At 52.1% G+C, this 55,954-nt stretch overlaps 1 protein-coding gene across 1 annotated transcript; it reads left to right on the top strand.

Annotated features, from left to right (window-relative positions):
* The first annotated feature begins 28,921 nt into the window (after nt 1-28,921).
* TEDC2 (tubulin epsilon and delta complex 2) lies at nt 28,922-38,238 on the top strand. Its single transcript, XM_030958421.1, has 11 exons — nt 28,922-29,148; nt 29,374-29,538; nt 29,613-29,711; nt 29,893-29,948; nt 30,404-31,079; nt 32,488-32,541; nt 34,359-34,443; nt 34,753-34,861; nt 35,075-35,176; nt 35,569-35,780; nt 38,022-38,238. Exons 1-11 carry the CDS (start codon nt 28,922-28,924, stop codon nt 38,163-38,165), a joined length of 1,929 nt encoding a protein of 642 aa, XP_030814281.1. The 3' UTR covers nt 38,166-38,238.
* The last annotated feature ends 17,716 nt before the right edge of the window (nt 38,239-55,954 follow it).

Raw genomic sequence — 55,954 nt, 5'->3', positions numbered from 1 at the left:
TAGTGCAGGGGAAGCTCATGGAGCAGATCATCTCGAGGCAAGCACGTGGCACGTTCAGGACAGCCAGGGAATCAGGGCCAGCCAGCACAGGCTCAGGAAAGGCAGGGCCTGCTTGAGCAACCTGGCCTCCTTCTGTGCCAGGGTGATCCCTTCAGCTGATGGGTAAAAAAAGTGTGTGGATGTGTCTACCTGGACTTCAGTAAAGCCTTTGTTACCCACAGCGTTCTCCTGGGGAAAGTGGCTGTTCGTGGCTTGGACAGGGGCACTGCTTGCTGGGTGAAAAATGGGCTGGAAGGCCGGGCCCAGAGGGGTGAGGAATGAAGCTCCATCCAGCTGGCAGCCAGTTACCAGAGGTGCTCCCAGGGCTCAGTGATGGGGCCAGGTCTCTTCCAGATCTTTGATGAGCTGGCCAAGAGGGTCCAGGGCACCCTCAGATCACAGGTGACACCAGTTTGGGCAGGGTATTGATCTGCTGGAGGGCAAGAACACTCTGCAGAGGGATCTGGACAGGCTGCATCCATGGGCCAACACCCCTGCATGAAGATCCAACAAGGCTCAATGCCTGGTCCTGCATTTGGGTCACAACAGCCCCACGGGATGCTCCGAGACTGGAACACAGTGGCTGGAACGTGCCCAGTGGGGAAGGCCTTGGGGGTGCTGCTCAAATGGTGCAGCTGAATGAGACAGGTGTGCCCAAGTGGGCAAGAAGGACAGTGGTAGCTGGCTCACAGCAGCTCCAGTGCGGCCAGGGACCCTGGGCAGGGACCATTCCCCTGCGCTGGGCCCTGCTGAGGCACCGCAGGCCCTGGGGTCACGCATGACCTGCCTGTGCTCCCTGCGTGCTGCAGCAGGGAGCTCTACACAGGAAAAGACTGCCCAGGAAAGATGAAGCTCTGTTCAAACACACAACCACAAACTCAAATTACCACCTCCAAAGGCAAGCCCAAAGCCACAAAATGAGTTTTGTCCCCAGAACTCCCTCTAAGACGAAATGCTACAATATCTTGCACTAAACCTGTGGATCCTGCTGCATTTCCCCTTTGCAGTGGCAGCAGCAGAGCCCCCTCAGTGCACACCCACACACAGAGACCAGACCAGCTTCACCACCCTTGTGGCTCGGGGTGTATTTGCACGTTTTTACTACATTATGTATGTTTACCCGATTCATTTCACTACAATGGGAGAAGAGCTGGAAAGCTAAATTAAGCTGCAGAGGCAAGAGTGTTAAAAAAAGATCAAAGGTCCGTCATTTAAAATTAATTAATTCAAGCTTGAACTATTACCATAAATTAAAAATTCAAACCACACACAAGAATATACCCCTTTCCAAGTAATTTTCAAGAACCTCTAGTGCTGCAAGATAAGGTAATGGCGCATTCCATTAATTTGCAGGATGCACAGCAGTGGTTAACCTCCACTTAATTAGAACTAATTGTAATTTTGTGGGAATAGGGCAAGCACACATTGTAGGAGATCCTCTTGACATTACACCTCACAGGGAGGACACAGAGCTCTTTAAGCCACCTCTCCCTACACACACATTATCCACCTGCAGCCCCCATACAGGCTCAGCTGGAAGAGCAGAGGCATTTCACACAGGGCCATGGCTACCAAGGCAATAGACAGAAGAAAGCACAGGATTTCACTTCCACAGCATCCCTGCTATGGGCAAAGGAAAGGCACGTGGACCCTTAAACACCAGAGCCACTGGAGGAAGGGCTGCAGAGAGCTGAAGGACCAGCAGCCCATGTCAAATACCATGCAAAGAGCACACAAAGTCGTGGAGGAAAACCAGCACTGAACCCTGCTGCAGTCGTGCCACACGTTGCAAGGTGTGACGTCTTGAGAGGATGTGGGAAGGCCCAGCCCTTCCAAGGAGCCTGTACAGCGGGGTGAAACCCCCCTGCCCAGCTCCCTCCCAGCCAACAAGGCCTGGAGCCAAACCTGCACCTGCCGGGGGGCCAGGATGGGTCACAGCATGAGCCCTCGGCTGTCCCACCCACAGCCCTTCTGCTCTGCCCTTCCAAGCTCACTGCTCCCTCAGCACAAGGTAAATCCCCTCCTCAGCAGCTTCCCCCCGAGTCCTCACCCAGCAAACCAGTCCTGGCCAGGAGCCAGCACCTGAGCTGGAGCCTGGGAAGGCTCCTGGCACCATCGTGCACCGCCAGCTTCACCACCAGCCCTGCTCCAGCCTTCCCCCACCGGCTCTGCCTCTTCCCCAGCCTGGCCCAGCTCCCAGAACAGCTCCATGCACACTTCTGCTCTAACCTATGCAAAAAACCCCACACTGTGGGATGGCCTCCAGCTCCATTAACCCAAATTGATGCAAACCATAATTCAAAGGAGTTAAAGACATCCACCCTAAATTTTTTAAAATTTGCCTAAATCTTCTTAAACTACTCCAATTCCTGTTCTACCTGAAGCTTCTCTGCAAGTGGAAGGAATTGCTACAGGGTGACAGGGGCTGCACTTCTTCCACCCAGGCCAATGCCACCCCTGAAGCTCCCAGGAGCCACAGGGACACCCAGGCCAGCCTTCCCTGGGGACTGACACCCACGGAGACCCAAAGCAGCAGCACAGCCCGTGCTCACAGCACTCAGCTGCTTTCACTCACACCCAGGGGAGGGAGGGAAGGACCAGAGCCTGGAAACCAGAGATCCCTCTCTGTGGCAGCTGTGTTAAAGGTGCCCACAGAAGGCACTGGAATGAGATGACCTTTAGGGTCCATCCCAGCCCAGAGCAGTCTGTGGTTCTGTGAAGCACTGACCTCCCCACGTGGGCACTGCCAGCCCAGGCACACAGCACATGTGCCCCTTGGCTTTTTACCACCTTCAGCCTGAACTGCTCACCCCCAGCGCCGCTGAGGACACCTCCTGCCACCACCAAGCCAAGCAAAGCAGTGACTTCATCGCAGCTTCCTTCACCTAAATTGTCTCAGGAGACCCCGCTGCTGCTTTCCAGCGGGCGCAGCATCCTCCCCACGCAGCTGCACGCCCCCGCTTCCTTCCTCTGCCTCACATCCACCTCCCTCGGCCTGCCTTGAACCTCCAGCCCGCCTGTGTGCTCCAGGACAGCCACACCAGCCAGGGACTGGGACCCCTCCCCGGGCTCCTCCTCTCCAGTGCTTCCACACACAACAAGAAGCTTCCAGAGGCTCCTCAGGGTCAGTGGGGCTGATCAAGAGCCAAGGTGAGCCCCTGGGGAGAACAGGCAGGGCAGGATCCTCACCAGCCCAGGTTCAAGCCCAAGAACAGGGAGCAGTAGCATCAGCACTCTCTGCCCTGAGCTTAGAAACTTCTCTGAGGATCAGGCAGAGGCACACTTGCACGCAAACCGCTCTGTCCACCCCCCAAAAAACATGGAATGGCATCAGCATGCCAAGGTGGCGAAGCACAATCAGCCAAGGAAGGAAAATGCCTGCAACATCAACAAAAACCTGGAAATACTTTGGAAAGAAATATTTTCATCCTGTTTTTCTGTGAGGCACAGCAAAAAAAAGGTGCTCGAAATAATTTTATTTAAAGCTTTTTGAAGCACCACGTTGCTCATCCAGCTCCACTAGCCAGACACTCCCCAGCACCATCCCCAGCAAGCTGAGGACATTCCTGAGGGTTCCTATGGCTGTGGCCCGGGCCCAGCAAGTACAATTAAGGCAAACCTAGTTTAAAAGCAATAGCACATTGCCTTCAGACTCATCTGGCTGCTTTAACCAAGCCTGTGTTCCCAGCCCTAAAATAATCTATCAATGAAAGCATCTCCATTGATTTGGAGGGACTTCAGCTCAGCACACAAATTATAACATCCACCTGCCCTCTCACAAGCCAAAACTGTTCTTGAGATCATGCTTTTGTCCTCAAAACACTCCCCATGTTTCAGCCAGGCTGCTATCCCTGACAGAGCCATGGAATGGTGGGAAGGAACCTTTAGCACCATCCCATCCCACCCCTGCCATGGCAGGGACACCTCCCACTGTCCCAGGTGCTCCAAGCCCTGTCCAACCTGGCCTTGGGCACTGCCAGGGATCCAGGGCCTGCCCACCCTCACAGGGAACAATTCCTAATTCCCAATATCCCATCCATCCCTGCCCTCTGGCAGTGGGGAACTATTCCGTGTCCTGTCCCTCCATCCCTTGTCCCCAGTCCCTCTGCAGCTCTCCTGGAGCCCCTTCAGGCCCTGGAACGGGCTCTGAGCTCTCTCTGAAGCTGTCTGTTCTCCAGACTGAGCATCCCCAGCTCTATCAGCACCTGGGATGCTCCTTAAGAGCAGAAGGGGCACAGTTTCAATCAACCCAAAACAGACCACAGCATCACACACGGTGCTTGTGACTTCATATTTTCTAAATTTTTAGGTTTGATAAGTTTGAACAGCTCTATTTCTCCCTTAATTGGTGCAATTGTTTTTAACCCTGCTCCTGGAGCCACGTTGCCATGGCTACCCCGCAAAGGCTGGGCGAGCGAGGTGTATTTTTAGAATTGCCAAAATACACGTCTCTAACAGAGCTTTTCTGGACAGAGCTCTCCTTGTTCCATGACAGAGGAATTGAGGCATTCAATGGAATTAAAATGTGGGAAATTCAAAACAGATTAAGAGAGAGGCCCACAGTGCAGCTGGTGCATGGCACAGGGTGGTGCCTGGGGCAGGGCTGGGACAGGGCTGGGGACGGGAATGGGGACGGGAATGGGGCTGCAGCCTCCCCAGGACACCCTGGGACAGCCCAGTGACCAAGTGCTGCCATGGATGGACGTGGGCTCTGTGGGTCAGCAGGGAAGAGCTGCTTGGGGCCCATGGGGCTGTGCCTTAGGAGAGCTCAAGGCTGGGGGACAGACAAACACAGGTGACATTGTGGTGGGTGTCAATGGACCACCTGCTCAGGGCACAGCAGTTGAGACATTCTGGCAAATGGCAGAGGTCCCGTGTTTGCAGATCCTGATCCTCGCCCAAATATGTGCTGGAGGAACACCACAGCGGGACTCAGGGGGCATCTGGGGAGCACTGGTGACAGCTCCCTAACACAGGAGAGAGGGGACAGCAGGAAGAGACTCTGCTGGGCCTCATGGCCAGTGAGGAAGAACTGGTCAGGGATGTGAAGGCCTTGAGCAGCCTTGGCTGCAGTGCCCACAGGTGAGGGGACACTGATGCAGCAGCAGCCCCAGCAAGGTCCCTGTGAATTCCTGACAGAGCCCCTTGGCTGGCTGTGGCCAGGCAAACCCTGAGGTGCAGAGATGCAGCCCTCAGACCGCCCCAGCTCCAACACTCCTGGCACCCCTCCAAGAGAGTCCCTGCCCAGCAGCAGCTCCCTCAGCTTCAGGGGAGAAAACACATCTGAGCTGAGCCAGAAGGAAATAGGAGGAAGGAAATGGAAAGTGTAGCAAGGATTACCATTTTCACTGAGGTCAGCAAGTGGATTAAGGGGAGGGAAAGCTGGGGGCTCCAGCATAAACTTGTCCTTTAGCAGGAATGAGCCACTTAAAAGAAGCTGCTGAGCTGTGGCACTGTGAGCTGACCCAGGTTCCTGCAAGGACCCATCAGGGACAAGGGAGAGCACAACCAGCAGGAGGCCACGGTGCCAGCAAGAGCCATTCCCTGCTCCAACCCTGCGATGCTGCAGCTCGGCTGTCCCTGCACTGCACCCCCAGGGAGCTGCCAGGCAGAGGCTGGAGAGGAACCAAAGAACCTTCCACCTCCAGCATGGCCGGCATGGTTGAGCTCAGCCTGATTTTTGATCAGAAGCTGCACTCAGACTCAGCTCACAGGTACAGGACTAGAGAGAGAGAGACCGAGGGCACAGCAGGTCCTGGGGTGTCTCAGCCCACCCTGAGTGAGGCACAGCAGAGGGTCTCCACCAGCACAGCTCTGCTCTTGCTGGGCAGCAGCTGCACATGCAAAAGCCACGTGCACAACCATCCCACCTGTAAGGGAAGGCACGGCCTGCTGACAGCCATTCCTCCTGAGCCAGGGCACCACCTCAGCAGCGGCTCTCAGCACCCTGGTGGCCACAGGCTGTCTTTTCAGGAACACACCGATGACATCAGGAAACACAAAACAAAAAAATAAAGAGAAGATTCTAGAGGTGCAAATACCCAGGAGTGAATCTTCTGGTTTACAGAGCAGCTGTATTTGAGAGCTCCTAGGGTCTTGAAAATTTGCATAGACTAGAGAAAAGAATAGTTCAGAGAGACATTTACATGCTCTAAGTCAAATAGGATCATAAACATGAAGACAACAGCAGAGTCCAAAGATGTTCCTGCTGCTAATGCCTCTCTGAACCCCCTGCAGCCACTCTTTCCACAGGAGCCATGCTATGGACCATGACTGTTCCTGGCTGAAGCTGGGCTCTGCCAGCATCACTCCAGGGGCACTGTGCAGCTGGAAAGATGCCCTCTCAAAAATCATCTGCACAATTCATTTCAGAGTCAGAGCAGTCTGCCAGCAGCTCTAGTCATGCTGTCCCATCCCATTCACACGGACATGAGTAATTATTGAGCACTCTAGCTACTAAAACTGATTAGAGCAAAACAAACTAATTTTGTTGCAAGGCAATGCTGTGACCTCGTTAACGATGGTAGTAATGGGCTAACAATATTTCTCCCTTACACAGTGATGTCTTTCATTAGCGCTCAAGCTGTTTTGTAAAGGAGCTTAGTACATTCCTATAAACTCATTTGCATAGGAGGAAACCCAGGCCAACACCCGCGTATCCAGAGGCTGCTCCCTGGGAAGCAATCTGGATTGAGAGCATGGAGAAACATCACCCTGCAGCCAGGAACAATAACCCGAGGCGCAGGGCCGGCGTGGGGGCAGCCCTGCCTTCCCGGCCTCTTCGAAGCAGGCACCTGGTCCAGCTGCTACAGCCCAGCCCGGGCAGATCCCTGCCAGACCCGCACAGCAGCTTCGCTCCTCCTGCATCACAAACCTACACCTCTCATCTCTCTTTGTGAATGAAGAGCGCAACTCTGGGCATCCAAACTCACCGTGAGGGTCACACAGACTGGACACATTCCACAGCACAGTTATTAACCTCCCTGCGTGTGGAGCTGACCAGCAGCTCCTTAAAGCTCTCGCACCTCCCCTCTTACAAGGCATTAGCCATTAAACAGAGCTCCAGCTGCCCTCGAGCCAGTCTGATGTCCTGCACGAGGCACGGGCACACCAACAAGGATCCTTCCCAAGAACTTCCATGAAGAGACACCTTTGCAAATTATGCTTTCCCCTCCATCCTTTGTGTACCTACAGACGCGCCAGGGACGTTCAGCATGTACCAGCTTCAGAGCAGGCTGCCCCAGCAAGGGCATCTCTCCCCATGCCCGAGAGAGAGAAGCTGGGATCTGTCAGGTTTCGGGGCCAAAGCAGAGGGAACAGCCCCTGCCTGCCGCCCTGGGGGCTGGGACAAGGATCCTGCAGCTCCAGGAGCGGCTGGGATCCCAGCAGGAGGCAGATTGGGAGGGCTTAAACACTTCTCACTCAGGATCACCTGCAGCCAGGCCTGATTTAACCCACCCTGCCACAGACCACCAGCTCACGGGGCTGAGCTTCAGCACCTCAGGCACCACACAGCTCCCTCCCCAAGGCCAAGCCGAGACTTCCCCTTCACTTGGAACAGCAGGGACAACAAGACCTCAAGATAGCGCTGCCACATAACAGCCCCATCCCCCAGCCTGCCTTTCCCCCTGCCCTGTAGCCAAAAGCCTCAGGGCACTTGCTAATCACTAATTAACAAGCTCCTACAGCCCTGCTTTTGAGGAGGGCTGGGAAATCACTTCTCCTCATCTCGAAGATAAGGAAAAGCCCAGCACAAAAGGAGATTGATGCTCTTTGAGGTCCCCACAGGCTTGTCTGGAGTGCAGCAGCTCAGCCCCCCTGGCCTTGCAGGGCTGCACCAGGAGTGCTGAGAGGTGACAGGGTCTGTGGCCATGTGCTTTACAGCTCCCAGCCAAGGCTCACACACAGGTTAAATGCATTTAAAGAAAGGATTAGTCCACTTACCCCTCTGCACTGCTAGAAAGGGATGTTTGTGCAGCAAAACAGCAGAGATTCGATCTAAGGAGCTCAATCACAGCCAGAGGGCAACCGCTCTGTTCCCACGGAGCCAGCACGGCACTGTATGGCAGGGGGCAGCTTCACCTGCGCTCACATCCCAGGCACTTCTGGGCTCTCTTATGCAGCTCACACATTCTTAGCACTCCATGAAATACTAAAAGCAAGACAGGCAGCTGCTCTGCCCCACTCTGACCACTTGCAGGCTGATGGGAGCTCTCACGGGGTCACTGGCGGTGCTCTGAGAGGCAGAGTCACCCTCTGCCAGCTCTGTGCTGCAGACATGGGCACAGGCACCTCCAGGTGATGTCCCCAGGTGCCTCCTGTAAAGAAACACAACCAAAACTGGGTGTTACACTGGTCAGACACGCCCAGAACCAGGCTGGATACTGGCACCGGGGTAACGTGCAGGCACACAAAGAACATTCACCCGAACATTCTATAACCATGGGGAAAATGGGCAAGTTCTTGAGACAAGTAGGTTTCTGCCTCTCTTTTGGAAGAAGGCTTATAAATGCTAATCCCAAAGCTCCCAGAACAGGGACAACCCAGCACTACAGCCCTGGCAAGCTAGAACAGCAGCAAGGGGGGAGATGGCAGCTCAGAGGCCTCAATGCACACAGAGCAGCACTGGAGCTGCCAGAACGCTGCTCAGCACAGCAGGATCAGACCCCATTGCCACCACCAGTGGGAACAGCATCACAGGAGCCCTGCAGAAGACCAAGCAGTTCTCAGCCTCCCTCGTTTTAGCATTTCTTTTTCCCCTTACTTTTAAGTCACTGAAATCCCTGTATAAGTCGGGAAGCCCTTGTACTTCGGTGTCTCTCCAGGAGCTTCCAAGCCATCAAAAGAAAACAATTCTACCAAATTCTCCCTGCTTTACTTTTTAACTCCCTGTCATGCAGGCACCAAATCTCTGAGGCAGAGGAGCTCAGCCCAGGACCCGAGCCTTGTTTCACACTAAATTTGATCTGCCAGACATCCAAAAAAAAAAATCACATCAGTCATTCTGCTTCAGAGCTGGTTTCTCAGCATGGAAAATTACATTTCCTACATGTAGCTAATGCATGAAAAGCTTTGAAAGGTCAAAAAATGAAGCCATCAATTTATCACAAAAAGTAACTTGCTATTAAAGCTGCTGAAAGCCTGGGCTCCCCGGTGCAAACACTCCACCTAGAGCCAGCTGTGCCAGCCCTGCTTGGCCAGGGCTGCCAGCACCAGCGGGTGACTCGGCAGTGCCACTACAGCCACCAAACAGCAGCCACTGCTCTGAAGGGGACCCAAGGAGACTTGTGGTGGTACAACCTCCCCTGCTTGTGCAGGAGGTCTCAGCAGAGAGGACCCTCACTCCCAAAGAAAAAAAAAAGTACCTGTGCTCTTGTATTGGCTTCCCTTTGGGCACCATCCTGGAGAGAGGTCACCCATGAGGGGATCCCAGCCAGCAACATCCTGTCCCTCTGTCCTTAGGGACAACACGTGGCTGAGCAAAGCATGAGTGCAAACACGAGGTGTGAAAGCACTGGGGTGGCAGCAGAGCTCCCAGACACACTGCCAACACTGCACAGGAGCCTGAGGGGCCGAGCCACGCAAGATCCTCTCTCCCCACCCAGCAGCTGAAGGGGAGCAGAGACCACAGTAACTCATTCCACCTGAGCAACAGCATCCAGCCCACCCATAACTCTGCCCAGGACAATTCAGTGCCACTGAAATGGCACTGCTGTCCCCCTGCTGTGTCCATCCTCCAGCCCTGTGGTCGTTCCTCGTACCTTTTTGCATCCCCAAAAAAACCCAAGCAGTGCCAACCAAGGCAGGATTTGGTCCCCATGCTCTCATTCTGGCCCAATGAGACCCAGGTCAAGTGTCTCACAGGTGAGTGAGAGTCCTGCAGCTGAGCAGGACTGGCATGCAGTACAGGATCATGGGGCTGCCCAGGGCCAGGAGCCACAGGGGTTGGCACTTGTCCCTTCCTGCCTTAGGGCTGCAGCAAACAGGCTGTGGCATTCCAGAGAGCCTCAGCAGGACACAGCATCCCTCACCTGCCACAGCTCACCACAAAGATGTCGTTTAACATCTCAACTTTAGAGCTGGGAGAAACCTGAAGCAAGCTGGGAGGGGAGTGCAAGCCCAGCCTGGAGAGGATGCAGGCTGCAAGCAGCAGAAACTCCACACCAAGCTGAGCACAGCTCTGGCCCTCGCCGCCATCCTGGTGCTGGGAAAGCTGCCACCACACATTTCTCCTTTTGGGACAGAAACAGCCCCACAGGGAACAGCTGCCTCAGCACTGCTGCACCTGAGAGCAGCCAGGCCCTGCCAGCAGTGCCCCAAGGCTGTCCCCCCATCCTTGCCAGCTCCCAGTGCCAGGACACACAGGGCACTTGGCTACACTGGCTCAGTGCCATCCTCTGCAGCTGTCTCCAGACACAGCCTGGGACTCCCCAGGCACTCTGCTGCGGGCTCCAGACACACAGGCTCTGCCCCAGCCCTGCTCCTGTGCCATTCCCAGTGCCAGCACTGCTGCACATGGATGGCAAGGATGGGAATTTCTGCAGCTGAGCTCTGTGCAAATGGTGATCATGTGCCCTCTTACTTTAGAGATGACAAGAAGAGTGTTTGCTCTTGAGTTATGACTCGTGGGAGGTAATTGGCATTCCCATTGCCATAATGACCTCATGCTGGAGAGAACATCTGACCCTTCTCTGACCACTGCTCTAACCGTCCTGGAGGAGCACACAGGACGCTGGCACTGTGTTCTCTCTTCCAATGAACACCCCAAGCTGCCCACAAACATCTAAGCAGGTGTCAGTGGAGAAAGTTGGGATAGCTCCTGGTACTGCACAAGAATGGATGGAGATGCCTCATCCCAGTGAGGCTGCTCTCCAGAATGAGACACCCAGGTGACATCGCTTCCTCTGCAGGGCTCTGGCTCTCTGGGGTGTAGGGAGAATGGTAAGGGGGCACAGTATTCCCCAATGAGTTGCAGCTGGGGCCAGTTAAGAACAAGTGGCATATACACCTGTAAGCAATTAAGAACAAGGAGCATAAAAGGGTGGAGTCAGCCAAAGAGTCAGAGCAAGAGCCAGATGAAGACTGCAGGAAGAGTTGCATGGCTGTTGTGAAGACTGCAGGAAGAGACTGCAGGAACCAGAAGAAGACTGCAAGAAGAGCCAGGAGAAGGCTGCCCAGGAGAAGGCTGCTGCAAAGACCAGGAACCCCAGTAGAAAAGAGAAGGATCCCAAGACCCCAGGAGAGAAAGACCAGAAGAAGACCCAGGAGGAGATGGACTCTGTTGTTATCAGAAGACCTTGGAGAAGGTGGTGAGTTCCCCTGAGGGGGATGGACCCCAGGAGGGTAGACCCCAGGAGAGGGTTGAGAAGCTTTGGACATGCCAGGGCTCTGTGGCAGTCTGGCAGCAATATCCTTCATTGGATTGCTGCTGGATTAGCTGCAGATGCTCCTTGCTGGATGCTTTGGGAAAAGCCCCTGGAGGGGATGGACTCTGTAGTTGTAATGTTCACTGTAATGTATTAGTGTTTGTTGTAAGGTTTACTGTAATGTATGAGTGTGTAGGGTTACTGTGACCCACTGGGATGGAGTGGGGGAGGCAGCATTGGTGAAGCAGAGAGTGGCAGGTGGAAGCCACAAGGAGGTCTAGACCTGATTATCTCAATCAAGACACCTGGGAATAGGTGAGCCACCAACAAGTAATAATTATGGGACATTTGAGGGATTTGGTTTGGGACATTTGAGGTATTTACTTCGAGTTATGACTGCCTTGACTAGAGGAGATAGATGTTGTTAGTAATGTAACTGTTATAATGTATAAGTTATAATGTATTGCTGTAATATAGAAGTATTGTTGTATTGTGTATACTGTTATAATATGTTACTGTAATGTATAAGTATTGTTGTAAATGTGTTTAATACAACACTGAGGAACAAACTCACCAATGGCATTTGCCTTCCCTGCACTGGGAAAGACCATGTGAGACTGACACAGCTCCAGGGTGCAAACAGGAATGAACTGTAGGTTCCCTGGGCTGGAAATCATTTAAACAACTGTTGTCAGCATAAAAACAGATGTGGTTTTTCACTTAGAAGAAGGGGAGCAGGAAGATCTCTACTAATCTAATTAATTAATCCAACTATTATGAGAAATGTCTCATCTAAAGTTATGAAATGCTGATAAGTCACTTTAAAAAAGATTTATCAGTGAAGCCCAGCTTTGCTGAGGTGAAAGCTGTAAAAGTCAACTTTCAGGTACTCAGGGACATGCTGGAATAGGAAATTTCCCACCTCTATTTCAGGGAAGAAAACACCATTATTCAGCAAGTTCTGAACTTCTCAAAAGGCAGGATAATTTCCAGGGACCACATGGGAGTTCAGGGAAATAAAGCAGAACAGCCAACCCCAGAGCATGATACCATTGGAGACAGTCCAGGCTTAAGAAGCACAAAGCAAATTTCCCTGGGTTTAAATATTTTTGAGGTTGCTGTTTTAGAGGTAAAATATTTATGATAAAGAAGGAAGATAAATTGCCCCCTCCTTATTTCACTGCTGGAATTGGCAGCTGAGAGCAAAAACAGCGCCCTTAGGAAGAAGGTAACAAGGAAAAGCGAGTTCCTGAGCACCACACTGCACCATCCCCTTGTGGAGCGGAATACACAGGAAAGCTGAGCATGAGACAAACACAAACTGGTCCTTCACTTGCAGATGTTTCACTGGTGTAAACGCGCACCCAGCCAACCCAAGGACCAACTCCAACTTGCTCATCCCCACATTGAAGCATCCTGCTGACTCCAGGCCTCAGGAATCAATGCCCAGCACTTGCCTGCTCTGTATTTATTTCTATAAAACACACACAACTTGTTGCTCATATTCAAGAATAAACTGTTCAGGGAGCACATCTGCACATACTGTATTCTCAGGGAAGCAATTTCTGCTGGTTTGGTTGGCTGAACTTCAATGTCACCTGCACGAGAAATTTCCCTGTTCCCCCATTCTCAGACAAACCTGAAGAAATCCAGCTTTCACCAACAGAGGAGAAAAATCGAGGCTGCTCCACACGGTGACAATCCATGGCTGCAGGAGCCAGGACACCAGCCAGCAGGGTGGGAGGTAAACAGCCCGCTGCCAGCATCGCCACTTCCCTGGAAATCACATATTCTACGGAAACCTCGAAACTAAAGGAGAAAAGCCCCGGTGCAGGAATGAACCTGCCAGACGAGGAAGCCTCTGGGCACACGCCATGGAGCGGGATTACTGCGGGACCCGCTGTTCAAAAGGGGCAAATATCCTCCGAAACCAAGGCAGCAACAGAGACAACGAAATCGTTTAAAGTGAAAACCTGCTAAGGAAAAAAGGCGCTGGCGGCAGAGCAGCGCTCCAGGGCAGCACCGCCAGGCAGGCTCTATTCACTGAGAGGACTGAAATCGAACAGCAAAACAGCATTGCAAGAGCATGAAGTAATCCCACCCCTGCAGTTCGTGTTTTCCTACCCAATTAGCTACTCCAAGTGTAGGAGGGAAAAGGGAAAGGAAAAAAACATTTAAACGCGCTGCAAAGCCAGGCGATGTTTTGCAACTCCCGGGCTCCTGCAGCAGAGCCCTGCGCTCCCGACAGGCGCGGGCGAGGCGGGGGACCCACGAGGAAGGGAGGAGAGGGGGAAAGGGAGGAGAAGAGAGAAGAAGGGGAGAAGCCGCTCACTTGCTCCGCCGTCCCTCGGGCCCGTCCCGCGGCGCAGCCGGAGCGCGGCCCCGCTGCCGCCGGCACGGAGGGCACCGGGCTCGGGCCGGAGCCGGGGGAGGAAGCGGCGATGGGGGCGGCCCCCGAGCCCAGGCCGGCCCAGCCCGCCCCGCCCCGGGATGCTCGGCGGCCGCGGGGGACGGGATGGAGCTGCCCGGGCCGGCCCCGCGCAGCCGGTTCGTGTCCCGGGGGTTCCGGCCCGAGGGGACAGCGGCGCTTACCGTGGCTCAGCCGGGACGGAACTCGCTGCTCCGATGCAGTTCGTTCCCGAGTTTAACCAAACCGGTTTGAAACCATTGATTGGAGCGCTGGGAAAGAGCACAGGGAGCAGCAGAGTCCCCCGAGGCTGCTGGAGGGCAGGGGAAGCGCTCGGAGCTGCTCCGAACCGCGCTGGGCACGGGCACAGGGCAGCCCTCGGCACCCCGCCCGCGCCTCCCGCTGGAAATCGTCCTGGGGCTTTCCTTAGCTCTGAAGTGGTTCTAACCTCAGGCTCTGGAGACATCTGCTAGAGCAGGGTGCCTGGAGAAAGTGAAATGCCGTCCCAGGCTGGATGTTAATTTTAAACTGTGCAAGCTCTCAGTGCTCGTGAACAGCGGCAGGATGCTGTGGGCTGCAGGCAGGACAGACACGCTGCTCCGCCAGCTCACGGGGGAGATCCCCTCGCATCAAAGCAGAGAGCCACACCCGCATTTTGATGGCTCGGGGATTCCTGCTACCCTAAGAGAAACTGGAGGATCAACGGAGTCACAGTGCTTTGCCATCACTACCAACTCCTCTTTGAGTGGCTGCTCCTCGCCGTACTGCCTCCCTCCCTGCCGATCATTTCATTTCGCCTCCACCGCTTTCCACTGGCGATGCAGCTGGAGCCGGGAATGCTTCCCAGCTGGAGCCTGCAGCCCCTGCACCCCTCTGCCAGCTGCCTGCGGGCACCTGCAGCTGCAGCCCACCTGCAGCCCCAGCCCAGCCTGCCACACCACCGAGTGCACTGAGGCCAGGGAGCGCAGACAGCTCCGATGGGTTTAGGAGAATGCTTTTGTGCCCGCCTGTGTGCTGGGGTGCCAGTGTCATGGGGAAGGCACACATCCCCGTGAGCCAGTGTCATGGGGATCAGCCCCATCACCTGCCCCAATGTCAGACCCCTGCCACCACCACTTCCCTGCGGCTCCATGCTATGGTGCAGAACAGCCGCGAGCTGCAGGTTGCTCTCTTGTTCCTGTTGTGTTGCCCCAGAGATGCAGATGGAAGCAGAGGCAGGGCCTCTTTGTGCAGTTATCAGCCAGCCCAAAAATTGGTTTTGTCCATTCACTGGAGCTAGATAGGGTTTTCTCAGTGATGTCCAGCTGCGTGGGCAGTGCAGGGTGGTCTGAAAACCATGGGAGGTTATGGACATAATGTCCCCCTGGTGTTAACTCCAGAACACACTATATATACCTGTGTTAAATTCAGGCAGGGAACTGCCTGTATTTCCATGTTCTTTCCATTGGTATTTTGTGCACATCCACCTGCCAGGCTGCAGAGCCACAGAGAATTTAATTTCAGTAAAAAAATTCTAAGAACACTTACACTTACACTGTGGTGATTCGTATCAGCAGCCTCTGGTGCCAGCCCAAGGTTTATGTGACTGCCTCTCATTAGCACCATTTGGAGGTTAAGGCTTCTAGGATTTACCAGTGGAGATAAATGTGCTGATGGGCAGCCCAAGGAGCACCTGTGAAACCCTGTGTTAGCATTAAGCTTGTTACTGGGAATACCTGGGCCTCATCAGTCTGTCTCTGAAAACAGCATCACCCTCTTTCTTCACGTTTGCCAAAACATAAGCACAGAGAGTAAAACACATGAGTTAATCAGGGGAAAACATGCTGTGGGATGAAGAAAGAGACACCACAGTGAAATGGTCTGCTAAGAATGGCAAATGCATTTTCTTTGTGTGATTAGACAGGAAAAAATCTTGTGAAAGGCCCGTGTCTGGCAGAGGACCTGTGGCATACACTGAGCTCCCAAGCTAAAATGCTGTGGGTAAGGAAGGAAAAATGCTTTCCCTCTCAGTCAAGAGCACCTTGATGCAAAGCATCAGCACCAAGAGAGAGCTGGTGGGGTGGAAGTGGCTCCTTGCAGGGGCTGGGGCTGAGCAGCTGCTCTGGGGAGGCTGAGCCTCCACAGTGCACAGAGTGCACAATTAATGGTCACAGGGTAAAGAGGAGGGGGCTGAGAGGCTTTTCTGGGAGCGTTTCACAGCCCTAGGGACATGCTCTGCTCCCCTAGAGCAAAGTGCAGGTGCTGCTCCTCTGCAGGGGCTCTGCCCCAGGCACTCCTGATGCTGCATGGCCATGGGGAGGAGGATGCCATGAGGGGAGTGGTGCTGGGCACCCCCAGCTGCCCAGTCTGGAGGTCCAGAATGTGGATTTCCTGAAGGCCAAGCAATGCAGCTCTCAAGACAAGTGAAAGGAAACAAGGAATGCCGATGGGCTTTTCAGCTTCATTGATTTTAGATTACATCAAATATTCCTACTCAATGAATATTTCTATTTAATAGGAGCACAGAGATGCTTTGAGGGCTGGTGACCCTCAACTACAAAGCCAGGCTGAGATCTGGGCTGTTCAGCCTGGAGAAGAGAAGGTTCCAGGAGACCTTAAAGCCCCTTTCATTGCCTAAGGGGGCTCCAAGGGAGCTGGACAGGGACTTTGGATAAGGCCCTGGAGTGCTAGGACAAGGGGGAATGATAGAGAACAGGATTTAATGGGATACTGGGAATTAGGAATTTTTACTTGTGAGGGTGGGGAGGCCCTGGCACAGATTGCCCAGAGAACCTGTGTCTGCCCCTGGACCTCTGGAAGTGTCCAAGGCCAGGCTGGATGGGGCTTAGAGCAACCTGGGATGGTGGAAGGTGTCCCTGCCCATGGCAGGGGTGGGATGGGATGACCTTTCAGGTGTCTTCCAACCCAAATCAGTCCATGATCCTGTGATTCACCACTTTGCCTTCGCAGGGAGTAAAGGCTGCTGCAAAGGGCTGACATGGTGTCATCAGCATCCTTCTCCCTGCAGTCTGTGACTGCCACTGCCCCCAGCCTGGCCAGTCATGGCTGGCTGCCCTTCCCCTCCCCTGTGCAGGCTAAACCCCACCACGTCTGCGGGGTGGCTGTGGGGGATGTCAGACCCAGCCAGTGAGGGCTCACGTGGCTTTCTGACCACAAATCAGGGCTCACTGGGATGTAGGTGTTGGGGGGTCAGCTGAGCCAACCCCCTCAGAGCAGCCAGCTGGTCTGCACCCGGGATTCCTCCATTATGTGAGGCTGCTGTCTCAGATAACTCGGTGAGACCGAGGACCCTCATTGGGGTAACCCAGCTCATTCTGAGTTACTCTTCTAAACCTTAAGAAATCTGAAGTCATTTGAGTAGAACCAATTCCACTGGACATCATGAATCTGTATTTGAATCCTGATGCAGCTTAATTGGCTTAATTTATTGAATTGGTTTAATAAAACCAGTTAATCTGGTTTAACTGGTATATAAAATAAATCTTGTTTGAATATATGATGTGTCTCAATTTTACAAGCCTCCGCAACACTCCCTCATCACACTATTTCTATTTTAGATTGATTCTCCAGGGTTGGACAAAGTGGCTCTTAACCTCCCTCCAGGCAGCTCTAAATCTGCCATGGAACAGTGGGTTACCAGAAAAATGAATTATAATTAACCCTGAACATCTCTCACTTTCCAGTCCTCTATGAGCTTATGAAGAGCAATGTTTCCAAGATGGCAGGGCAGCCTCATGGACAAGTCTTCTGGAGTGAGTTGCTTTTCCAGGGTCCAGACACCAGCTGTGCTTCAAAGTCCCTGTCTGTGTGGTGAGTGAGGCTGACAACACCAGCACCAACACTGGCACTGCACCCCTGAGGCCAAACCCTTACCTGGCAGTGCAGCTCCAAGGAACCTGGGGCAGGTGCACTGCTGTTTATCTATCCTGCTTCAAACGTGGTATTGGTTACCCTGGCCTGGGGTTGCAGATGAGACATTGACAAATTCCCCTGTTTAACACACCTGCTTCACTTCTGGGACAGTTGCTGGGCCTTATCTTCTGCTCATCAGTGACTGCAGCTTTCCTACAGTTTATAGGAAGGGCTTCTTCCTATAAACTATGTTTGTGTTTATGTGTCTATAAAGCATAAACCATGTTTATATTTATGTTGTCTATGGTTTGAGACCCAGCTACAAAACCTTGTCTAACTCCTCTCTTAATTCACAGGCTTCCAGTTCAGATGCAGCTAACGAGCAGGATTTATAATGAAGGCAGCTGCTAATGAGCTGACACAAGATGCAGCACTGGATCATACTTGCTTTGAGAAGCACTGATCAAAGCCCTGTGCTGTCTGGTTGGAGAGCATAATTAACTACAATTTCTAAAAAGTCAAGTTTGGCTTGATTAAAAATGCCATCTGACAGCTCAAGAGTGTTGTGGTGTCCCATGATCTGCTGTGCAGATACAGCACAAGCTCAGCATGGTGTCCCTCCCCCCAGGCAGGAGAAGGGCTTTTGTTCCTTTCCCAGCAGGCTCAATCCCTTGGGTATGCAGGGTGATGGTTTTGCCCCAGGAGGGCTCTCAGGGCTATGGGACCATCCCTCTGTGAGCAGCTCAAGGTTCTCCTGCTGCCCCACTTGCAGAGAGGTCTGCACATCTGGTGCATCCCCACATCTGGTGGGGATGGAGGGGTCTGATGCCACCAGCAGCCAAGTGGAGAGCCTGCTCCAAGAAAGCAAACAACCCTTATAGTGGCTTGGGAGATTCCTGCCTCAGAGGAAGAGAAACGAAAGAAATGAGAGCTGCTGATTCCTTTTCAATCTTCAATACAACCAGGTCAAAGCAGTTCTTTGACCATGAACTCCTGAGTTTCTTGCCAGGACACAGACTGCCTGGTTATGTCCAAGCCATTGACTCCTGGGGTTTACTCCTGCCCCCAGCAACACACAGGGGCTTAATCCCCACTTTCTAGGCTCCCATTTCACCTCCCATTTCCTGTTTAATTCTTCAGCCATCTGAGGTCTAGAATACACTGACAGAGACGTTTAACCAAACAGTGCCCAACCACAGCCCATGCAACAAAATTCTGAGCACAGCGCTGACACCTCCCATGCCTGTCAGGTAGAGGGAGCCGCTGGAAAAAAATCACAGGCACCTGAAGCACCACTCTGTGCATCTGCTCTGCTTCGGGAAAAGAACCATGGCCTTGGTCGGTCCCCTCCTGCCTTCAGCTCCCACTAAAGATTATTTCACCTGACACAGGAAAATTCTTCATTCCCAGTTCCTAGTACATCTCCTCTCCCACTCTGTCCACACCCTGCTCCAGCTTGCAGGAGAGCAGAGTCTTTGGCCAGGTGATTTCATTGTCAGGGGAACATGTCCCCTGCAAACCACATCACCAGTCACAATTAGCTCCTTATCCAGAGCTTTTGAATCTGAATGGAGGCTATGGCCACTCAGCCCTCCCAGTAAGGGAACTACAGAACAACTTTGTCAGCTCAAATTAGAGATAAAAACTGAAAACAAAAGTGGTAAAACACCTTCCTGGTACCTGATCTAGTGAGTGGCATCCCTGCCCATGGCCAAGAGGAAATTTAAGGTCCCTTCCAGACTGAATCATCCTGTGATTGCAGTTACAGGAGGATGTTTTGGGGCCACCAGGGTCTCTGAGACCTCAGCCACCCCATCAGCAGCTCTGCACTGATTCTTGCACTCCCCTCACCTTACAGGAGCTGGACCAGACCCTTCCTCATTCAGGCCAAAGTTGGGTTCAGCCCTAATCAAAATAAAAACCCAATTCACAGGGAACTCACCTTGTATTTTTTCAGATGGGTGTGATGCAGATCCCGTGGTGCCTTCTGGAAGGAGTTATCTGATTTATTATGATGGAAACAAAACCTCTTCAAAGTTGCTGTGGTTTTCCAGAGTGTTAGGCAGGACAAACTGCCTGGGGAAATTAGGAGGTTATGCAAGAGTGTCTCCATGGCTGGCCTATCCTAAAAAAAGCTGATTTATAAAAGCCATAGTGCTGATTAGGGCACAGCACCTCTGATGGCTCATAATCCATCCTTGCTTCAAAACACAGAGGAGAATGGAAACAAATTTTTCTTTTTCCTCTGCAGGCTGATCTGGGTCCCTGCTGGGAACCAACAACCACCTCTGCTGATGGCTGAGTTTCTGTTTCTGGGTCAGACAGAAACTCAAGCCCTCGGTGGAGATGTTATCAGAGTGTGGAGCTGCTCAAGAGATGGAGAGCTCCTGCTTTGGGCAGATGACATGGTATGGAAACAATGACCCTTCTTAGATGATCTGGGTGCCCACCACTAATATTTTGTTCCACAGATGAGGCATTAAAATGCTGATACAAGAAAGGAATTTTTATTTCTATGGCACCAAGAACAGATGGGGATTTTTTTCCCTGTAAAAATCTGAGAGCTGGACCTGTCTGATAGCGTTGACATTCTCCATAAGGATGAGAAGTGGAAGGTGATTTTAGTACAAACATCACTAGTGAAGGAAAGGATGAGCAGACATGTGAGGTAGAAACAGAGTGTGAGATACAAGCAGAAATCAGAAGCCGTCCCAGAGATGACATGCATGTGTTTGCACATCAAGATTGCTGTATATGAAAGACTTTTACACGGTTTTGGCTGAATGCCCTCAGAGAGACACAAAATGGACAGCTGAATTTGTAAGTGAATTTCAAATGCTCTGAGAAACTCCAACTTAGGCCTTAAATCAAGTTCAGGAGTAATGAAAATGAGGTTTCCAGCACATGAAGACTTGCAGTAATTTTTGAATTCTAGAAGAGGAAGATGAAACTGAATAAAGAAAAACAAGCTCAATTCTGAGCTTGATTGCTGCCCACAGGGAACAGGAAGGAGCTCATCAAATGCTCTTACCTGAGCAACAGATGATGTGATGGCCTGGAGCTGAAAGGTCTTGTCTGAGACCAGCAGCAAAGATAAAGATGATGCTAATCTGCATTGATTAATCAGTTTAATCTGGCAGTGATGTCTGCAGAAATTTAGATACCTTTCCTCCACCTGATGCAGTCTTCTCCATCACCAGCTTTCACGTATCATTTGACTTAATCAGTTTTGTGCAGAAGACTGAGACGCAGTGTCAAGTGCTTTAGTGAAATCTAAATATATTACTGCAATCTCTTCTAGCATCAGTCACCACACCCCAGACTCAGAGCTGACAATTCCCTTCTCATCTAACTCCTAATTATTAACTAAATAGGAAAAATAATAAAAGACAGGAAGGAGAAGCAATCAATAAAGCCATGGAGAAGCAATCATAAAACTTATTGTCCTTTGCTATCAGCAGGGCCCTGTGGACAGTGATTGTGGATCTCTCTACATGGATACAGGAGCATCCAGAGCTTTTTCTTTCTCAGTCTTTGCTCCTTTTCAGTTAGCACTGAAGCACATTTATTTGTACAGCTACTGCCAGCTCAATTCTCTCTTGTACATGGTTTTCTGAACTTCTGGACTTTCACCAGTTTTAATTTTCTGTACCACAGGATCACCTCCACCAGGACCACGCATGGTGCCATCAGGGCCTGCTCACACAGCACAGGCATCTGCTCCTTCAGCAGGCAGGGGTAGCTGGGCAGTAGCCAGCAGGAGCTCCTGCTGCAGGGCCCAGTTGGAGCAGTTGCTGCCACGGGGCCATGGGGAGATGCCTGCAGAGCTGGCAGAGGCACTGGGGCAGCGTGGTGGTCAGGCTGGACCCACCTGTGCTCTGCTCCATCCCCTGCACAGACACCTCCCAAACAACCCTTACTGTGCTGGCCCAAAATGTCCTGAGATGGAAAATCTAGGCCATGTCAAAGTTAAAGGCTTGGTGTTCTTTTCTTCAGGTAGAAGGCAAACATTTGGGAATAGATGTGAATATGTTTGAGTCTGGCCTTACCTCTCCAAGGTGTGCATGCTCCATGTTTGAACTTTCTCCAAGAAGCAGCCAGCAGTGTTTTAGCTTTTATCCAGGAATATTATAATGGAAGACAAGACAATACATTTGTTCTACACTTTATTAGCAATTCTGAGGGAAATAAAAAAATACTTGTCTTTGGCCCTTGCTTCTCTCCATCCTCCATAGGGCTCAAACTTCCCCAGAGCTCAGATCTTTGCATTTCATTCCTGGTGGTGTTTGTTTGAAGTTCTTTTTTCCCGTGAGTTTTGCTAATAGCTTCTTTTTTTTTTTTTTTTGTTTAACTCATGCAAACTTCAGTATCCACACCCTCCAGTGATGATGAACCCAAAGTTCACCCCCCATTCCCGGAAGCTGCACTTTCCAGGGAATTAATGGTGCTGTGCAAACACTCAGAGCATGAAACGAGCAGGCAAATCTCACAGCCACACTTGGTCCCAGGATTGTTTAAGGCCTTGCATGAAACCTCAGCAGGAGAAGCCCTGGTCAGTGAGTGGGACAATTCTCTGTCCCACAGGAACCCCATCTCCTTTTCTCCCCATCTCCAATAGTCTGTCCAGTGAGAAGGCCAGAGAGAAAAAAAGGAAAGATCCCTCAGGTTTCCATTTGGCTGCATTTTCCCAGACCGTAAATCAGGTAGCGAGAAGCCTGGAGGGCAAATTAGCCCCATAAATACCTGAGTGCTACGGGTGACTCTGCAAACCAGGCAAGGCCCTTCCCTTGTTCAGAAGCTCCAAGAGACATGGTTTTCATTTGGTGTGAACTGAGACCTCAGCCTGGGCTCAGGATTTTGAAGATGTGTTAATCTGATGATCCTTAACACGTTCAGTCCCCAGGGGCATTATTAATCCACTGCTTTCCCTGTGGTTTATAAACTCCTAGCCTGGCTTTATGGGGACCTGCATGTGTTAAATGCATCATTTTCCACAGAAACAAGGGAGGAAAGACCCCCTTGTTACTGCAGTCAAAGAACCCCCCTGGCAGAGTAAGACAGCGAAGACAGAACACTCCTGCACATGGTGCTCACAGGGGCTACTCATGAACTGCTGCAGATGTTTTCCAAACAGCCTGGCCAAATCTCCAGATTCACAACCTTCCCTCTGCCCAGGTCTCACTCCACAGCCCAGCTCTCCTTGCTGAAACACCAAACCAGGGTTCCTCACCTCCTTCCCACACGGGCAGACAGGATCTCCTGAGAGCCGGCCCGGATTGCACAGCCCGGCCAGGGATCACCGGCGCTTTGGCCTCTGCCGTGTACAGGAATTGCTGTGGGACAGCGGCTCCTCCCGTCCCTGCGCGGCTCCAGCAGGGACACCAGAGCCTCTGCAGAAGGCTCATCCCAGCAGCTCCGTGTCCCGGGGAGGCAGCGGCAGCCCCGAGCGCGGCGGGACAGCGAAACCCAGCGGCGCTCCCGCCCTGCGAGCTCCCCGGGCCCAGCTCCGCGCCGGACACGGAGACCACGTTTGGAAGTGTGAGAAATGCATGTATTTTATGATTGGCTTTTCGCAAATATTAAAATGAATATTATATGTGTTGTGTTAGCAAGTAATGCTGTATTAATTCTCTTAAGTACTGTATAGTTTTAGGTGATAAAAAATTGTGAAAATAGAAACTATGCTATATAAGATGCTTTGTTTAAAAGAAAGGACTCACAGTGAGATAACAGCCACAGGACACCTAAATCTTTCAGAAGAGAAGAATTTATTGCTTTCCTATCAGAAGAAACAAACTGCTTCCCACCTTGAAGGCACCATGGGTGTTAGAAAGGAGAAGTTGACACTGACCAGACAAAAATCCTGTGTTTGAATAGGAATTTATGCATCATGTATGAAGTGTATGAATATGCAACAGGCTATTGCTCTTAAAGATTACTCCTTTTGTTAGAGGCGTGTCCTTTTTCCTGGGCCCGTGCTGCCTGGAAAAAGGTACCCGGACGTCCGTAACTCTTTGTCTTTATTGTCTCATATTGTCTTAAATCCTGATTGTCCAAATTATTATTACTCTGATTGTATTACTATTTTTATAACCATTTTTATTACTATTAAACTTTTAAAATTTTGAAAAAAAGTGATTGGCGTTTTTCACAGAAGGAATCCCCTTTTCTTTTGGATCTCCTCACCTCAGCTGCAGTCTTTTCCAACTTGGATATGCACTGTAGCACTATCTTGACAGGAATGAGGGACTTGTCTTTGCAAACAAACTGTGGATCTGCTGGTAAATAAAGCTAGATACTGACAGATAAAAGAAACAATGGGAAGGATTTCACTGATAGATAAATGGAATGAGAGATTTGTCTTCACAAACAAACTGTAGGTCTGCTGATAAATCAAATTGAATAGTGAGAGATGAAAGAAACAATGGGAAGAACCATAAAATCCCTAAGAAATTCCACTGAGCTACAACAAGGAAAAGACAATGGTGGGGGGTTACACATGAGAAGGTGGTATTAGGTGTTTCAGGTATTGGGCATTTCAGAAAGTCTGTACCTGTCAAGTACCTCAGCCAATGGGGAAAGAGAGAGGGACACGTGGCCAGGAAATCAGGATAAAAAGGAGGCTGCCTTCTCCAAAAATTAGAGAGACGCCAGGGGAATGCCCCATGGCTTCTCCCTTCATTCAAATAAAGTTACAGGACTTCTCTGTCTCCTTTTTGGACATAAATTTCTGGTGTTTTTGGATTAATTTTCCTGACAATCTGTTCCATGGTTTCATACACAGGAGATTTCCTTTGTCTTCCCTGTTTTGTTTCAAACAGGGCTGATGCAATGTAACATTCAGGAAAAGGGTGACGATACAGACTATTTCCCAGTGAAAGTGTCCCTGCTGTCAGCATTTTTCACCTAGCCAGCTGAAGCTGAAGCAACCTCAGGTTCTGCCAGGTGAGGTTTAGGTTGGATATTAGAAAAAAATTTAATCACTGTAAGGGTAGTCAGGCACTGGCACAGGCTGCCCAGGGCAGCGATAGAGTCACCAGCCCAGGAGGTGTTCAAAAAACATGTAGATGTGGTACCCGGGGATGTGGTTTAGTGGTGGGTTAATGGTTGGACTTGTATGAAAAATCCCACTATGAAAAGCCAGGGTCCATAAAGGAGACAGAGGAGTCCTGAAACTTTATTCGAATAAAGGCAGAGAGTCCGCCAGGGCACACGCCCATGGGATTTTCTCTCCTGAGGTTTCAGAGGGCACAGCCTCCTTTTATCCCAAACTCCCAGCCAACATGTTGCCCTCTTCCTTTCCCCATTGCTGAGGCACTAGGAAGGCAAAGCCTTCCTGAACTGCCTACCACATCTCCCCCTTGAAGCTGTCATTTTACCCCAAAGTTCAGAAACTGAAGCTCATGCAGACCCACTTGTTTGTTTCAGGAGTCAAAGCTGTCTGGGCTCTGTAACAAACCTGCTGCTGGCAATGCCCTGTGCAGGCTGCCCTAGAACAAAGACTAGACAGAGTTAAAGAATAAAGTAGAGATTTGTTAGGAGGCCTCAATGGATCCACCTTGGGCAGCACAAGAGCCCAGCCAGGGCTGCACCCAAGATGAACCAAAATGGTCCCAAAATGCACAACCGGGCATACAGCCTCTCACTTTGATCAGTTCTGCTCCATTTACACATTAGAGTTAATTGTCCAATTCCAGCTTTAGCCCATGCAGTCCCATCCTTCTTGTTTTTCTCTCTTCAGTCCACATTGTTTATGCTCTTGGGCCTGAGATTTGGATCATTTGTCATTGGTCCCCAGCCAGAGAAGGAATTGTTTTGTCTACCTACTCTGTGAAGAGAGCTTACTATCTTCTAATATGAAGCTCAGAAGTGCACACTAAAGCAGCACAGAATCTGGAAAACTATAAAAGCTAAAACCTGAGGCCTCACTTGAAGCTGGTAGAGACATTAAGAAACATTTCAAAGATGTTAACACCCATCCCCTCACCCATGAACTGTGTGTAAAGACATTAGCACACACCCTTCCTATCACAAGGAACTGTTACCTGTGACAGTGTCCTGCTGCCCTGGTCATGGTTGAATACCTGCCTGCCCAGGAGAAGCAGGGAATGAATTCCTGGTTCTGCTTTTCTTGCATGGCCTTTGCTTTCCCTGTTAAACAGTCTTTATCTCAACCCATGACTTTTCTCACTTTTACAGTGCTGTCCCTTGTCCCATTGGGAAGGGGTGAGTGAGTGGTGTGGGGCTGAGTTGCTGGCTGGGTTTAAGCCACAACATGCCCGTGTACATAGGGAGGATTTTCCTGTGTCAGTTCAGCAAAGAGCACTGATCCCCATGGGCAGCATGCAGGAGGAGCACAGGTCATGGAATAATATAATATAATATAGAAATAATATAGAAAGTGTGGGGAGGTGTATTAGTGATTAAGTTTATCTCCTGGTTTAATTTTTTTCTCTTCTTGTTGCTTAGTGATGTCTACTTGAATTTTACCCCAGGGAATCCTACCATGATGGGTTATGGGCACGGCTTTCAAAGAGATTTAGGCACCCAGTAGGAGATCCCAGCGGCTGGTCAGTTATTTGTATTAGTTGACAGGTATTTAAGAGTTGGGCTTTCAGAAAAATAGGCATACAGATTGCAGAATATCACCTGGCACCTGTTAGCCTGACCAGTGAATGAGTGCTGACATTTTAACTTCCATTACATCTCACCTATGCAAGATTCTCAGGACTTCAGGCCCAAAAATAACTGGTGCCAGAGTTGTGTACCAGCAACAGTCCCTTGCACATCACACAAGTATTTTAACCTGTCTTTTGTAACTAAATTTTTGCACCAGTTGAAATGTTACTTAGCATGGGTGCCAGGTTGAGCCAGCGTTTTCCCAGCAAGCAAATATCATGAAGCAGAAACACAGTTCAGACTCTGTTAGCTCAAAATCCAGGCTCTGGCACAAGTGTCTCCTATGCCAGCTGTGCCAGCTGTGCCTGAACTGGTGCAGGACCTGTTGCTACATGAACAGAATACAGCTCTTTGCTGCATTTACTCACTCCAGCACAAGATGCTCTCAGTGAAAAGAGTTAGATACACACACCCAGGACCTTTTCCTCAACTGCCTTTGTCAGATGATCCACTGGAAACCCAACCCCCACAAGAGAAGGCAAGAACTGATTTTCCCAGCTGCTGCCCTGTAGCAAGACTCCTCAGAAGGTGAGGCAGCAGCAGCCCATCATAGAGGTGTGGAGGACAGTGGGAGCAGCTGAGCTGAGTCCAGAGTCAGCACGTTTGAGCCCTGAGCATCAGTAGAGGAGTGGTTTTATAGCTGTTAGGAAGTTTCTGCTCTCCACCTGCCAATTCTCACCTCACCCCAATGTCTCTGCCAAGGTTTCACCCATGGTGTAACCAGTGCTCGCTGCAGCTGGAAGGGGCGAGGTAAAGCCTTGCCCTCCCCGCCACGCTGCCCCTCTTGATTTGGTGATGGCAGCAGCCCTTGTCTCACCTAAAACTTTAAGCCAACATGCAGATATTCATCTGTCCTTCTTCCCAGCACGGTGCAGCTTAACAGCAAAGTGCCTGCATTAAAGATTTCCTGTCTGCTGGGGGGAATTCTACTGCCTGCATAAAGCCAGAGGCTCAGGAGGAGCACACACTTGATTTATCTCCTGTTCAAAGGAATCCTTGGGTTTTGGGGATCATTTTTAGCACTGCCAAACCACAGAGACTTGATGCAAAAGGTAGCCGTGTCAGTAGTGCTGCTCCAGCAGGCTTCATGCCTCGGGTGACTTTCCCGGATTACAGCAGCCTGGTCCCTTTTCTGGTTGTTTTTAATACTTAAATGCCGACAGCATGCAGGTGCCTGAGGAGAGGTGTCACTGTCACGGCCCAGGCTGTGCTCCCCCTGGGACAGCAGGTGATGCTGGAGGCTCCGGGAGTCCAGGGCTCCATCTCCTGGCCAGTCCCAGCCTGCAGGAATCCACCTACCCCGGGCGCAGCTTGGGCACTACAGTATCGGGAGGATCTAAAGTTACTGGAGAGCAACGGAGGGACTCGAGGATAGTGAAGAGTCTCGAGGGAATTACAGCTGTGTGAGGAGTGGCTGAAGGCACTCGGTTTGTTCAGCCTGAAGGAGACTGAGGGCAGAGCTCACCAAGGCCTGCAGCTTCATCCCAAGGGGCAGCTCTGATCCCTGCTCTGTGACCAGGGACAGGACCTGAGGGAAGGCTGGAGCTGTGCCAGGGGAGGTTTAGATTGGATTTTAGGAAAAGCTCCTTCCCCTAAAGGGTGCTGAGCACTGCCCAGACTCCCCAGGGAATGGGCACAGCTCCGAGGCTGCCAGAGCTCCAGGAGTGTTTGGACAATGATCTCAGGCACAGGGTGGGACTGTTGGGATGTCTGTGCAGGGACAGAACTCATGATCCTTGTGTGTCCCTTCTGATTCAGGATGTTTAATGATTATAGAGAAGCAGCTGTCTGAAAATGAGCTCTTCTTGTTCTGCTGCTGTGCTTCCCAGGGTCCCACAACATTGCACCTGGTGACTTTGTTGATTAAACTATTTTCTGAGTGTCTGATATCCCCATCAGCCCTGCTGAGCCCAGGGATATCTAGCTGGGCTCTACCTTGGCTCATGCCTCAGAAGCATAACTGTTCACAGAGTTCTGACAGTGAACTCACACTTCTCTACAAGATTCAGGGCAAGAAGGGGCCAGCCTGTTTGCCAAATTAGGTTGCAAAGTCTACAGAGAGAGAAATCATTCTTTGCCTGTGCCAAAAGTGCAAATTACAATTGGAAAAATGTTGAGTTCGTGAATGTGGAAACTCACGATGTGTGATGATTTTTCTGATATTTTGTAACATTTTATAAGGGGTTTTAAAGTCTTGTCTCGATGAATCACCTGGAATTCTCAACTTCTCTTTTAAAAAGTCTGTGGTCACGTCGCTGCAGAGAATCACGAGCATCTCAACCTCAAGATTCAGCTTTTGAAGGCAAAGAACCACTTCTTTCTTCCTTTCTAACTTTTTGCTAACTTTCATTCTGCTGTGCAAGGGGGAGGACTGGATTCCCGCTGCTCAGCTGCCTGAACAGACAGTGTCGAGTGCCAGCTACGGGCTCTTCTGGAGAACTGCAGTGCTCCGCAGCGAGAGCTGATCCTGACGGGATCCAGCAGCACTCGGAGCCCGCGGTACCAACCCGGCGGCTCCCACAGCCGCAGAGCAAGGCAGATTCCCCTTTCCATCAGAAACCACCACAAATTCTCTTTTATGCAGACGCAAACCACGGGCGGCAGCAGCAGTTTGCCGTGCGCTGGGCCGAAGGTGGCTCTGCCACGGTCCCGGGGAGCGGCGGACATCCGGCACCGGGCCCGCTCCCACCTCCGCCCGCGGGGCTCTGTGTTCTCGGGGCGCTCCACTGCCAAGGCTGAGGGAGACAAATCCCGATTGTGTCCTGACCCCAGGAGAGGTCCAATAACCGAGCCCCCTGACAGGGGGTAGGAAAGAGAGGGAAGCGCCGAGGGCAGCGGAGGGAAAAGCAGCTTCCCCGGGCCCAGCGGGGCATCCCCGGCCCTGTCTCGCCCGCGCCGGGCAGGCACAGCGGCCACAGGGACCCCTCTGCCCGACACCCTCGGCGCTGCGGGGAGCGGGACCGGAGCCGCCCGGAACGCCTCAGACCCGGAGCCGCTCCCGCCTCAGGCCCGGGGCCGCTCCCGCCTCAGGCCCGGGGCCGCTCCGCCTCCGGCCGGCGCCCGCCTCGGGCCCGCCGCCCCGCCCCCGCCCGCGCAGGTCCCGGCAGGGCCGCGGGGAGCGCGGGGAGCGCGGGCCGGCGGGAGCAGCGGCGGGGCCGCGGCCGGGCCGATGCTGCCTGCGGGCCGCGGCCGGAGGTGAGGGCAGGGGGCCAGGGCCCCGCCGGGTCGGGCCGGGTCCCGCGGAGCGCTGACCACGCTGGGCCTTGCAGGGCGGCGGCGGCGCTGAGGGCGGCGCTGGGCGAGGGCGCGGAGCGGCGGCGGGAGCTGGAGCGGCGGGCGGCGCGGAGCCGGGCGCTGCTGGGGCGCTGGTGAGTGCGGCACCCGCGTGTGTGGCGCCCCCGTCCCGGGCCCCTCCGTCCCCGGGCGGCCCGCAGGGAGGGCGAGGCCCGGGCGCTGGTCCCGCAGCCGTGTCCGGGACCCCGCGGGCCGGGGGTGCTGGTCCCGTCCCGGGGCAGCGACGCCCGCTCCGTCGCTGTTTGTTCCCTCCAGGGATGATGAGGAAGAGGAGCGGCCACAGCCACAGTCGGGCTCCAGCACTGAGCATGGTGAGCGCTTCCCCCGGGCCGGTGCCCCCTCATGTCACCCCGGCCCCGGGCCAGTTGGGGTATCAGGAGTTATTCCAATGCTCTTCATCCACTTAAATACTCCCTCTGCCTTTGTCCTCCCTCTCTCCTCCTTGGGGTTAGCTTGGAGTCGTGTCTCGTTAGCCAAGGCCGGCAATAAAGTGACTGCGGGCCTGACCCAGGTGTGGGAATGTCACTTGTTGAGGTTGGCTCGGAGATGTGTCCTCCTGTGGATCACATCCATCCCGGGTCTTCAAAGCTTCTGGCAGTCCTGCCTGCATCCTCTGTGCAGTGGCTGTTCCCACAGCTAAAAAATACCCCCTGCACCAGTCATTAGGTTTTGTTTCCTTCTGTGCCACCGGGAAGAGCAAGTAAGTGAAGAGTCAAATAGGGAACATCCATGTTTGAGCCTTCTGACATGTTTTCTCTTCTTGCAGAAGACAGGCCTTCACCCAAGGAGCTAGAGGAGCTGGAACTGCTGAACAGGGCCTTAGAGAAGGCGCTGAAGATCAGGAAAAGCACCTTGGAAACTCCAGTAGAGGCTCAGGGAGCTAGAGGACAGAAATGGGCAGGTGAGGCACATGCTCCCAAGAAAGCTGAAGAGCAGCAGGTGCCTGTACCTGTTGAGAGTGTTCCTGAGTGCAGGAAGGTGAGAGCTGGAAGCAAAAAGCCTTTGTTGTTGAAGAAGGCCTCTCCATACCAGTTAAGAGCCCCTTACAGGACTGACCCAGATGTGAAGAAACTGCAAAGGAAAGTCCCAGCCAGATGTGTTTCTCAAGGCCCCAGGACAGCTGGGAAGATTTCCTCAAAAGGAGTGACTTCCAAACAAGGAAGAAGTCACAGGACAGCAACTGGTGCCAGTGCCAGAGAAGTCAGTGCTGCAGCTGAACCCCAGGAGACACCTGGCTTGTCTAAATCTGCCCCAAATGAGCAGCAAAGCTTTTCTGGAGGGGGTTCAGCTGCAGTAAAGAATTCCACAGGGGCTAGCAAGCAATTACTTGATGCAGGGAAGAAAAGTTGTGGTTTCCTGGGAGAGTCCAGCAAAAAGGAGGACACTGCAGGTGCATGGGGAAGGAGCACCTCACCAGGGACAGGCACCCTGCAGGAAAAGGGGTAAGTGTGGGAGGTGGGCACCTCTGCTGTTCTGCTCCAGACTCACAGGCACATGTACAGATCCTGCTGGCTGTAGCTGCTCTGGGGGTCCCAGCCTGGCTTCATCCTGCTCACATCCCTCTCAAGAGGAAGGATCCTATATAGTTTAAAAGCCTTTATTGTGGTTGAGTAAGTGTTTTCATTTTAAGGGCTTATTGTTGGATGGCTGGGACTTTGAAAGCCTTTCAATTAAGACTTTTGATGTTTCATAGTCCCCTGTGAGTGTTTTGGAAAGCTGTCTCTGTAGAGCTTTCTTGAGCCTTAGCTTTCCTCTGAGTGTACTCTCTATTATAGCATATTGATTTTTTTATTTATTCTGGTTTTTACACAGTGACAATACATAATGCATGATTTCTCTCTCTCTCTCTCTCAAGCGTGTGCCCAGTGCTGTTTGGAGTGATGGCATCTGGCTTTGATGCTGTCCCTGTTAACCTGTAACATACTGCCCATGTAACTACACAAATCAGGACTGACTAAAGTGCAGTTGTCTTAAGGATTTGGTGCAGGAAGGATTATGAAGGGAATGTTGCTGAGATTCTCTGTGGAAAAGTGGCAAAATAATACTTGGAAGATTGGCTTTGCCTTCATGCCAGTCTGTCTTGTTTAAGTAATTTCTTTCCTCTTTTGCTTTAACAACATTGAAGTTCAATCTGCATTTGGAAAGTTTTGAGGAGTATTTCTGGCAGCCACCACAACCTAACTCTTGTGTTTGTGCAGGGAGGAAATGATCCCTTTTCACTGGCATTGGAAGGGCCCCAGGACACTTCAGTGACAGTTGCTGTAGGAACAGGGATCTGGATTCAAACATTTACTTACATTCCCAGCTGTGGCCTTGCATTCCTAGTCTGCCTGTGACTAACAACTGCTAAACCTCCTGTTTTTGTGGTAACAATTTAGGGATTATTCTGCTTCAGGGTTAAGGATCATATTCCCAGTGGAAGCTGGAATGTTCCTTTCCTATTTCTCTGAGTGTGACACGGTGCTAAGCAAAGCTGCCTCGTCCAGCTGAGGTAGGGCAGGAGGCTATGGCACACCAGTTTCCCTGCAGGTGGTGTCTCCATGTCTGTACTCTGCTGTGCTGTGGCTTTGCTCCCAGCTGCCCACTCTGGATGAGTCTCTGATTGGTCCAGGATGCAGGAGCTCACCCAGCTCAGCTCCATGATGGCTGTGGAGCCCAATGAGCAACCTAATCTTCCTTCCTTGAGAACAGTCTGAAGACAGTGGTGGATCCAATCTCCAGAGCTGCTGACATCTCCCATTGCAGCTAAATTAATTTCAGATTTTGACAAAGCACCATTTTCCCTGTTGGAAGACAAGGCTGAGTTAATTGCTTTCCAGCTGCCAGGATTGATCTTCTCCTGTTTCACAGATGCCAGCTGAAGCTGCCCCTTCCCTACAGGAAAGCCTATTCCAGGAACTCCAGGTAAGACCAGTGTGACGAGTTCAGTCCAGAACTCCCCCCAGCTGCAGGGCTGTGAGGAGGGGTCAGGTGTGGCTGTTCTGTGCCCCGGGAGGCAGTGACCCCACAGGGCATGGGGCCTGAACTGGGAGCAGGAAGAGCTCCCATACTGCAAGGCTGCTGCTGAGGATGTGTTCTCCTGTTATTGTAGCCACCCGTGCTACTTTTGTTCTCTGTGTAATTACTGTTAATCACTGAGTCATGAAGTTCCTGGAGTGCTTTAGTTGTGGGTTTGAGGGTGCAGCAGAAGGCTCTGCTGGTGGCACACACCTGCTGAAGGCAGGACACCCCGTGGGATGGGAGTCTGTATACACTATCCAATGAGAGTTTCCCAGGCCATCTCTGCCCTGCCTTTGCAGCCTGGAAGCAGCACTCCTGTGTGTGTCTGGGGCTGGTTCCTGCTGCTGAACTCTTACACTAAGCCAGCTACAGTGTTACTGCAGGGATGGTGCCAGAGGTTGGGGCTTGCATGCTCTAGTCCATTCTCCAGTCTTCTGGAAGGGTTTCCCACATTTCCTCTGATTCTCATTATGTGCTTTGTTCAGATATTAATCATAAACCCTTTCTTAAATCTAACTAAGCACCCCTTGTGCTGCCCTCAAGAATTCCTCCTCCTCTTGAAAACTGTCATTTATCAGGCACCAGTTTGTTAGTTGCCCTTCTGCAAGTTGTAAAGACTTTATACCCTTAATTTTCACTTCTAAATTGAGTCTTTTAGCATTTCAATCACTTTGGTGTAATTTTATACTTCTCACTATTGCTTTCAACTCAGTAACAGATTGAGAATAACCTTTGCACTAAAGATCTCTTGTAGAGGATTTGCATCTTGCCTGGGAACTTCTATTCTTTCTTGTTCCATTAACCTTGCCACTTCTTTGCATAACATATTTCTGAAATCTGCAGATTCTAACATGATTTAAAAGACCCATTAGGCTGGAGAGAAGACACATGCTCACTCAAGTTAGTCAGGCACTGCAGAACTATTTAAAGCTTCCTCCGGATGGCTCTCACTTGCTGTGGCAGGTTTTGGGAGACAGTCCTTAAGGAAAGGATATCATGGGGATGTTGAACCCTGTGAGAGAAATGCATCTCTCCAGTAGTGCTGTTATTTGTGCAGTGCTTTATCTAAAAAACTGGTGGACTCTGGCGTGAAGTCCTGGCCAGCTTTCTCATGGTACTGTCCTTAAACCTCTGTCTTGCATCCCTGACATGCTGCTGTCATTCTGCTTGCCATGCATACCACTTCGTCCCCCCACAAAAAATTATTAAGAATCTTGAGGAAGTTTGGAATATGAAGTAGTTGAGTGAGAGTAGTTTGTCGTGTCTGCTCTTTTATTTTGTACACCTATACTAACAGAACCAATGTACAGAAATGCAAATGACTTACTCCCAAGAAAGGAAGGGAAGATTTGTTGTTTCCTCTGGGGCAGGACAATTCAGCATCATGAGGGATGTGCCTGCAAGTTCACATTCTGCTTATGGAAATGTGCTGTCTGTTTTCTGATCCTTCCCCTCAAAACAAGAGGAAAGAGTAACAGGTGCTTTGCCGTGTCTGATGCTTTCTGCGGGGTCTGATGCTTTCTGCAGGGTGTCCTTGTTGATCTGAGAGCAGCTGTGGGAATGAGTTGGGAATGGCTGGGGAATAACCTGTGAGAGAGAGGGGGAGGGAGACACTTGTAATTAAAGCACTGCTGTGCCACACTGGTGTGTCACAGCTCAGCGTGGGCACTGTCTGGTACAAAGGAACATAACTTCCACCTCCTGCCCCTTTGGAATTTCAGGGCATGGGAGAGATGTCGCCTGTGCCAAACAAGTGCAGAAGCAGCAGCTGCAAGGACCCGTTTTATGGAGAGAATCCAGACAACTGTATCCTTTCCTAGCAGGCACAGGGTGCAATTGCTCTGCAGTGAGCTCCAAGCAGGAGAGAGTTATGCCTCAATAACAGCAGTTCCAGTTGGGTCTCTAGGCAGTGGGTTTTCTCACAGTACAGCTGCTGAGCACTTGCAATACTTCTGATCCAGCCAAACGTGGCCACAAGGCAAGCATGCCCTACACAGCTGTGCTCGCTGTCCTCACCTTCCCCCTGCAGTGCCACTTCCCTCTGTGCTGATTGCAGCTGGCCTGGCCCGGGGCTCAGCCTTCTGTGGAACCTTCCTTAAGCTGCTGCTGTTTGAGTTTTGCTGCCCGAAGCTGACCCCCAGTCCTGCAGAGATAGAGGAGGAATTAAGGGGCCTCCAGGATGTCCCCTCCCGTCTGAGGCAGTATATGGAAGCTGAGCCTGCAGGTAAGGAGGGAAAAAGAGCAGTGGGAGGGCAGAAGGTAGAATAAGGATGGTTTGGGCTCAGTTCCACGTGTTTTGTATTCTTGACATGTGCTGGACACGAGGGACAGGAACATTCTCTGCCTGAAATGAAGGCTGGTGAACCTGAGGCCATTCTGGAAGCTGTTTGGGGAGAAAGATTCCAGTGTTCACACTTTTTCTCTGCTTCTCTTGTAGATCCTCCCACTCTGCAAGGAGAGTATGAAAGCCTTCTGACCTTGGAGGGTTTGCAAAGCACAGTGTCCCAGTGCCTGCAGAAGCTGCAGCTGCTGCAAGAAGGTGAGACAGTCCCTGTGTCTGTGGTCAGATGTGAACGTGGCCCTTTGTCATCTTTGTGCAGGACACTGGCCCGAGGTCATTTTGCTCCTGGTTATCTTTATGGTATTGGAGCACTTAATTCTCTGGTGGCAAACAAATCTGTGTGTCCCACCCTCTGTGTTCAGGAGAGACTTGGAGCTTTGAACTGCAGTTTTAGTTCAAGTGGGCTGGGGAGGGGACAATGCAGGCCGCAGCTTAGGGTGCCCTCATTGGGCCATGTGTGAGGAGCTTACCCTGATTAATACAATGTCTTTAGTCATCAGTTTCTGGGAACAGTAAGTAGATCATAAAGTCTGCAAGTACAGATTTAACTTGCATGTTTTTGTCTCCTGCCCTTTCTTGTACCCTGGCAGCTCTGGAGTCCCAGCTGAGGCTGTGCCCAGACTGCCCTGGGGATGTGGGGAGCTGCTCTCCAGCCTGTGTCCCTGCCAGGGGACAGACGTGTGACAGTGCAGACATGCTGGCTGTGCCTCTCCTCTGTTACTCCAGTCTCCAGGAGCTGAGGGACCTGTCTGCCTTGAAGCTGCAAGTGTCAATGCTGCACCAAGAGATTGCCTTACAAAAGGTGAGTCTGCAGAAATGTCAGTGCTCCCTGAGCAGGGAAGGAAAAGGACAGTTGTGGGGCAGCAGCTGTTGAACAAGGTGTTGATGGGCAGCAGCAGCATGGCAAGTTCCTCCAGTGATGTTTTTGTGTTTATGCCTTGTTCTCTTTGTTGGTGAATGGGACTTTTGTTGTTGTTGTTGTTTTAGGGGCAGGGCAGAGGCTCTTAGATGCCTGACCCTCTCCTGATAAGATTTTATTTATGTATTCTAAAAGAATTTGGCAGTGGAGGTTGTTGTTGATAATGCCCCTTTTGTCAGGCCTTTACAGCCCTATTAGGGCACCCACTCCCTCATTCTCTCCTGTGTGACTTCCAGCTTCCACTGTACACCTGAGCTCCTCTGTTCTCTGTTCCTTTCCTTTTAAATCTCAAACCACTGTGCTGCTAATCTTGCTTTTACCATTCTGAGACTGTAAGAACAGGGTAGGAGGTGTCAGCTTCTTCAGCAGCCTGAGCAGAGAGTTTGCCACACAGGGATTACTTGTTCTTCTCAGCCAGCAGCAAAGGGCAGAGAAGATCTATGAAATCAAATCTCCTCCTTTGACCTATTCTTTGCCACTGACTTGAGTGATAGAGACTCTGGAAAAGTCTTTTTTTTTTGTAAGCTAGAGAGGCATTATTAATAACTGTCTGCAGCCCTGTGGCTGAAGACAGATTGCTACCTGACTTCAAATGGGATTTCAGCATTATAATCCTGAATTATAGATTATGAAGGGTTTGGGGTTTTTTTGTCTGCCTAAAATGAAATGGTGACCAAAGCCTGATTCCTGCTCTGTTGGTTGACACAGTTTCTTCTGCACATCTACCCAAATAGATGTTTTGTGCCATGTGAGCCCTGAGGGTCTGAAGCAGCCCTGTGCAGAGTGTGCAGGATAAATGAAATTCTTGGGACAGGTGAAGTAAGTGGGCATGGTACAAGATAAATAGCCCAGAAAAGGATGTACCTGTTTCCAGGCCAAGCCTCCACTGCCTTTCCATGGAGGAATGCCAAGGTTAATAGAAATTCCTGGTAGCTCTTAGCCTGTCTTTGATGGTGAAGATCTGTTTCTTCTTAGGTGTCAGGAGCAGAGCAGGTGGATGGAAGTGGAGCAGTGCAGCACTCCTTCAAGTGCCAGCTTTGCCCTTAGGTAGCTTTCATGTCTGTAGAAAGAACTTCCCAGAGATGAGCAGCTGTGTCCTGCTCCCCATCCCTGCACAGAGACTTGTGTGGAACAGGAGAGGGAACCCCCTGCAGATATCCTGTCCTCTGTTCTGTTTGGGTCTTCCTCTGTATCATCCACCAGGGAACAATCATGGAATCACAGAATAACTTTGAGTTGGAAGAGACCCAACTCCTGGCCCTGCATAGACAGCCCAAGAATCCCACCCTCTGCCCAAGAGCATTGTCCAAACACTCCTGGAGCTCTGGCAGCCTTTAGGTGGCTGACACATGCAGTTGTCCTCTCTTCTGGACAGGCAGTGTGCAGCAGGCTGGGTTTTGGTGTGCAGGCTGCTCAGACTTCATAACCTCATGGCAGATGAAAAAGAAAAAAATAAAAATCCCAGGCAAAATATCTGTCTAAGCATTAATTCAAGAGTGGGGCACCAAAGACCAGCTTTTGTCCAGTGATTGAAGTGACCTGTGCTTGAGTTGTCAGTGAGTCCTAATCCCAGAGCTGATACTGATGCTGCCCTAGGGTGTGTGACAGCATGGGCTGAGATCCCAGCATAGGCTTAACAGAGCAGCTGCCAGGCCAGGGAATGTTGGGCAGCCTGAGCAGTCCCTGTGGCCTCTTTGGGCTGGAGTTGCCACTCACACCTCTGGCAAAACTGGGAGGTGATGGGGACAGTGCTGAGTGAGGGGTTGAACGTTACCCTTGGGTGAGTGAGCACTTCACTGTGGGGCTGCAGAGCTCCTGAAGCAGCACCAGCTGCAGTTTCTTGCAGGATGCTGATCTCATCCCAGTGCTGGGCCCTCCCTGCAACAGGGCAGCAGCACTGCCACTTGACTCTGCTCTGGAAATGCTGGGTGGCTGCCGAGGCAGCTCATGAGCAGAAAATGAACCACTCTGCCTTTATTAAATACGACAAAAGAAAGTATCCATCAATCAATTAGCCTGTTATTAGTCATACTGCTCTGATTAGGTTTCACTTGTTATGCGGCTACTACAAGGAGTACTGGAGTGCTGAGGCTCTGGTGACAGTGTCTCCTTTGCTTCTGCCAGGTGATGATGGCAGAGCTGCTGCCTGTCCTGGAGGCCAGGCCGTGGCTGGAGGGCTCTGCAGGGCTGTTCCGGGCCATCCACAGCCAGCTCTGCCAGGGGGGCCGGCGCTTCCCTGTGCTGGTGAGAGACGAGCTGCTGGACTGAGCTGGGGAGCCTCCTGCTACTCCTGCACAGAGCCAAAGACTGCTCCAAGCAATAAATCTTTTCTATGAACTTCTTTACCCTGCTTGTTTATTCACCTAAATTCCAGGAGGTTGTTTTTGTTATGAGCTTTTTTAATTTTTTTTTTATTTTAACTTCCTTTTGCATCAGGAGGACTGGAGCCCCTCTGTTCTGGAGCCAGAGAGAGCTGGGGATGCTCACCTGGACAAGGCTCCAGGGACACCTCAGAGCCCATTCCAGGACCTAAAGGGGCTCCAGGAGAGCTGCAGAAGGAGTTTGGACAGGGGCCTGGAGGGAGAGGACACAGGGAATGGCTTCCTGCTGCCAGAGGGCAGGGATGGATGGGATATTGGGAAGGAATTGTTCCCTGGGAGGGTGGGCAGGCCCTGGCATGGGCTGCCCCTGGATCCCTGGAAGTCCAACCAAGGCCAGGTTGGACGGGGCTTGGAGCACCCTGGGATGGTGGGAGGTGTCTGCCCATGGCAGGGGCTGCAATGAGGTGAGTTTTAAGGTCCCTTCCAACTCAAACCAGTCTGTGTTTCTGTTGTTCTATATCACTTTCCTAACCTGTTAACTGAGGTTTTGTGAAGCCCCTTCAGGGCTTCAGAGACTCTGGCTTTGGCTTTTCTTCCAAGGCTGTGTCTACCAAGCTCAGGACACCAGGCTCAGGATGCAGACATTGCACCAGGGAGCAAAACATGTTTGTACTGATCAGGACCATGGGTCCATGGACCCATAGGACCATGGGTCACGGCCTTCCAGCATGCAGAAATCCCGAGAAGCCAAGCTGCTGCCCTGGTACCGTGTTCTCAGCTGGCACACGGGTCATGCAGTACAGACTGGTTTTAGTGCCGCAGGGAGCGAGCGGGGCTGGCGCTGCCGCCTGGCTGTGCCCGGCAGGTGGCGGGCGGGTCCCGCGGTCCCTGCCGGAGCCAGAGACGCCCGGCAATGTCCGGCCCGGCCCTAGAAAACGCAGGGCCTGCAGCACTTCCCACCTCGTCACCGCAGGAAAAGGCCAGCTGCCATTTCTCATTTATGCTGGGCTTTTGCATGTAACCCCCAAATTCCCTGGTGTTTCAGTGACAGGTAAAGCTTTGGAGTGAAGTGGAAAACCTCTGCTTGTGAGTACTTAAAATTCCATTCAGGAGGTGTACCACGGCCTGGTACAGTTTGACCCAGACCATATCTCAAAGCTGGACTCTGTTTGTTGTGTGTGTGTGTGTGTGTGTGTGTGTGTGTGTGTGTGTGTGTGTGTGTGTGTGTATGTAATTTAGCTCTTAGCAGTGCAAAGTCATTCATTACTTTTTCCTTATCTTTTTTCAAGGTCAGGTTGCTTCCTGGCTCTTCTGAATGTCTGGCTCTTTGTGACACTCAAAATTCAATAAAAATCATTCATATGATAGGTGAAAATCAGCATCTTTGACTTTCCCTTTGTATTTTTGTCACAGAATCCCAGAATGGGTTGGGTTGGAAGGGGCCTCACCCCCTGCTATGGGCAGGACACCTTCCACGGGACCAGGGTGCTCCAAGTGCCGTCCAGCCTGGCCTTGGACACTCCAAGGGATCAGACACTGCCTCCTAAAATAGCGTGGTCATACACATGAACATGTCCATGTTTGAATGGGAGAGCTGACATTTGGTATTGTTAATTAGGGTGCTGTTATGGATAACTTGCATCTGCAAGCACTGCATGAGTCATGGAGCATCTGCTGCTCAGCACAGAGCAGGCCAGTGTAAATTGGCAGCAACTTCAGCAGCACAGCAAGGACTGCAGGGGTGGGAAAGGGCTGGGGAAAGGAGACAGCCCACAAGGGAGGGCTCACAGGGGTTGTTGCAAACTCAGAAGGCAAACTGACCCTGTAGGGCTTGTACAGAAGGGGTGCACAATGTCAGGTAGCTGGGTCGTTCTCTGCCTCTGTGTGCAGTGAGGTTTTCTTTCTCTTCCTACACCACATTTTAAAAGTTCAGAAATGTGTAAGACTTTAAATAATTTGAATGACTCACTCTTTCAAACCAGTCTTGTGCTGTAGCAGAGATAGAGTCAATAGCAGTTGAACTCAGGGGCTGGGGGGCTTTGTTATAGAATGTGCCATTGTTATTGTACATCCAGCTGAGATGAGGAAACAAAGACTTAAGGTAGTGTTTGATGCCAGGGGATAGAATTACCGAAATACAGGAAATGAGCAGTATTTTTGGAAAGTGATAGATGATCCCAGTGTTGTGTAGACATGAGCTGAGAAAGTATAGTGAGGGCCAGGGAGAATTAGCAGCTCTTACTCCTTCTTTGTCCCTTGCAGTAGTATTTACAAGGTTTTGGGGTTTTCCCTACTTGAAGGATGGGATCCTGAGGAGAAGGCAAGTTTTTTCTTTCCTTTCCAGAATCTGTGACTTTAAGTATTTCCAACTGCTACAGTTTTTCTTTTTCCCTGGTTCTCTTCTCTCCTTCCCCTCTACAACTTCTGCACAGGCTGTGCTTGTTTCACAAATATGTTTGGGATAGCAGCAGTGCTGCTGTTAGTGCACACTGCAAACAGCAGAGCTTCTTGGAGGGCTTCACATGCGCCAGTTGTCTTTGGTTAGCATTAGAGAATAATAGGATCACAGACTGATTTGGCTTGAAAGGGATCTTAAAAATCATTTAGTTCCAGCCCTGCCATGGGCAGGGACACCTCCCCCTATCCCAGGGTGCTCCAAACCCCATCCAGCTGGGCCTTGGACACTGCCAGGGGTGCAGGGGCAGCCCCAGCCTCAGCTGTGCTCAGTTCTGGAGCCCCCAAGGGGTTCATCCTGCACACGTTACCAGATCTGCCACCAAGTGCTGCTGAAGCACGTGGAGAGACTCAACAGTGGGGCTTTAGGGCTGCTCCCCATCTAAAACAGAAATAACTTGAGTCTTGGTGAGAGGGATGACACAGCAGTGGTGTGGAGGAATGTCCTGCCTCTTCCAGCCCTTCTGAGGGGTCTGGCACATGTGAGTGGTGACAGAGCATGCCAGGCTGTGCCCTGCTGCTGTGACTGTCCTTGGCACCCTCCCACCCTGGGAAAAGGGCAGGAGGAGCTCCCTGGGCCAGGAGCACCCGTTAGGGTTGGGAGAGGCAAACCCTGCTGAGCTGTGTGAGGCATAAGGGAATTTCATCAAAGAGCAGTTTAAGATGGTAAATGTTGAAGTGGGAGGAAAACTCCCAGCCCCCTCTGAAGATGACAAATTTGCTGTTGATGTTCTTCTCTAAATGAGCTTTCTGTGAGCTCCAGAGAGCAGGTTACTTGATTAAAACTGTGTGTGAGTCAAACCTGAAGCATTAACAGCTGGCTCAGCAAGTTGTTGTGCCAGTCTAGAGTTCTAGAAAGAGCACTGGTGCTGCAAAATGCTGGCACAGAGTTCTTGGATTTTAGGGGAGCCACTAGGTGGGAACTGTATGTCCACACACATTTTTTAGTTTTCATATTCTTTTACCCAAATCAGTCTCTCCCTAAGTTACAGAATTCAGTATGAGCTTGTGTTTTCCAGCTGAAGCTTTGCTGAGATATTTTGTCTGTTTCTGCTAAAGCTGAAAGGGGTTCCACAAACATGCAGAGCACACTGGGATGCTGGGTGTGGGAGCTGCAGGATGCAGAGAGCTCCTCCAGACTGTCCCAGGGTGTCTAATTATCAGTACACTGTAAGCAGTGAGTGGGAAATGCTTTAATAGCCTTATGAATGCCAGGGGAAGGAGCCAACAGGGATTTTTTGTGGGCAGGCAGCCAGTTCATGGCTGTGCATTTCCAGTCCTGAGTCCTGTCACCATTGTGGAGTCACTGAGAGGCTGCAGCAGATGATGGATCTGACACCAGGGCTTGTCAGTTGTTATGTGTAAAACAGAGATTGATGTGATTTCACTTGCTCATGAGCTTGGTTTTGTAGGTCTGTGCTCTCTGCAACAAGGCCTCTTGTTCTGGTGGATTGTGGTTGATTTTTATAAGCATGTACACTGGGACTGGTGCAGATGACATCTGGTTTCACTGGCAGCTTCCTAGTCCTCCTTCACATACATTAATAACAACCTCACAAAAGAAAACCCCTAACCATTGCTCAGTCTGACGTGAAAACAATTCATTAAATAAGTATTAAAGTTCCTACCATTCACCACACAGATTGAGCACTATTTTTGTAACCACCACCCAGAAGAAAAGATCTATCATCTTGGTTTTAATTTGTGGAGAAAGAAGGGGTTTAGCATTTTAATTAAAAAAAAATCTATGGCTGGTTAATTAATGTGAGCTCAGTTGGACAGAAGAGGGCAGGAAGCAGCGTGCCCCATGTGCCAGGGAACAAAGAGCTGGGAATGGGAGGGGGAAAAATTAAAAGGGAGTTTTGAACTTTCTCCTTTCACAAGGAGAAAGGTTACAGCAGTGTGTTATTTAGGCACACAAATGAAGATGTTTGACTTATTTTTAGCTAGAAAAAGAAAGACAACCAGTGGGTAATGAGTTTGGTTAAGAAAAAGTAACTAGAAGCAAGATGTGAGTAAGTGGAGGAGCCTGGCCTTGGAAAAAAGCTTGTCTGGAGTCTTCCCTCCTGGTTTTTGGGAGCACAAGCTCCCAGATGTGCTCATGCTGCTGTTGGGTTTGTCCTCAGGCCTCACATGTTGTAGAGGGAAACAACTGATTTGTCTCACCTGAGGTCCAGCTTAAAAGAAAGACTCAAGGGAGGCCTAAGGTGCATGTGCAGCTCAGCAGGACCCCAGAGGGGGCTCCTGCCCTGGACAACCTTGGGCTGTGCATCTCCTTTCACTGCAGACCTGGGGCACCTCAGCATCTCTCCCTCTCTCAAAAGCAGTGTGCCACAGCTGTTGGTTCAGCTGGCACAGCCTGGAGCTCTGCAATTTGCAGTTGTGTTCTCTGGGCATCTCTCCCTTGGGGTTTTGTTTTCCTGCTTCAGGCTCTGAAGCTCAGAACACGCAGAGCAGTTTTCTCTTCAGGTGAAGGCTCTTAGAGGACATGTCAGCAGTAGATCTTGCTTTTGGGATTGCTGGGCAGCTGAGTGCTGTCAGCAAGGTGAGGGCATCTGCAGCTCTCACTGCCTCCAGGGTGGGAGTTTTGGGTACCAGCCAGGCGTAGGAACACAAAGGAGAGAGCACAGGAATCAGAGAATCATTTAGGTTGAAAAGATCTTTAAGAACTTCAAGTCAAAATGTTCCCCCATTGCCAAGACCACCACTAAACCATGTCTACGTATCTTTTAAATCCCTCCAGGGATAGTGACTCAACAAAAAAACTAAAAAACAAACCTTTAAAAGCTTACTGAAACCCTAAATAGTGCTTTAATTATAATATTGTGCTGACTGCGTAATGGGATAGAATTCAAATAGTTGGATACTGGATGCAGGGATTAATCAGACAGTATTTTTTGTATTTAAGCAAGTTTGGGCATAAAAATTTAAACATAACCACATGTTTCTGTGACTATTCCAGGCTCACTTTTAGGGTCATTAGGAAATTCAGTGTGTTTGCCAATATCTTTTAAACTATTTTCAGTCTTAACTAACCTGGTATTGTCTCAGTTTTAAATGGTGTTTGTTGTGTTGTGCTGTTCTGGAGTCTTCTTGAGGGTGACAGAGCTCTCACAGAGATCTTGCTGTCCTTGCAAGAGCAAACTCACCAGATTTAAAGGAGTAGTTTGACTGAACAAAACATTGGTGATTTGAATCATGTGTGATTCCATCTCCCTCCTACCAGCGGGAGCACCGCGGTCTCCATTCGTAGGGGGGAGTTGAGGATCTTGCTTATGACAATGCAAACAGCATTATTTGGGCTTTGGGCTTTTAATTAGGTTGGGTTTTATTTGTTTTTTGGGGTTTTTTTTCTTTTTAAGAAGTAATTACAGTAAAATAGCTTATTTGTATGTATTAGGTGCATTTCTTATCTGTGAGCCTTAAAACCAGCGTGCCTGGTGTATGAGTCACTCAGCTCCACTGGTGCCTGCCCAGCTCCCTGGGCAGCACTGGCAGTACCCACAGCTCCTTCTCCAAGGGCAGAAGAGGAGATCAGCAAAGCTGCTGGGGGCCTCTTCTCCCAGTTTGCAGCTTTTCCTGCCTCGGGATGCCAGCAGGTTCCCAGCTCCGTGTGCTGAGTGCCCACTGTGGCCCGAGGGCTGTGTGAGCTCAGCCCCAGTGCTGGGAAGGAGCGTGGCTGTGGCTGGGGTGATGTCATGGTCCTTTGCCATCTGCTCCCATCCATCTCTGAATCCACAGGAAAGCATCCTTCTCGTGAGACACGGGAATGCCTCATTTCCAGCCCCCTCCCTGGTTTGGAAGTTCCTCTGGAATGCTGGGGCTGGCACTGGCCTCCCCCTGCTGATGGCCCAGAGGGGCTCCCCATGCAGTGTAAGAGCCATGGGCCCAAAATAGCTCAGAGATGTCACCCAGCAACTTGTCACTGGTGCCAAAGTCTTTGTTGGAGTGGATCAAGGTGACACTTGGCTGCTATTTTCAGCCCCACACTTCCTGATGGCTGTTGGTGCTTCATTCCCCTGCTTTGATTATTTATTTATTTCCCTTTTGCTGAATCACAGACCTGGAAAATACTTCTTAGGTCACTGAGGATCCAAGAATGTGCCTCCTGATTTGTTTTGCTGCCTGTTTTCCAGCTTTACTTGGCACGAGGCAGCTTAAAATGGACTCTGAGATGCCACCTGTGCTTCTTTAATGATGCTTTCCTGCTGCGTGAGTGTCTTCCCTGCTCTTTATCTTAAAATTAATGGAGCTGCTCAAAGTTTAACACTGGCTTTGCCAGGGTTTTTTTCCACAGGCAGCTGTGGTTGTTGTGCCATATTCACCTGCTCTCATTTCTCTGCAGCTCTTCATTGCAGTCTAAGTTTATTTATGGTGGGGGACAGTTGTGCAATAAATTGTTATTCAGTATTTCCTACCCCTGTCTTAATCTATCATGTGGCTCTTGCATGAACTGTGCCAGATTTTCATCATGGAAAGTGATCAGGCTCTGGCACAGGCTGTCCAGGGCAGTGGTGGAGTCACCATCCCCAGAGGGATTTAACAAATGTGTCAATGTGGCACCTGGGACATGGTTTGGGGTGACCACGGTGCTGCTGGGTTCCTGGTTGGAACTGATGCTCTTCCAACCTTCACAATTCCATGATTCTGTATTGGCCAAATAAAGGCAGAATTATTAATTTCCTCACAGAGCCAAAGGAAAAAACCCTTGTGAGGATTTCTGAGTTATTACAAACTGCTGGGCTTCGTTGCTTTTTTCCACTTCCTCTGTGCAATAAGTCAATGCCTGTGGTCTGCTGGCATTTAATTTTTAACCAAGTGAGGGTCATTTGTTGAGAGCACAGTGTGAGAAGGCTTCAGGGCTGCCAGTTTCTGGATTTCTACAACCTAGACCCCAGTTTTGAGCTGTGTGTCCCAAAACGGAGCAATGAGGTGGGCACAAGTGAGTATTACTTCTTTGACTCATGCAGGGACATACGTGAATTGTGTAACAGTGATTTTCTTCAATTATCTTTGCCCACAGATGTTCCTGCCAGATATGTGGTTTTCTGTTCTTGTTTCCAGCCCCATTACCTTCTCATTCTGGACAAAACAAGACATAATTCCTCCCTATACAAAACTCCCCTATGCAGTGGTTGAGCTCCAGGAAGGAGTGTGCCCATCCTGAGCACAGCAGGACCTGGAGCTGTAAGCAGAGCATGAGGGTGTCTGTGCATCCTGGCCCTGCCTGCTTTGCTGCAGCACTTCCACGTGCTCTCAGGATCATTTTGGCTCCAACATCTGCTTTGAGAAGGTGGTGTCAGTGTCTCTGGTCCATAATTATGGACTGAAGGTGGTGTCAGTGTCTCTGGTCACTCACATAATTATGGACCATGGGACTCCTTCTTCCTGCCACAGCACTGGGCAGTGCTAGAGAATGTGGATCTCCTCCTGCACCTTGCTTCTTCTGGGATTCCCTAGTGGTGCTCAGCATCATATTTGATTCTGGGCTTCCTTACTTCCAAATTGGAGAAATTGAACTGTTTTAGAGGGATCCTGGCTTCCTCATCCTTCCTTTCCTCCTCATTCCCTTCTAGGAGTCTGGCTTTCTTGCTCAACCACCACCAATCTGTCACCCACACAAGCCATTCACCTTCTCTGCTCTTTGCTGTTCCTCCTCAACAGGAATTTCCCAGGTGTTTCCTTCCCTCCTGCAGCTCTTGCCAGGCTTTGGAGCCTCTCCTGCAGCCAAGGGCACCAAGCCAGGCTCTGGGCAGGGTTCTGGCAGCAGGGAGAGCTCCTGAGCCCTATCCATCACCCGAGGTCCCTGGGGGTGTCTGTGTGTACAGGGAGTGTCATCCCTCTCTGCTCCTGCACAGTGACTCATCCAGCCCCAGCTGCACTTTCATCTCCTGTGGGAAGAGGGAGGAGGATTCACGAGTCTCTATTTCTGCTGTGAAAATTACACCCTTAGGTTGGTTACAGGAGTGTGGAGGGAAGGAGTGGAGCACCCAGGCAGAGGAGCCTGTCAGCCCCACCAAGGGTGGGAGATTCAGTGCCCAGAAATATGGACTCACACCATGCAGCCCATTGCACATTTGTGAGCTTATAGAAAACAACCATGAGGTCGGAGAAAGCTGCCTGAATTTGGCCTCTGAATGAAGGAGGGAAAATTCATCCAGCTGCCTTCCACACATGAGTGTGAGAAATTTCCTGGTGGTGACCCTGCCCCTGTGCAGGGTTGTCCTGGTCCGGCTTTGTCTTTCCAGCCAGGAGCAAAGCCAGCATGGCTCCCTGACATGCACTGGGCTCTCTGCAGATGGTTTCTTTTAAAGCATCTGTGGAGTTGTAGAGGTCCTTGGTTGGACATTGCTGCCTCTGCTGCTTTGGAACACTCTCAGGTGAGCTGTGTGTGGGTGGCAGTGGGAGCACTTTGATGCAGGCACATCTCCTGCAGATGGGTGTGCACCTGTGCCTCACCCCTGTGCAACTCCAGGAGACACAGGGCTGCTACAGCAGGGTCACGTCAGTACTGCTGAGTCAAATACTCAAAGCCCTCATGCATCAGAACTGAGACATGAAAACGGGTGTTTTTCTAACCAGCTGGGACTTGTTTTTCTCACCTATTGCTTTTTCAAGGCCAGTCACCGCTCTTCAGCACCACTTAAAAACAGGTACAGCTGTCAACCCACAAATGCTGCTGGGTTTTGATGGAAGCCAAGAGTCCTTTTCAGTCCTCTGAGTGCAGGCTGGAGGATGCTGTAGGGGCAGGGGGCTGGAGCTGGAGCTGTGTTTAGGGGTGGCACCACATCACCAGTTTCCTGAGAAGTAGTTTGGGAAGTGGCGCATTGCTACTTGGAGTATTTTGGATATACTCCAAATTCTTGGAGTATTTTCTTCCAAAACACTCCAAATTCTTGGATTATTTTCTTCCAGACCCCACTGTCAGCAGCAGCTGAATTATTTTAGCTGATATTTTCTTCAAGGGTTCAGCTCAGGGTAAATTTAAGCCCGAACATTTTCAAGTTCAACAAAGCTTCACAAAGCTGAAACTGGAGCTTGTGCTGGGCAGTATCAGCCTTCTGCCCTTGCTCAAAGAGCATTGACTCATGGAGTTCTGCTGCTCTTCCTCCTCTCTAATGAGCAATCAGGAGAGTAAATAACAAAACTCGGTTTGCAGAGCACCGTGTGCTGCATGTCTGCCTTAGCTGGAGTTATTTTCCCACTGCCATGTCAGTGCACAGCCAGAGCCCTGTGCCCAGCCCTCTGTGCCTGCAGCTGCCTGCCTCTGGGCATGCCATGGGAATTTTGGGAATTCAGCTGATACCTGATCAACTTCCACTTTCGTTATTTCCGAATGTTATTGAAGAAAGTGGGAGCAAGAAGAGAAGCCAGGAGTCTTGCAGACCCAGCCCCTCTGTTTTGGTGCTCACTGGTTGCACACAGCTTCCCAGGCCAAACCTGAAGAGGGGCAAAGTCTGATCCAAACCAGCTTTATTCTTTCCCAGAGTGGCATGACTTCCCTGGGGGTGCTGTAGGTAAGAGCAGTGCCCATAAAAAAGGGAGGATAATACATCCCCTGTGCAGATTAATGCCAAACCTTCCCTTTCCTGAGCCAGTCCCATCAGCTCCTCTGATTCTCCATCTCACCTTCCACAGAGCCTCCCTCTCGCTGCCCAGCTCTGCTGCTCCTGCAGTGTGGATTTTCTTCCTTGTTTTTGGCTTCCTCTCAGTTGATGCAGACACACAGCTGGGCCCCGTCAGCTCAGGGGAAGCTCTGACCTGGGAAAGGCTCCAGGTCTTCAGGTTTGCTGCAATAGCTCATTCCTTTCCTCTCTCCTTCAGGAAAACCAATTAAAAGATAAAACAGTGCAGGAGAAGCCAGAGATGGGAACTGTTTGTGCCCTCTCCAGTCTTAGTGCCTCTCTGATCCACTCAATGTAAAGGCACGAAAAGCTTTTGCCTCAAAAAAAAGTCTCTGGTGATGTTCAGAGCTGGGCAGGAGGATTTTGTACTGAACCCCTCCTCCAGGCTGTTTGTGTCTCCCTCCTCCCTGCCCAGGAGCCCTGGGTGGCATCACTGGGTTCTGCCACCTTGTGCACGTGTGTGGCTCTGTGCTGGAGCAGCGCTGAGCCAACATCACCTACCTGTGCTCAACACTGCTGTCTAAAAATGGCTCATCTTGATGGTCAGGATGGGCACTGCAGGGAAAGGAAGCAGTGCCGGGGGTCCTGGTGGGTACAGTGCCAGCTCCCACAGCCCGGCCCGGCCCGGCCCGGCCCTCCTTCCCGAGAGAGCTTCCTGTGGCTCTGCTGATCCCCTCCTGATCTCGGGTGCCTTTCAGCATCCTGCCCCCCTGGACCTCACCCTGCTGCTGCCCTGCCTGCTCAGCAATCATCTCAAATCCCAAATCTTCCCGCACCTCAGCTCCAGCCCCCTTTCCCTCCAGGCCCCGTGATCGGTCACCCTCTATTCCCCGCAGTGTCACCCGCAGTGTCCCACCAGCACCACCAGCCCATGGCCACCCCAGCCCTGTGCCAGGGAACAAGATGGAGAGGGTGACACGGGGAGAAAAAGAACTTGCAGGGAGGTGATGGTGTTGGCATGGCCCAGGAGGAGGCAAAGGGGCTCAGGGGAGCGGCTGAAGTCCCGCTGCCCGTTCCCCTGGGATCTGCGTGCCCGGGGGTGCAGCACTGCGGGCCTGGGGACACCGGGCAGTGGGGACAGCGTCCCCGCCCCAGCGCTGCCTGGCCAGGGCCCGGGCTGGCGAAAACAGACGCAAGTTGGAGAAACACACGCGAAGAGCGATCCCAGGCGGGCTGCTCCCAGCCCGAAAGAGTTAACGGGCGGCGGGGCCGAGCCGGTCCTCCCACCACCATGAGATCACCGCAGCCAGCGCCAATCCCCGCTGCAATCCTCCTCCAGCCCTCGCTCGGTCTGGCAGCAAAGGAGCCGGGGCTGCGAGTGAGCGGCGGCAGCCGAGACCCCGGCCCGTGTGCACCGTGAGCCGCCGGACAAAGTGAGCATGTAGGATCCGGAACCTTCCCTCCATCGCCCGCACAGCCGCTCTCGCCCGTCCCAGACGCGCCTTGTGCTGCTCCTTCCTGGGTTTTCCTGCCAACATGATGGGCTGCAAGTCCAACTCACTCACTTGCCTGCAGGGAGGAAAACCGGGGCTGCCGCTGGCCACAGCCACCGATTCCACGGCCACACTCAACAAACTGGCCCTGGCCACGGGCGGGACCGAGAAATCCTGGTACCGCTGCATCTTCCCCTTCGGCATCGTCTCCGTGGTCATCGGCGTCGCAGCGACGTGCATCACCTTCACCATCAATGGCCCCCAAATGGACATCGCTAAGGTGGTCTCGGTGGCCACCTTGATCTTCGGGGTGGGGCTGCTGGTGGCCGCCTATGTGTGCTGGCGGGCCAAGCGGGAGCGGCAGCGCAAGCGGCAGCGCCAGGAGCCCGTCGCCCTGGAGCAGGGAGCCCTATGACCCGGGCTGGGGGCACAGGCTCAGCTCCACCCGGAGCCCCCTGCTCACACACCCCCCCTCCGCGAGCAGAGGGGTGACAGCACCGGCTTTGTCGCATCCGAGGAGGTCCGGACCCTGCCCGAGGTCAGCTTGCCGTCATTCTCCACTCCGCCCGCGCCAGCGTCCGGCCACCCCCGCTCCCGGCATGGGGTAGGGGCAGTCCAGCCACGCGAGAGGCTCCCTCCTGCCTGCCCGCCTGGGAGCAGCATGGAAAGAGCCCGGAGAGTGGCCAAGGAGGCCGGAGAGTGGCCAGGGAGCAAATCACCAGGCAGGGACCCGCTGCCTGTCCCTGCCGTGCTCCGCCGGGGATCCGCAGGGCGCTGCTCTGTGCCCAGGAAACCGAGGCGGCCCGGCAGCCCCTGCTGGGTGTTGGGAGAGTCCAGCATCACTTCTGTCCTCTTGCGGTTTTTCCCTGTGGCGAGGACCCGCGTGGCGCAGGACAGAAGGAGTTTAGGAGGAAATTGTGTGCGTGCGGGGAGCAGCCGGAGAGCTGCGTGGCACGATGGGCGTGGGGTGCGGGACGCAGCGCACAGCGATGCGGGAGCGGGGCCGGCCTGGCAGGGACCCCGGGGACAGCGACGGCGACAAGGGCAGGTCGGGAGCTGAGCCTGCCGGGGGTAGCGGATCTTGGCAGCGGGAAACGGGGAATGGAGGGGCTCAGCCTCGAGCGGGCGGCTGCTCTTAGGGGTTTGCTGTTCGTGGAGGAGGAACTCGGGCTCTTGCCGTGCCCTCGCAGGTGACCCAGCCCGGTGGTGTCCCGGGCTCCGTGTGCCAGGGATGCCCAGGGGTGCGGTGCTCGTGCTGTGAGCTCGCAGCAGCATCCCCCGGCTGTGGGAGTCTGACAGCAATGCTGTTGTGGAGAAGGAGATGGAGGTTCATCCAAAAGGAGCAAATACACTTTTAAGACCTTTTTTTTTTTTTTTTTTTTTTAAGAAGTCCATGCTCCCATTCTTTGAATTTAGCTTTGAACTCGTTCCTCTAAAAAACAAGTGTGAGACCTGGGCACGGGGTTGCTCTGTGGCTGCTCCGCTCCCGGCCGCGGGGGCTGCGGCCCTGCCCCAGCTGGCCCCGCAGCCGCAGGGCCTCCCGAGAGCCGCCCCGCTGCTCCAGCCCCGCGGCCGTGCCGAGAGCTACCGAGAGCAGCCCCGGGCCGGCAGCCGGAGCCCCCCAGGCCCAGCAGAGCCCAGAGAACGAGCGGGGCTGAGCCGAGCCGGGGCAGAGCCGAGGAGTGCCCGGGCGTGTGCCGTGCCACATGCAGCCCTCCCTGCTGCTCTCATCCCGACCAGCTTGTCCTCATCATTGTATCGTGTTCCACAGCCCCCGGAGCTGCCGCTTGCCACAGCAGGCATGGTCCGAGCCGCCGCTCAGGAGAGTGGGATCCCGGGGTGCCAGGGCTTGGAGACCCAGCCCTACAAAGCCAGACTCAAATACCCACAGAGTTTGGAAGGCTTGGAGACACTTTCAGTCTCAGATCTGATCAAAGCTTTACTTTTTTTTGGGACAGTATCCCAGAGCCCCGCTCTGGGGATGAGTTTAGCAGACATTGATCCCAGGCTGTTCTTCCTAAGCCTGGTCATTGTTTTGAGGTGTTTAAATAGTTTGTGGTTTCAGCCTCTCAGGGTCAGCAAACCAGGGGTTTCCAGCCACGGGGGCTCAGTGGTGAGTGTGTGGTGTGAGGGATGCTCAGTGATAAGTTCATGTATTGAGAGTTTGAGGTGCCAGCTCAATTTTATTATTTTTTTTATTTCATTCTCCTTGCTACAATACTTCAGCGAACACATTTGTGGCTCCCTGCAAACCCCTCTGCTCTCACCTTGCCCATCACCACCACCAGGAGCAGGAGTGCTGCTCCTAATCCTGCCCAGACTGATCGCACTTTTCAAGTGCTCAGCCCTTCTTGCCCCCATTCTGAAGCAAACCCATCTGAACAGGATGTTGGGATGGTTGTCCAGGTGCACCTGGAAAGCCTTGGAGCCAGCCCAAAATGTCTTACATCAGGCCCTGTTACATCTCACCCTTCTTTGATCTTGAAATCCAGTTCTCCAGAGCCAAATCACCTCTCTCCTGCTCCCAGTGAGCTCCCTCAAGGTGGCTCTCAGCAGGACCTGGAGCAGTGGAGCCCATCCCAGAGACAGCCTGGATGAGCTGGAATGCCAGTCCTGCACAGGCCAACATTTTGTTTTGTTTCTGTTAAAAACTTTTAGGGATTTGAGTTCTGCCAAGAGAGGCACAGCCACAACCACCCCTCCTGCTGCCTCTGGGGGTTTACTTACATGGAGGGACTCTGGCAGCTCCCCCACAGGACTGCACTGCTTGGGAGCAAGTCCTGGGGAATTTCAGCCCCTTAAACAGCCCTGAGTGGGGGTTGTGGCTGCAAGAAGAGATGGCTGGGAAGGTTACAGCTAGGTCACAGAGAACTTGGAAGGAAGAAGATGAAAGGAGCCATGTAGTCAGTCTGCACTCATAGAGCACCTGGGGATCCAGAGTTTGCCACAAGCTGGAACCAGTGGTTCTGTGTTTGCTGGCACTTGCCACCATCACACCCTCCTCCTTCTCAAGTGGCATCTGGTGCCACTGGTGGCATTGCAGACGTGTGGGAGCTGCCTGGCCATAGCTGTTCCCTTCCCTGTGCAAGTGGAGAGGCTCCAGAGGACTCCCCACTGCAGCAGCCTGTCTGCCCGTGCCACCTGGGCACCCCAGCCAGTGCCCACTGGCACCAGTGCCCCGCAGCCCCTCTGCTCCAGGTGCCTCAGCATCACAGCAGGGCCAAGGGCCAGCTGTCCTGGCCCAGCACTGCTTTGGGGAAAGGGGCTCACAGGGATGCCCCTGGGTGTTGTCCAAAGCCAGCAGCTGAGCTGGTGGCACAGGAGCTGTTGGTGCACAGATGGATCCACCAGCCTCAGAGCAGGAAGGTGCTCTGGGCTGCCTGACCACGGTCTGGGGCTGAGAGAGAGGCTTCACCCTTGCCAGGGCAACCAAAGCAACAATGAATAAACCTGTCAAGCTCACTCACACACCAGTTTTCATCTGCTTTGCCTGGAGCTGCAGCCAGGCCCAGCTGTGCTGCCTCACTGCCCAGTGACCTGCACCCTCCAGAGGCCTCTGTGCCGCTGGCAGGAGTTCTTGAGGGAGGAAAGGTGGCTCAAGGGCTGTGCAAGGCAGCTTCTTCCCAAAGTCATGCCTTGATATAACCTGCATTGCCCCAACAGCCCCCGACAGGGGCTGCTCTTGTTCCCTAGCGCAGGGACACTCCCCTGCGGGGACAGCCTCCCCAGGGCTCTCTGCACACACCAGCCCATCCCAGCAACGCTTCCAGCTGCTGTGACAGCCCTGGGCGCTGGCTCTGACAGATCCACCCCAATCCCCTTTCAACTCCAAACAGGACTCAAGGGAAACACGCAAGTTTTGTGGCACCAGAGGGAAGGGTTAAGAATTGTTGCTGCCAGATTGGGAACAGTTGCAAAAGGGAAACATAAAAATAAAAATATGCATCCCTAAAATAAACCTGACATTCATTTCTTATCTTGGCTGACACGTGGGGCTGCTCCCACTGCTGGGTTTGGCTGCAGAGGGTGGAGCTCCCACCGAGCCCAGCTCTCCTCAGGATAGGAACCGTGGGCATTCCCATTCCCACTCCTTTGTGCAGACTGAAGCCGTGAGCCCGTCAGAAGAGCAGGGACAGAGGGACAGCTGGAGAGGGACTGTTCTTCCTGGCAGCTTCAGGGTACCAGCAGGGCTGATGGAACAGTGGAGCCACCACGCCACATGGCTGCTGGCAGAGCAGGTGCCTGTAGGACGTTCCCTGCTCTGCCCTCCCTGCTCTCCCCCTGCCGTGGCTGCTGTGGCAGGGGAGGGCCTGCCCAGGGGCCAGGTTTGGGGCTGGGGCATGCACCTGAGCCCACGCACATTGCAGCAGCTGCAGCTGTGCCCTGCTCCCTCCCCAGGCCAGGGGAGGTGCTGGGGCCCAGCTGTGCCAGCAGAGGATGTGACCCAAGCCCTGCACAGCTCTGTGTCTGTGCTGCACCTGGGCCCCCTAAAAACACACACATCTCACCTTCCTACACGAGCCCGTACAGCCTAAAAACCACATCTAGCTCTGCTGCTTTTCCAGGTGTCAGCTGGGTGTGGAAATTCGTGGGGAAGAGGAGCAAAGAGGCACAGGACAACTCACAGCACTAGTGCAGGTCTCCTTATCCAGCCAGGAGCAAGAAAGCTGGCACAGCCTGGGACATCCATCCCTCCCAAAAAATCACCATTCCCTGCACTTCAGTTCATGTGCCCAGGGAGGTGTGGGAACAGCCAAGCCCAGCTACTTGCCTCCCCTCCAAAGCTGCCAGCAAAATAATGAGTAACTCTGAGACAGCTGGGCTGAATTCCTGGCTAATCAACTAATTTATTTACTCCTCTGATAGTTATTTGTTGTGCAGGGACACAAATGGAAATTTTAACAGCTTTTTTCCCTATCTGTGCATGGAAAACTCTGTCTTCCCAAGGCAGGGACAGGGGACAGGATGCCAGGCACAGGGTGGCCATTGGAAGCAGACCTTTGGGAATGTGGAAACGACCAACAGACTGTCTTACCCAGCACTCCCTCCCAGGGGGTTGCTCTAATCTTGGTTTAGGAAGCTCCAAATGGACAATTAGAGAATATTTTTCCAAATAAATGCAGTTTCTGATGGTGTGTGTGCATGCAGGACTCACTGTCACAAAACATCCCTGCAGCTGCCCTGTGTCCCTGCTGCAGGGCTGTCCCAGCCAGCTCCAGCTCCTCCTGGCAGCTCTGGACAGCTCTCAAAGCTGTCTCTCAGATGTGGCCCTATCTCAAACTTGGAGTCCCCCCAGCAGACAGAGCTGCAGCATTTGGTGTGCTCAGCACCACGTCAGGCCCCAGCACTGCTGCAGGGGTGCAGGGCACACCTGGAGCTGAGCGGGGACTGGGCTGCAGCGAAGGTGAGGCCACTGCTCACCTCCAAGATGAGACCAGCAGGTCACACCTTCCTCAGAGGTTCAGCTCCTCTCACCACTGCATGCTTGAGCCCTGGTGTGGGTTTAGATCATCTTCCCCTGGGGGTTTACATGGATTGAGGGCAATAAGGTTCAGGATGATTTTGCAAATTGTGCAGCATAAAATGTATCACAGAGAGATGGGGGCTCAGTGCAGCAGATACTGGTGGTGGTCAGAGTCCAAAGCCTGACAGGACACAGGGAATGGCTTCCCACTGTCAGGGCAGGGCTGGATGGGATATTGGGCAGGAATTGTTCCCTGTGAGGGTGGGCAGGCCCTGGCACAGGGTGCCCAGAGCAGCTGTGGCTGCCCCTGCATCCCTGGCAGTGCCCAAGGCCAGGCTGGATGGGGTTTGGAGCAGCCTGGGACAGTGGAAGCTGTCCCTGCCACGGCAGGCATGGGAATGAGATGAGTTTAAGGTCCCTTCCAAGCCAAACCATTCCATGAATGTCTGTGCCTGCCTCTCTGCTCCCCTGGTCTGTGTTCCAAGTGTTGTGACCCAGAACTATCCCCAGGCTCTCATGTGCTCCCACTGATGTTTCTCAAGCACTGCTGATCCCTCCCCAGAGCTCTGCTGGGGGCTGGCAGCTCTCTCCCTGTGTCATCACATGCAGGTTTAGTTCAGAGACCACTGCAGAGCCCTGGAAAAGGCCAGCTGTGCTCCCAGCTGTGCTCCCAGCTCCGGGTATCTCCTGCATCACCCCGAAATTTATAAACCTTGTTTGTCACCATGACATCAGAGCACATCTTAACTGAACAGCTTAT

Source organism: Camarhynchus parvulus, chromosome 14 (assembly GCF_901933205.1).
Source record: "Camarhynchus parvulus chromosome 14, STF_HiC, whole genome shotgun sequence".
In the NCBI taxonomy this organism is placed as follows: Eukaryota; Metazoa; Chordata; class Aves; order Passeriformes; family Thraupidae; genus Camarhynchus; species Camarhynchus parvulus.
Note: the sequence above shows the minus strand (reverse complement) of the source record. Positions and strands in the feature narration are given on the sequence as shown.

Bases quoted from the DNA above. Each gene is read 5' to 3' on its own strand.
- TEDC2 (XM_030958421.1), top strand. From the start codon at position 28,922: ATGCAGACGCAAACCACGGGCGGCAGCAGCAGTTTGCCGTGCGCTGGG. The intron at 29,712-29,892 runs GTGAGTGCGGCA...TGTTCCCTCCAG, and splicing joins CGGGCGCTGCTGGGGCGCTG to GGATGATGAGGAAGAGGAGC. The intron at 32,542-34,358 runs GTAAGACCAGTG...TTGGAATTTCAG, and splicing joins GCCTATTCCAGGAACTCCAG to GGCATGGGAGAGATGTCGCC.